Below are 72,089 nucleotides of genomic sequence, written 5' to 3'. Positions count from 1 at the left end.
ATCCCACAAATTCTGTGGTATCAATGTGTATTTAGCACCAGAATCTATCATTATACTCATATTCACGCCATCTACACAAATAGTGGCTTTAGGGCTCTCCATAACATGCTCATCCTCATCATCCATTATAACAAATACGCATTCCTCTCCTTCTTCTGCTTCACTGTGACCACTGTCAGTGTTGCCCCCTATCCAATTCATGGATGCATTGTGAAACTTACAACATCTGGAGCAGTGTCCCTTTCCTTTGCATTTGCTGCATATTATTTTCAATGCAGGACAGTATGGGTCATCTGCCCAATGACTACTGCTATCACATCTATAACATCTGCCTTGTCGCCTCTTCCTTGGATTGAATCTCGGCCTGTCCGGACTGTTTTTCCTTGTTTAGCCACTGAAATTCCCTCTTTGAGTTGTCTTGCACTTTCCTTCTTCAATGCGCGACGACCTGTATGGTTTTCCAAATGTTTTCCGCCTGACAGAGGTGTTGTTCACCATGGATATTGACTCATTCTTTTCAGTGATATTGCATAGAATATTAATAGATTTTACTGTGTTGGAATCAATATGAATAGACTTTACTCTGTTTTCTAATTCTTTCACACACTCCTCAGTATGTTCTACTTCTTTGCCACACGCAACACCGTATCTAAAGGCGGATCGATTTCTGACCATAACCTCTCCCTCACTTTAATACTTCTGCACTCCAACATAAACTGATACCTCAGTCTTTCATCCAATTGCTCATTAAAATTGCATGTCTTGTCTAGTTTCCTCAGTGCAGTGATAAATTGTTCAACGCTTTCTCCCTCCTTCTGTGTTCTCTTCCCAAATTTGTATCGCCCCAATATGGTGCTCAACTTCCTTTCATAATGTTTGTCTATTTTTCTTACTGCACGTTCATATTCATTAAGATCATTGTCCCCATTGACAGGAAGTTCTGGCAATGTCTCAAAATGTTCTTGACCAGCTGGGCCTAGGCAATGTAAAAGTAATGATTTCCTTTTTTCAGCACTGCAATTTTGGCCACAAACAACCCCTGCATAATGTTTAAATGACCTGATCCACCTCTTCCAAGGTATTCCAGGTTCACCAGCATCAGGCAGGAAAAACATAGGTGGAGGAACACTGCTGAATGACATATACTTTATTCTTTCTTATCCAAAGATGAATGCACAATGACTTCCCTGATCTCAAATTATGTATAATACACATTTGTGATTTCTTGAGATGATATAGAAAGCGAATAACTGTTACTTAGTTGAACTTTCACATACAACAGGAGATGCAATGTAATCCTCATTCATTATCCAATATCAATAATGTTCATGCAGCCTTTCAATGGAAACAGACTTATGAAGCCCTAAAATGATGTGTGTGCACCTTTAAATGTGACCTTGACCGTAATCTGCCAGTTTAGTATAGGTAAATGCAGATTTCAATTAGATGTGCATTCCGCTCTAAGTGAAATACAGTTTGTTTCCTCGCTGCGCACATGTACGTGTGGAAACGTTCATTCAGGGGAAAACCTGATGGTCAAACGCGCATGCACGTAGCAGATAGGAAATGGGAGAGGAAATGGGATAAATCATTTGCTTTATGTTTAGGGTCATCGCGCACAGCGAAGCGCTGTTACCGTGTGATGATATGCAGATTCATGGGGCCGCTACAACGCTCGGGCATGAGCGGAGTAGCCTCAATGACTCGATGTTGTCTGCAATGATCCTGTGGCTCGGCAACCATCTAAAAGAGGTAGGCAGGGCAAAACATCCTTGTCGCCAATTTGTAGTATATTGTACGCAATGATATGGAAATAATGACTGTGTGGGAATGCAGTAATTACAGATAAAACTATTTATTACTGTAGTTAATATATCGGGAAAGTAGGAGGGAGTTAGGGTCAGCTGATCAGGTTGGCTCAAACAGTCGTTGCCTTTCAACCCGCATTCCGCATTCCGTCAGCACTCTCCCAGCATGACACAATGATCCTGCAGGCTTGTTCGCAAAGGCAGCATAGAAGGTTGCCAGATGACCATTCTGACAGCTGTAGTTGTCTCATAGCAAAGATGAATATCCTACAGTAATGTACAATTAAGACAGACTGTCATTTTTTATGAATGGGGTATTGGGCCTCATTCCGAGGTGGGCAGTAAGGGGTTAACAGCACCGGTAAGGGTGCCGGTGCCTTTAACCCCTTACTGCCGCATTACGAGGTCCTTTAGGAGGTCCCACTAAGGGCGGCTGGTTTTACCAGGCGCCCTTAGTGGGAGCCACTAAAGGACCAGCATGCTAACAACAGGCCCGTTATTAACCGGCCAGTTGTTAGCATGGTCCCCATTACCTGGAAGGGCCAGGTAATTCCCCATTCAGGGAACCCGGACACGGTGGGCCTCATTACGACCCAGGCGGTAAGTTACCGCCTGGGCCGTGACTTTACCACCATGGCGTAAACTACGTTTATGCCATGGTGGTTGGCGGACTTACCGCCCCATTCCGACCTTGGCGGGGCGGTAAGTCCCCAATCCCCATTTACCCTTCCCCATTCCCATTTTTGCCCCATAGGGCATAATGGGAGTGGGGAAGGCGTTAATTACGTCACCGTAAATTACGGTGGCGTAATTAACTCCATGGTCCCTTAGCGCCATGGATTTTAACACCTAGGTGTTAAAAGCTCCATGGCGCTAAGGGACCTCGTACTCAGGTGGTAAGGGTCGGCGCTGTTTACGCTGCCGTAAACCCCTTACCGCCTGGGTCGTAATGAGGCCCGGTGTGTGGTAATGGGGTAGCCATGGCGCTAATAGCACCATGGCTACCTCCAATCTCGGAATGAGGCCCATTGTCTAGGAAGGAAGGCCAAGAGTTAGTATTCCTGAGCCTTCTCTAGTCAGGTGACCAATGACATATGAAGGTAAGGGGTCTCAAGTATGGGTCAGGTCAGTTGCGTTTTATCTCAGACACACAATGCTGTTTTCCTTGACTTGTAAGCCAATGAATTAATCATTGCTGTTTGCCATCACTCAAAATTGCTGTGTGAGTCTGGTTTCTCCAACAGGGAGGATGCCAGTACCTAATTTTCTAGCAACTTTTGATTCTCATTGCTAATGAATTACTTCACTCCATACATACATGCTGAGATGTAGATTCTTCTTTCTGCAATGCCTCAAGTTAGGTAAATATTATCACATTCCCTGAGCAACTAAAGAAAGTAAAGTCTAGAAGGTGTGTTGGATCAAATTGGAGGAGACAAAACCCAGTGTGGTGAGGAGATGCCGTGGGATGAGGCACAGTATGTGTCCATTAAAAGGGAGAACCTTTTTAAAGTTGCCAAAACAGGTAATGGCCTATTGTCATTATTTTGTAGCTGAACCACATATAAGGTCCGTGGCAATGGGCACAAATGATATAGAATCTGAATAAACACTAAGAATAGCAAGACCATTCAAGGCACATCAGGATAAAAAATCATCCTTACTCCCAAAGGTATGATGGAAGGGAATATAAAATTGTTGCCTGAAAATAAACTGTCTTCCTCTATAAGAACACATTCTAATTGTTCATCACTAACTGACTTTAAGGGAAATAAATCTACCCTTAACAATAAGAAGTTATTCAAGAGAACTGGTTTTGTTGTTGGGGGCTATAAATCCCATAATCCCATAAATACTGGGACGAGGAAGAGGGCTGAAGAGTCACATAGCAGTAGTAGTCGGGCAATTAAGCCTGATAGCCCACACCTGAGGGAAGCTGAGAGGCTTAAAAGGCCACGTGAGGTGCAGGCATTTAGAAGTATCTGGAACTGTGGCTGGAGTGTATGCAGTAGTAGCAGTAGTAGAAGCAGAAGGAAGAAGGCATGTTGTTGGCAATCCAGGCAGAAGTGGGGGAACCGAAGGGACACCGGGTCTCTGAAGCAGTAGATTTAACCTGCTTGTCCTGTGAGGGTCCTGTTCCCCCAAACTCTAATGTGCAGAGGCTGCCCAGCAGAAAGCGTGTCATAGACCGCAGCGAGAAGCTGCAGTGAATCTTTGGGTCTCAGGAGAGAAAGGGGATGCTTAATTAAGTGGCCAGACTGGAGACGCCTTCAGCGAGGAAGGGTGTGGGTCCCAAATAAAGCCAGAAGTTGTAGAGGCTGTGCAGCACACAGAGAAAGGAACCCAGAAGATGGTGAGTTGACTCAGGCGCTCTGACTCCTTGCACCAACACTGCCGGCAACAGTATCCAGCTAAATAATTGCTTGCGTATGAGTAGAAGTGATGCAAAGTTAATTGGTGAGTCTTTGACAAAGGAACACTTGAATTGTTGCACTCGTGTGTGATCAGATGTCTATTTTCCTCGTATGAAGAGAAAATGTTGTGAAAATCAAATGTTGATCTTAAAACCTTGTAAATCACCTTGTGAAGAAGTGGCTGTGCACTTGGGAAGTCTTGTATACTCATGATTATGTCATTTGAGTTTTTATGTTTACGCTTTTATCAACAGGGTCTACAATTGTCTATGATCCTGATGAAGACAGTCTTCATTTGTTCATACCTCCGAAACGCCTTTGTGATTTTCTTTTCTTGTCCTTGACTCTTGACATTTATGAATATAATTTATGTTCCTCCATGTATCATGTTATTTCTTTACATGTGCATTTATGTTTAACAATTGAATTTGCATTCAATATGCACTGATGTTTAATAATTGAATGTGCAGTCAAATTTGCATTTAATATGCACTTATGTTAATATGATCAGTCCAGGTTTTGGACCTCATTGTCCATGTGTTGGTTTCTAAAGGTCCAGTATTGACTGTGCATAATAAATCATATTCGTACATTTCTCTGTATCGCTTTGTTGTGTATTACAATCATTCATTGTATGTCACTGCAGGTATTTACTTTATTATCCAAGTGCCTGAATACTTAAACAATCGGATTTATTGCCACCTCGCATTTTAATATGCTAATCATTTTGGCTCACCTATCATAACAATTCCTCATGAGAACAATCTCTCGTGGTTTAGTTTGATTTGAAAACACAGACATTTCCATTAATCTATTTCTAATTAAGATGAACACTTTTTATGAGACATACCAGAACTTACTGTAATTATATCTCTGCATATGTACGGATTCCATAATGATAAGCAACCTCAGTGATTGCAAAATCGTAAATACAAAGAGGAAATGTTACAAAAAAAGTGTAAATCACGAGCTTTTGCATGGATACGTTCCAGATCTCATTTTTTCTTCATCTATTACAAATGTGGTTCTGGTCAGGGACTGCACTAAACCTTTTGTTTGCTAATGCACAATAAGTGGAGATTAATTAAAAATGGCCTTTCCTTATTCGGCTCTGATGAAAAATGGTTTTAAACTCATACCAATGCTATTCAGTTCTGTAGCAGGTCGCAACTTCTTGTTCTGTAGTTCCCTTGTCTCTGTATTGTATCAAACTCCCTCTCAAGATGGCCAGCTAAGTGTGCCTTTTGCAGAAATTATGTGTGGAATATGACAAATTGCTTGTCGCTTGTCTTTGTGTGGCAGTATATGCGTTCATACCAGGTTGACTCACTGTAAATTATAGATTTATTTGTGTAGCGCAGATGAAATCTTGCCCTTTTTAGGCACTTGTTCCTGACAGTGGGCTTCTTGAATACAGCTGCTTCTAGGTCTTTGTAATTGTACTCCCTTGCCAAGACATAGAAATCATGCAGCATTTTTCCCAACAAAAAAGAAATGACCAACCAAAATGCAGAACAGTGTAAAGTCATTTTTGTTAAGTGTTATGTGTTACAACTACCATCGTCAGCCAGAATTGGGTCCTCAGAACAGGAAGTCCTGATTTTAAAATGTAAATTTTTGTTGCAGAGAGTTTAAGCAATATTTGTACCTTTAATTTGAACATGCTCTGACACATGTTGCCTCTGTCTTTTTTCTTTGAATCATTTTTTTTTTTATTCATTGGTTTACATTTAAACCTTTCCACTATACAAAACATTTTTTTAAAGCATGAATATAACTATTACATAAATGTAGAAACACATAAATAATAAATAAGGAAATGATATTCTTTAAAAATATATCAAGACGAAATTAAAACATATCTCATCACAATATAAAATTATACATTTTAAACAAGTCTAAGATCATCCAATATAAATGGAGCAATTTTCCTCTACTCTTGCCCCACATTAGAGCTTCCCAAAAAGTATGGTCACCTTCAGTGGAGTTAAGGTCTTGGAGAAAAATATACTGTTGTTACTTTACATGGGTTGTTGATACACAGATCAAGACTAGATACTTAATGGTCTCCTTCTATATGTAATTCTTAAACAGTCTATATGTTCTCTTCTGTTCATCTATCACTAAACTCAGCCCCGTGATTCCCAAGGTAGGAAGTAGGTTCAGTATTAATCTTATATAAATTTCACTTGCTTTAGTGCAGAGAAACAAAGATATATATTTTTGAAGAAACCTTCTCCTCCTCGGAAAGCACCTATACTCCTTATATAAGGAATACGCCCCCCCAGACCATCAACAGTCAAGCACCAATTTTAGTCAAAGAGTTTTCTCTTTTCTAGTTCTGCAGTTTCCCTTAAATTGCTTTCTTCGAGAGATAAAGTTTTGTGTTTAGATGTCATACCTGTCAGAAAACCATATAGGGATGGAATGCACTTTTCTTTTAGCAGAATGTGTAGGTACACAAAGAGGGAATTGGAAAGCGGAACTAATATCTTATAGCAGAGGTGCAATTTAGACCATGACACTCTGGCCGCTATGGAAGCCAGCTGGAGCTTGTGATGAATTACACAGTTTGGGACATAGAGGGGCAAGCCTAAACCCATCTTCCAAATAGTGCCCTCAATAGAGTTAAAAAATGATCGTATTTGTAACATTTCAGACATATATTAAGCTTGGCACTACTTTTGCCAAATAATATTTACGTAGCTGGTGCAAAGAAAAGCTACACAAGCACATCCTCTTAAGCTGAGCAATAAAGTGTTTAGATTTCACTCTCAGATGATCTTCAGCAGTCCCCTGGGCCACCTATTTGTTAAGTTGAAGTCCAAGTAATTCATGGAATGGGTACAAACAAGACATGCCTTACCCACTCCCCACCCCAACAATTCTTTACTTTTCTTTATTAGCAGAGCATTGTCCTCTGGATCAAAAGAGGCCCATGATATGGACCCCAATATATCCACTGGGAGGTCAGGCAACCCTATTGTCCCAGAGTCCTTAAAAGTAGAAGCATAATGGGCTGCCCAATTTTCCTCACTAATTATAGATAATTCTGCTCCAAACTCTTTATCTACATGCTTGCTTGTTAGCTTCCAAAATTGTGCCACATCTTTTTCAACAAAGGTTCCACTGCCGATTGGCTATCCTTAATGCACAATTGAAATGTTATGCTTCTTTTGCTTTTTCCAAAATGGCATATTATTGCTGTAAGTGGTTGTTGTGCTTGTGCTTGAGTATTAGTCTACTCTGGGTAGCATTTGTCACACAATTGTGGCCACTGTGGCATTAATATTCTCACAAGAAAAAACCTTGTACATGTTCGAACTTGCTACAGCCTCCCTTACATGCGTAGTAAATCTATTTAGGAAAGAAAAATTCCATTTCACCCTCAAATGTTTGTTGCAGGTTTACAAAAAAGAAAACCATAGACAGGATTCCAGTTTATTAAATGCAAGGGCTAGTTTTAGAGACAATGGTAGATGGTCATTCGCATACAATTTTAGTAAAGTTACTGCCGGCTATAGGCAGTTAAGGAGAAGGATACAAAAAAAATAGTCGATCCATGAAGTAGTTACACCACGTGTCCATGTATATATCGATATTTCTCAATCATTTACCTAAGGCACGAGTAGATAGAGGTCCCAGATCTTGAAAAAGTCCTGCCAAGTTTCTCCCCAGTGACTAGAATCCATGTTCTTTTTCCACTTCAATTGTTTTGCCAGCTCACAGACATCCCCCACGCACTCGGCATTAAGATCTCCCTCTGCTATTATATTGGCTGCATGCCCCGAACCCAACCGGGATTCCAAGATGGTTGCCAGATCCTCTTGTAATTTAGTAAGCTCAGTTCAGGCAGGATTCCAATGGAGGTTTAAATACAAGATTTTCATGTTGCTCTTAGGCCATTTTAGTGCACTGGCTAAGATCCTGAGGGAACTGTCATCAAATAGGGAAGACTCAAACCCCATTCTTAAGTCAACGGAAATAGTGAATCCCCCACTAGGTCTCCCAAGTGAAGACCTAGTAGCTAACTAGGAGAAAGCCCGAAAACCATAAATACATATAGTTAAGGAGGCCATCGTCTTTGGACACATGTACACATCATGATCATATAGCGAAGGCATTGGATTGATGAATTCCCTCAAATTGTTAAATCCTTATACAATTCTAAGATTAAATTCTTAAAGATTGTCGGTTAAAGATTAGCTGGATTCCTGATGGCATGATATTTTTACAGATTGCCTCTAATAACCATGACCAATCCCTGGTTGAACTAGTCATATACCCTGCCCCACCAGCAATGCAATTATGGAGGTAACGGGTGCCACCTCTTTCGTCTGCCCCTTAGCAGATTTGTTGAAGTCCTGATTTTTCATATCTGGTATTTTCCAACAGAAAGTTATGAATTTGACTTTGATTTTGAAAGTAAACTATGTCAAAGCCTACAGATCTTAAAGTATCTGGCCTGTTCCCACACCAGCTTTGCTATCAATCTTGAATAAAAATGCAGTCTTATTCCCAAGGATGGAATTGCAATATAATCTATGTCCTCTGAATGTAAGAATATCAAGGATGGAAACAAAAAGCTTTGTCCCATTGAGGTTAATTTGGAGGAGATTGTCAAGACCAATCACGTGAATCAAAGTCCTCTTGATGGTTAGTGATCATTGGGCTCATCTCGCCATTATCCATAGGATCCACGTTCCTAGTCCTGTGAGCATCTGAGCTAGAAGCCATGGTGAGGTTAGCACTGATAATGTTCGACGCTTCCAGATTCAGAAGCTCTTCTCTGCTGGAAATGGATGACAAAACTGAATCTCGGTTTGAAGTGAACAATACAGTCTGTGCGTCTAGGGTGGGATAGTCACATCTATTGCCAACTGTTCGGGGATTGAAATAAAGTCTGTTATTTTTTGCTGCAAAGTCAAAGCAGTATTTTCTTTTCTAAAACCTTTGAGTAGGTTTTCCCACCCGCACCACCTCTTTTGCGATGTTGGTAACTGGGTCAAACTCCATGTTCTCTTGCCAAATTTCACAGAAATGTCCTAGATGATTTTCTCTTAGATCCTTTGTTCCTTAGATCCTTAGATCCCGTGTTATTAGTTTATTAGGTAGATTGTTAGATTTGTACTTTTACGCTGGGAGAGAGGTTATTCCCTTGCAAGTGGGCTCCAGTTGAGAAGCAATAGTTATCATCGGACTTTCACTTACAATCTGGTGCGCAAAGTTAAATTGGGATTCTATGATTGGGGCTCCAACAACTCAGGAGAGGCTCTTAAGTGAGTATTATTTCTCAACAGATGGAAAATTCACAAAGTTAGAGGCCAGATCTAGCAGCTCCTCTTCTGTAGTCTCCAGGTCCAGTACTTGTGTAGGTTATGTTAAAGTCCCAGCTGTTTCATTTTTCTCTAACCTGTCCTAGATTCCTTTTAGGAAATCAATATTTAATGAAACAGAATCCTTGACATTGTCATATAATCTGATGATAGATTCCAATTCTATATGTAGTGCAGCCACTGAGGAAGGCCCCAAGGTATTCTCGTTGGATAATGACTCCATACTCCTAATGGGCCTGGCGGTGGTGGGAGTAACAAAAGACCCTCAAAGCCCTGCTCAGGCTGTGCAATGTTGGTAGATATAGCTTTTAATCCAGGGACTCCCCCTTGATTAATTACGGGATTCTCAATCTCACATGTCAAGGGATCTTCACACATTTCCTGGAAAAGTCGAAGAAAAGATGCCTCTAACTCAATGGTGTTTTATAAATCGATATAGAAGGCATTCGACACACCCTCTAGAGGAGCAGATGTTTTTTCAAATTCAACATTCATTTTTGGCTTTGTAATGCAAATGTCTGTGATTTTTCCCTGTTTGTGATTTAGAGAGTGCTTGTGAGTGGAAGCTGTGTTGGCGTCTTTCACACCAGGGGTGGAGACCACCACCTGAATCACACTTAAATCAGACCAGCCATGTTCAGCCAAAACCAATGACTCAACAGTTGGATTTACACCATTTTATTAAATTATGAATGTTATCAAATGCCTCACTAAAGGGAAACACTCTAACACTGGGTGTCTGGCCCTCACACTTAAACATCAAATGTATAAAGAAACATTTGGTAATTCATAGTAACATCAACACTGATATCCACAGTCTAACTTGGTAATCCCGGTTGAACTCCTCTTCCCCAGGTTTCAAGGTAATTTAGTTCAATGTTGAACAAAAGAAGGAGGAAACAGGAGAATCCATATTCTGTGATACAGTCTCAGTTCAGTTCTTAGCTCCTTAAATGTTAAAGTAAAGTTCTGTTAACCAAAGTTCAACAACAGAAAAAAGCTGTTCTTCTTGGTGAAATAAAGACTTTCCACTTCCTCAAAATAGCACCACTGTTATTCCCAGCCACAATGCTTAGCCACAACTTCCAGTTGTCCAAGAATACATACCACTTTGTCCTACTGTCTTTGGCAATGTAGGTTGTATCAGCTTCAATAAAAGTGTATATGTAGCACGTTTCCCTTCCCCAGCCTTTCCTTTACCCCTCTGGCTAATGTTAGCCACAACAATTGCCCTGAAGCTTTGTTGACACTCTGTTGGCTTCAGGTTATGCTTGAACACTTGTATCTCAGGCAATGCTGAGATTCTATTTTGCTCACAGTACTGTTTAGACTGATGTCTGGCTTTGGGAAAGGTTGGTTTAAGTCTCAATTGGGGAAATACCTTGTTCTCTCTTGGCTTGGGCAATGCTTAATCTCTCCAACTGATAATATTAATATTTAAACACTTGACTTCTCTTTGTTAGCTATTGTTGACAGCGTTAATAAAGATAAAGAGGTCTCTCTTCCTCTGAGAATCGTAATTAGGCAAATAAACACAACAAGAGTAAAAACCAATCACCAATTAGGAGAGAATCCCCCAATGCACGCACTGCTCTACCTGACCCCAAATATACAACGCCCACCTTTGACAGTAATGCAATTGCTGACCGACGGTGTATTAAATGGGAACCGGCTGTTGCAGACACACTTCAAAGCGCAGAGAGCATCATAGCTGAAATGATGAGAAAAGGGAGGAGGAACAATTGTGAACACTACCCTTCAAGCCATTGATCAGAATCACAAAGGGAGGGGACAGAAATTGGGTCCCTCTCAACTGCAGTGTTTCCCTTAGTGCTACGACTGCCTCTGGATACCTCCCTACACCTCACTGCCCCATAGACAGGGGGTCTTAATCCCATGCGACAAGACCAATGACTTGACCTTGTCACATACAATCATATTGCAAAAAGAAACTCAAATGCCAAAGTAATGTCACCCAATGGCTTTTAAATCTTCATATGAATGGCATTGGCCCAATTTGCCTTGAAATGCTTGGCATTACCATCATTTTCTAAACATTTCTTTGTGTAGTAGTCCATCCCCCACATAAATGGTTACTTTCTTGGTAATTCCACATGTTTCATCCATGTTACTAGTGTATAGTACTGGTTTGGCACAGTTTCTTATTATTTAAAATTTTTCCTTGTGGGACAACTATCAAAACTCCCTAAAATATACATTTCCATCCTTTATTTTATTACCGATGTTCCTCTCCATTTGGCTACCGAACTTATTACAGTCAACCCCCTCGTGATGTGGTATGCACATGATTTCAGGTTTTATCACTATTACTTGTTCAATGTGTTTTTAAGAATAACACATTATGATTGGGCAGTTGAACGTCCACTGTCATTAAAACAAAGAAGTACGTTTTTTGATAAACTTCAAGGTTTGAGCATTGATCAATGCAGCATCATGACAAAGACCAACATGAATCGTTAGCCCCCCTCGAAATGATCAGTTAGTATCCTTAAATTAGACAGAGAGATGCTAACTTAAACGTGTATACGTTGTGCAACCATTTAACTTGAAATAGCCCTTATGAATCAACAGGTAAAACATCCTTAATGCAATATAACAGTCTTACCAAACTGCAAAAATATCATCCACACATGTAATCAGTTCTGGAGTTTAATTTGATTGGCTAGGTTGTTGCCTTGTCTGACCTCTGGCAATCGTGTACAGTATCATAAGACCTTATGATGAAAATGCAATTAAAATATGCATATTTCTAAATGTCTGTTATCAATTCATTTAAAGGTTACAACCACCTCCCATATTACCAGGCTGATTGAGAATAAAGCATCTAGTAAGTTTATCCTGACAAAGTTTTAATTAAAAACTGAATTTTGAAATTCAAAGCAATTATACACAGTTTATTCCTGTCTCTCCATTCGAAGAGTGTTAATTTGTGTCTTCTGAATAATTCTGTGTACAGAAAATATAATGATATTCTTAAAATAAACATAAAATACTTCAAAAACCATGCTCTTATTATGTGTGCTGTTATTAGATAAAATTGACTGATCTAGATACTGATTTGCTTTTGGATTTTGCATAGCAAGGCATGCTGCTTCTCTGTCTCATCGTGACTGGACCGCTAAAGTGTAACCTACTATTTTGTGGTTATGTATTTGTGTGAAAAGGAACAGGTTTAATCAGCATGTTGGTTCATTATTGTGCTGTTCAGCAAAACGTTTAGTAATTGTGTGGTAGGTACCAAAAGGTTTGCTAAACTCTTTAACCTTCAGTAATTATTTCACATGGTACATTATGAATATGGCTTTGTGGTATTAACCGCACTACAATACTACAAGTTTGGAAGTGAAGTTGAGGAAATACCTCTAGTACCTCTAGTACTCGTGCTTAAACTCCAGTAACTGGAAGTATTAGAGGATTTGCCATGGGTGGAATCACCAACCATGGTACTTCCTCCAGAACCCCTTTGCGGTCCCATAGCACTCCGTAAATGGGGACTATCACTACCTTGCTGTAGCTCGTAATGTGGCAGAATTACTTCCATACTGAGTGGGGGAATCACTGCCAAACTCATAATGAGTCCATATTCAGAAATGTGCTGTCGTGATGTAGGGCAGTCACGACCACAACATGTTTGTGTCAATGCCAAAATGTTAATGACTATTGATACTCTAACTAAAAAAACAAATAGGGCACATTCCACCACATCGACCAAGAATCACTCGTTACCCTCCCTGCCAAAACAAACCTTCCCACTTCATGGATTCACACCGGGTCAACATTATCAACACCTGTTTGGCGCATTGTACAATCCCCCCACATTCAAAACGAGACACATCTCTCCTCTTGTGACACAATCATCCTCCAAACCCGTGTTCCCTGAATACTACCATCCCATCAGAATGCTACCATTCCTCACCACCATGAAGGAGCATTTGGTTACAACCCAAGTCCATCATAAAACCACAACAAACAATTTGCTCAACCCATTTCAATCAGGTTTCCGACCCACCACACCTCCAAGACAGAGACCCTTCACATCCTAGAGGACCTTCACAACATTAGAAAGAACAGACACCCCTTCCAGTCCTCCTCACACTCTCTGTGTATTTCAACACCTCTGACGACCCCTTCCTCCTAAACATCATATAGACCACAATGAAACTGTCATGCATTCTTCACAGATGATATGCCACTTGCCTCAGTGACATGCACACTTTGTCTCCATGCTGCCCTTTAGATCAAATCCCACCTATTTAAATATGGGGTACTACAATGATCCTCCCATTCTCCCCTCCTGTTTAACCTATATGTTAAATTCCTTGGAGAAACTCTAAGCAGCCACAACATTCACATTCATCAATATGCAGACAACATGCAAATATATTTCAAAATCTACTCCTTCTCAGAACTTCACAAGCCCAAAACTGTCTCTCCACCATCATCAACATCAGAATGGCCACACACTTTCCGAAACTGACCCCATCCAAAGGGGAATAGCTCCCCATCAGCATCCAAAGATATAAGCCCAACCTCACCCCTGAATCAAAGAACTCTCAACAGACAACCCAAACATATCCCTCTGCACATCAGTAATGTCTCTATGCTTCACCATCCTACACATACCTCTCACCTGGCTTCAAAATCATGCAACCTAGAACTTACACATTACATGGCAGATACGTCCCCAGGACAAATTACACCTGCAGTTAGGTACTAATTCTCTCTAAGCTATCCTCACTGGTCTCCCCAACAACACACTTGCACTCAACACAAGCAATATAGAACACATCAGCAAGTCCTGTTCTACCCATGACCAAATGATAAACACATGCCCAGTGCTTTCTCAGCTCCAAAGGCTCTAGTACCCCCAGATATTTCCTTTCAAAGCATAGTGTATCGCATACAAAACAATCCACCTCATCACCCCCATCCTTCCTCGACAACAATCTTATACCCCCCATCACCCACACAAACATCAGACAAGCCACCTAGAATATATCCTATGCGGAAAGTGGGGAGAAAGTGATCTGCGGTGCCTGTGAGAAGCACTTCAGTATTTCCGCTATGTTTATCGAGAAGGAGTGGCTTCAGAACTCGATTTTCTGCAGAAACAGTTATCTCGGGACTTGAGAGAGCCGAGAGCCACGGTTCTCTACCAGCATCACGCTGTAACGGGACTTGCACTCTGTGAAGACTTCAAATAGCTGTTTTCAGCCCTCCAGCATAGAACATGGAGCCAGGACTCCAAACAAATGCTAAATCTAAGAAGCCGAATGACGAGGCAGAAGGACGGCACTTGAGAAGTCATCATGTACTCCATAATGTGCCCTCGCCAGTGAGCAGTCCAAACCACCCATCTGCCATACCCATCGCAGCGGACTTGTTAATGACTAAGTCGCCACCCCCACAGGCTTTGTCTGTGGAAATGTCTGCAAAAATGACACCCGTCCCCGATGCGGGTCTTCCCCGATTGAAAGAGGGGTCAGTGCCCGGGGTGGGGTCGGGTCTTGTGGGTAACAGCGACTCACAGATCCGCAAAATGGCTTTGACACCAAAACCATCAAGAGCCCCAAGTGACATTAAAAAAACCCTATCCAGCGACCGCGCTTCTTGTGATTTACCGGACAACCAACGATGTCTAATGCAAGATACACCTCGCAGGAGGAGCCCAGCCCCTGGCGCCTCCAAGGAACGTGCCTAACATGTGGCAGCTCCTCCCCTTTGGTCTCCGAGTGGGGCACGCGGTGAAGGGAGCAACGATTCAGAACTCAATGGGAGCCCAGTGCTGGAGATACATCACCCTCCCCACACCCAACGAGAAGTGAATGTAAACATGCGAGAAACAGCAAAAGCTCAGCAAACAAAATTCCCTTTCACCATTGCTAAGACTGTAAACCGTCAAACTGGACGTGGTGCGAATCATTCGTTCAAGGTTTTGGCAACAGTACACCTTGAACCAGAACTAGAAAATGCTCCAGCTACTGATTTACAAGTCCCCCCTCGTAGAACCAACACAGGAGTGGAGACCTCCAGCCATGTGTCAAACGATGTGACACCAGATCTGCAGGAGCACAAAGTATCTCTGAAGGCGAATCCTGAGCCCAACTTGAATCATGACTCATTTCATGGAAGCAGTGAGCTGGTCACTATGAGCCCTGACATATCTCTAAAAACGCTTCCTGCACCAACGCTGCACTCAAAGGACAGCCAACAAAAAAATGGAAAGGTGAAAAAACATCCTCAACACTCAAGAAACATCCTAGGAACCTGTCTTGTATTAGACGGAGTAAGAAATCAACAGGAGTAAACAACTCACAGTCAAGGCAAACAGGCAGAGTTAGAGTTAAGAACCTACCAACACTGCTACTTTCAAATGCACTAAAAAACTTTTTCCAAAAGCAATGTAAAAGAAAACTTGACTCTTCAGTGGAATTATCTGATGCTGAAATCTTAGAAGCAATTCAAGACTTACCATCGCCGAAAGCGAGGAGAGTCGAGGTGCCAACATTGAGGGCAGTTCGTGCTCTCGCATCATCCAAACATTTGTTTCCTTCTGTGTTTTCTTTGGACCACTCAGAACCGGGCTTAGGTGGCACTGATCCTACCACTGCAAATGCCATGCCCGAGTCTGTGATACAGTCGGATGCAAGCGCTTCCACACCGGCCTCCAAGGGCAAGTCACTGCTTCGGGACATACAGGAATTGACCAGTCCCTTACCTGAAGAGCCCAACCTGACGAGGGTGCCAACCTCGGATACAGAGGAGCGGCTGGGCCCTCTGCCTCCACTATACGAGATCCCATGCAGTTCAGCACCGCAGCTGATACCCTCTGGCCAACCACTAGCTCCGCCCAGTAATGGGTGTAGGGCACAGGAAAATGGAGTGTGCGAGCCAAGCACCCCCCCTTCTAACCACGCCCAGAAGCTCCCAGTCACCTCCATGCGAACTCCTACCAGGGGCAGACCAATGGGCAAAGTTCCCCAAGAAATCACACTGAGTCCAACAACCTGCCGGAACTCACTTGGACTTATCCCTAAAACTAACTGCAGATTGAGTGATATACATGGTGCTACTGCCAGAGACACTCCAACAAATAAGCCACATCTCCTAACGATCATGTCAATGGTAACAATTGCTTTAGCACCATTTAGCAAGTTGTACAAGTCCTTAAATGACTTACTGAAGGATCAGACAACGCTAATTGCAATGACACACTCAAAACGACTAATTTTCATAGAAGGATATATCACCGCCATGGAGCAAAAATCAACGGAACACCAGATGGCTCTGGAACAATAAATAAGGTGCTAATAAGCTCCCAAAACTCTTTGGCCAAGTAATTTGAGTCTACCAGCTAATAAAGCAATAGAGCCAGGTACTTCAAAGATTCCAAAAACAAAGAGTCAACCTACCCTGCTGACAGACTTGAACAATTCAATAGTCACCGTGCCACACCTAAGCCAGATCCCAGGGTCAGCTGTGACCAAAACCTCTAACACAGGCTCATAGATTTCTATCGACCTAACGGCTGGCTACCCGATCTTTGAAAACTCACAAATAAAAGCATAAATGGCCACTACCACCATGAGGCAAGTGGTTCTACACCTACCGACAAAGCAACTGGCAGAAGCAGTAAGGCCTTTACCGGAGCAAGCTAGCAAAATGCCTGCTCACGGACATACCACAGAAAATCTACGCGCCCCGCAGAGCAACTCAAATTCAGAGCCTGAAATGGTAGACTTGGTGAACTCGCCTATTACAGCCGACAATTTTCTGCGGAACAAAGAGATGATGGACTTAAGCAGGCATACAGATTCTGACTATGACCACCAAATAGTGGACTTCTCGCCACAAATGTCAAGAGAAGCAAAGAATCCAAACTATTCGGAGGCCGACCCAAGATAAAAACCTGCAGCAAATTGCAAAGCAAGCAAAAAAGGCACAATTTCGACTTTGACCGTGAATGGAATCGACCGAGACACTCGAGAGCTCCGGTCCCCAGTCTGTGACCAGCCTCCAAGGGCATGTGCAGACTCTACAGCGACCGTTGAACAGAGGACCACGCAGCAACTACGTTCGACTGAGACGAGTGGGAAAAAGGAGAACGTAAGTTTCCAACCCTCTGAGGGTGGTAGATCCAAGTCTGGCCAGAACCGACCGAAGGCCCCGGGAAAAAATTCACCACACTCTGAAACACATACCGGCTCTGCTATACACAAAGAGACCAGACTCTTCAAATTCGAACAAACATCAGCGTTAAAGGAAGACATGATCCTAAATAGAAGAACAATCCTTCACCTGCTCTCGAAAATTCCCAAGCTGGGGACCATGAGAACGGAGGATTTCCTTCTAATAGAACCTTACCATTGTGAGCGGACCGCAAAGGCCTACCACCATATCAAAGCGCACGCAGTTACAACCCTTCAGTCAGATGCGTACAAGGGGCTAAAAAAAAGAGGCTATCGGCTAACTGAACTGAAAAAGCAAAGGTCTACCAAGCTGACCGGACGAAGCGAAAGTGAAACGGGTAGCAAACATAATCATTACATCTCGAAAACTGAAGAACTGTATAAGAACTCAAGATGGGACAGATTCTCACGATCCTCTCCTGACATAAAGAAAAGACCTTTGCAACGTAACCGAAGAAATCAACGAAGACAGAGCGCGCGCTGATAGAGACAACTTTGGATACAGCCACTCAAATCTTTCATACAGAAAACAACGGGTCCTCGATCGAGCTTCTGACGTCAAGACATTACAACGAAACTTGAGTTCTCTGGCAAAAAAAACAACCACAAGGGTCCACAACCAGAAACCCTGCGAAATTAAATCAGCGGAAAAAGTAAACGTGGTAAACCCTAGAAAAGGACTATGGGCATGGTTGCCGAAAGCCTTCAAATCGAAAGCCAAGAGATAGCAACCACTACACCCATCGACAATAATTCGAAGCAAGTCTGACAACCTCGCAAATCAACCTACAGCCTCAACCATAAAAATGGGATCATGGAACACCAGAGGCCATCAACATTTAACAAAACCTGGAGGCATTGATTTGGGTGCTTTTGACATACTGTTTCTCCAAGAGACCTGGTTAAAAGACAAACCAGCCCTTGATGGGTATACTGTTATTGTTGCTCCTGCCACAAGGGGCCTTTTGGGCAGACCATCGTCCAGCCTCCTACTAGCAGTCCTTGCAGGGTCAGGAGTGAGCTTCAGAAAAAAAATATCAGAGTCCAAGGGTCATCTGGCAGCTCTCTTAACTTGGGACTCCTGTAAAACTTCAAAATCTAAATCAAGGGAAATCCGGCTGGGCATAATCACGCTATACTGGAACCCTCAGAGAACAACCAGTGAAACTTTGTGTACAAAAGTCGGAGAGGTGCTTGACGAACTTTTGGTGGACCAGCAACTATCCCAAATAATAATTTGCGGACATCTGAATGTGAAATGTCCAAAACTCAAAGATATGAAAATCGCCATGTCACATAGATCCTCAGCAGAGGAGAGGGGCACAGCATGGCTAGATCTGATGAACTCAAGAATCTTTACCATTGTGAGCGGACCGCAAAGGCCTACCATCATATCAAAGCGCACGCAGTTAAAACCCTTCAGTCAGATGCGTACAAGGAGCTAAAAAAAAGAGGCTATCGGCTAACTGAACTGAAAAACCAAAGGTCTACCAAGCTGACCGGACGAAGCGAAAGTGAAACGGGTAGCAAACATAATCATTACATCTCGAAAACTGAAGAACTGTATAAGAACTCAAGATGTGACAGATTCTCACGATCCTCTCCTGACATAAAGAAAAGACCTTTGCGACGTAACCGAAGAAATCAACGAAGACAGAGCGCGCGCTGAAAGAGACAACTTTGGATACAGCCGAACAAATCTTTCATACAGAAAACAACGGGTCCTCCATCGAGCTTCTGACGTCAAGACATTACGACGAAACTCGAGTTCTCTGGCAAAAAAAAAACAACCACAAGGGTCCACAACCAGAAACCCTGCGAAATTAAATCAGTGGAAAAAGTAAACGTGGTAAGCCCGTCTATGGGCATGGTTGCAGAAATCCTTCAAATCGAAAACCAAGAGATAGCAACCACTACACCCATCGCCAATAATTCGAAGCAAGTCTGACAACCTCGCAAATCAACCTACAGCCCTACCCATAAAAATGGGATCATGGAACACCAGAGGCCATCAACATTTAACAAAACCCGGAGGCATTGATTTGGGTGCTTTTGACATACTGTTTCTCCAAGAGACCTGGTTAGAAGACAAACCGGCCCTTAATGGGTATACTGTTATTGTTGCTCCTGCCACAAGGGGCCTTTTGGGCAGACCATCGTCCGGCCTCCTACTAGCAGTCCTTGCAGGGTCGGGAGTGAGCTTCATAAAAAAAATATCAGAGTCCAATGGTCATCTGGCAGCTCTCTTAACTTGGGACTCCTGTAAAACTTCAAAATCTAAATCAAGGGAAATCCGGCTGGGCATAATCACGCTATACTGGAACCCTCAGAGAACAACCAGTGAAACTTTGTGTACAAAAGTCGGAGAGGTGCTTGACGAACTTTTGGTGGACCAGCAACTGTCCAAAATAATCATTTGCGGAGATCTGGATGTGAAATGTCCAAAACTCAAAGACAGGAAAATCGCCATGTCACATAGATCCTCAGCAGAGGAGATGGGCACGGCATGCCTAGATCTGATGAACTCAAGAATCTTTCAAAATGCTTGATCAATTTCCCAAGCGGCATATCTGTTTCAAACATGGGAAAGACCTCATCAACCGCAACCCTGGACTACATTTTCGTTTCTCACGCTTTGCTGCCTCATCTATCCACCTTAGAAGTCCGTAGAAGGGACAAAAGCAACCACAACCTTTTGGCCATGAGCTGGATTACAAGCTGTTTTCAAAATTCTACCTGGAACTCAAGTGTTGAACTCAATCAGCAACAAACTCGTCTCAGGTCGACGGCTTCTAACATAGCTGAATTAGCAAAAAAAATTACAGCGAACAAGGAATGGTCAACGAAACCGAAGGAACAGCATGTACAGTTAATTACCAACCTCTCCTTCTGAAATATAAATCGAACTCAAAACCAAAACCAGGGAAGGGAAACCACATCTATAACAAAGAACTCTTTGAGCAAAGACAAAAGTTAAGATTCCTCAAAAGAGTGACAACAAAGCAAAACACTCCAGAAGTGCGATCAATATTTCAGATTGAGTTTAAGAAGTACAAATCATGGCTAAAAACCTACCAAATCAATCTGGACCAGCAAGATTCAGAACAAATGCTACAGATCATTACCTCAAAGAAGACCAAGGATTTCTGGACGCTAATAAGACCCTTTGGCACCCAAACCAATGAAACTCTAACTAACTCAGTTAGCGAGGTAAAATGGGTGAACCACTTCAAAGTGCTCTTTGCTCCAATCGAAGGAGTCACGCAGCTCGAAAAAGAGAGCTTTTCAGCCCCCTGGGAAGATCTAACCGATAAAGACGACATCATCAGAACAATTAGGAAGCTGAAATCGCCTAGAGCACCGGGGCCGGATGGTCTAACTAACTTTGACCTAAAGCAACATCTGGAAGAATGGACGTCTCTGATCAGCCAAATTTTCACTTAATGCAAAGACTCAAAATCAATTCCCTCTTCATGGACATCGGCAGTAGTTGTCCCAATGTTTAACAAAGGTCTTAGAGAAGATACAACCAACTACCACCCAATACCTCTATTAGATACCATCGGAAAGGTCTTCCCATCACTATTTCTCGAAAAATTCCAAAAATGGGCCAAGTTTTCACCAGGTGCAGATCCCTTCCAAACGGGCTTTCTGAAAAATACAAACACGTCCGAGAACATCATGTTACTAAATATCATCAAGAGCAAGGTCAGAGCAGGTGCCCCAAGAGTGCTCCAAGCTTTCGACTGTGGACAGGGTGGACAGGGGAAAGCTGTTTAAGAAACGAGCATTCTGGAAGTGTCCTTTATCCATCTTAGCTCCCATAAAAGCCCTTCACACCGACAAAATAATGTGAGTATGTTTAAGTTGTCAAAGTCTTCTCTCTCCAGAGATACACTCTTTCAGATGTGTAAAACAGGTTTCCCCATTAGCCCCAGCACTCTTTAACGCTTTCCTGGGAGACTATAAGTAGGCTGCAGAATCAGTCCGGGCTTTTCTGCCAAAAATCGGAAATACATCGGTCTCCCATCTATTATATGCCGATGACATGATTCTTGTCGACCAAACTCCTGTTGGGCTTCAAAGACAGCTCGACCACCTGACGTCATACATAAACCATAACAACCTCGAAATGAATAAAAGCAAGATGAAAATCCTGACCTTGGAGAAACCGCCAAGCAGAACAGTGAAACCCAGCTGGTTATTGGGAGGAACAAAAATCGAGTCAGTCACCCACTTTAAATATCTGGGTGTTATGATCGACTGCTCTAAAACTAATGTTCACATGCAGCGTGTTCTTTGGACAAAGATGCGAAACCTCCAGCTCAAACCAGAACGATTGACAGACAATATGGAAGGTTTTTGCTGATGCTGGCTATTCAATTTTACAAATCAAAAGTCATCCTGTCGATGGTCTACGGGATGGATGCAAGTCTCGGGATCCCCTCAATGATATGGCCCAAATTGGAGGGTTTTCTTTGGCGTTCTGTTCTCAAAGTCCCAAAGTCGACATAAATTGCAGCCATTCGGCGAAAACTAGGTCTGCTTTCTCCATCAGTTATGATAGACCATAGCAGCATGCAACTTTTCTGAAAAATTCTGATGCCGGACAGTCCACGTGTCTACCAAGTGATTGCCGAATAGGCCGCCAAAGGTACCAGTGCACTGCTAAATTCTTGGATGGAAAAGATAAAAGCCCACCTAAAAACCATTGCGTGCACCGAAGACGACCTGATGAATAACCGTCAGAGGATAAACACTAAAATGGAAGACCAAGATTGGATCAGAACCTTAGACCAAGTATCCGGCAATAAACATCTGAGTCACCTACCCCCAATATCTCGTAAAAGACAAGAGATAGCGACATACGTAAAGAAATGTCTTGACAAAAGTCTGAGAGAAACATTTTTGAGAGCACAACTTAACCTCCTTCTAACCAGGGAAGTTCTCGAAATCAGGTCACAATCAACAACTAATGACTGTAGATTATGCTTTCGGAACCAATCAACCCGGAAACTATAAGACACCTGTTGATGTCATGCCCCGCCACGTTAGAACTTAGAAAAGCTTACCTCTCCCCCTTGTTTTTGGACTGTGACCTTTGTGAAGAAGACCTTTGGTGGGCGCGTCTCCTCTCTGGTGACAACAATAGATGGACCATCGCTGCAGCCAAAATCTTGAAATTTGCAATGGGAAAATTGCAAATTTCGAATCCAGATGGAAAATAAGTCCTAGCGACAAGGCTGGATCATGATCTACATTCCGATTTTATTTCCCAAACCAACCAGTCCTTGTAAAAGCCTAATTTGGCTATACACAAGTAATTTAAAAAAAAAAAAAAAAATATCCTATGCACTATCATGGACCCTGTAATGCACACCCAATGGATCTCTTTCTACAAATATAACACCTTAAAATCAAGCCAGTGCTGAACGGGTTTGTTGTCATCTTTTGTCATCATACTATTGCACATTGCCATGGCATAATACCCTGGGCTAACGAATAAAGAATAAAACCAATAATGGATTGATATTTTTTCCAAGGAAAAATGCATTTTAATGCCTCAGGGTGATACCTACTTATTCAATATATGTTATGTAATAGCAGGGAATACTTCAATCTGTCATCTCTATAGCAGCTTGAATACTAGTGTACATGGTAGTCTACACAGTAATGGGCTTAACTAAGATGAGTCTACTTTACAGGAAGGAATCCACCTGGTGATCGATTCCTTCAATGCTTCGAGACGTGTTTTGGTGTGTCCAAAATGTGCAAACATGTGTGTAGTCTTAAGTCTTCCTTACAGCTTGCATAAGGTCCAGATAGAACCTAAAATATCTTCACAAAAGCTGTCCTGTGTAGTTTTCCAAAATACATTTTTAGAGAAGAGAGTTGACCATGGATTGCTGAAGGGACAATCTTTCCTTGGAAAGTTGCAATCATCAGAGCAGATGTGTGAGCACCAAATATGTAATCAACCACAATAAAGGTTGCAATAAGCATATTGACTGACAAGACAGTTTTGTATCAACTAATATACTGAGATACGTATAAGGGGGCTCAATTTCGAGTGTATTCTTGTACTGTTTTTTCACACATGTAATCTCTTGGCTCAGCCTCACCTCATTAGTATTATCTTGCTTGTATTTACACAGAGCTCATTCGTTTGCGATTTCGCTCTAGGCTAGATAACTCTCACTGAAGCCCTCCTGGGGTATATTTACAAATATTTGTATCCTATGAAAGCTAACATACTCTTGTTTTCCTGGAAAACTGGGGTCGGGGGAGTAGACTGTAGATATGATAGGATTGTTGGAAGGATGTCTAGAAGGTCCTTCATGCACCATAGACTCTGCTACCCCTAATGCCACTCAATGGCTCACCTGCTGGCCAAACCCATATGTCTGTTGATTAACTGCAGTTTAAGAGAGCCCTGCTGTAATGTTTGTCCTCTTAAGTACCTACATATGTCAACATTCCTTCTCAAAGCTAGGTCTGCACTTAATGACTATCCATAAATTAAACAAATTCAAAAGAACTGATACCCATACTGTAATGCTGTAGTGCATCCCAACCACTGAAAAGTGCCATTTAGTAGCCAATGTGTAATTATGGTGCCTGACTGACTTTAAAGGGTACAACGTTTTTTACATCGCGGGATGTAATTTTGCTGGGTTTTTCTCCGTGTATATTTTAGTGAAAAAACTCATTGAATTTTTTAGGGGGTGTTAGGGAAAAGATACACAATTAAAGGGGATGGGGTGTTTGGAAACCCCCAAAATAATACAAAATACATTTGATTCGTTAAAATTTCCACTGAGAAAAACCCAGCGAAATTTCATCCTGCGATGAAATGACATGGAACCCTTTAAAGTACAGTTCAACTTGGTAGAACTAAAATGTCTCTTTTCAAAACGGTGCAGTCTTGTTGACTTTTAAATACGTTGTTTATAAAATTCAAACTAAAATAGACTAGTAGGAGTATTATACAAAATGGGCATGATTTTAAAAAAAGTGTTTTACAATGGTGCAATCTCAAATGCCTTGTAAAGCAGGCAGGCCTAATGGATGTCCACACTACTCTAGGGAACCTTTACAAAATAAGTTTCAACTTGAAGAAGAAAATGCTCATGTATAAGCACCAGTGCACCAATTTACCCACTTCAAAAATGATTCAATGTCTGGTGCATTTTTGTACTAGGGCAAAGACTGCCCTATTGCTAATATCATTACTTATTAGCCCTTGGGCAATCTTTGCCCTGGTGCAAAAATGCAGTGAAAATTCAAGTTTATTGCACAAGGACTGGTGCTTATAAACTGCCAAACTGCACTTGCCATGGTATAATGGCTATGTAACATGTCCCAGAGTTTTTTAGAATAGGGCAAATGTTGCTAATACAGTACACACTTGCACTTTCACCTGTGCAAAAGTTCTGTACTATGGCCCCAGGTGGTCCCGGATGTACATGCACACACTACACCTGATTGTGAAAGCAATTGTAAATTGCGCCTCAAGCACCTATTTCTTGCAGATGGAATTTATACAAATATGTATGGTTTTTGCAGGGCGTAAGTGTAGTAATGACATGTTAGAAAAAGCTCCATGAGCTATCACAGTCTCACTGTTCTCTGGTGGTAAATAACGTTCTCACAAATACACGGGGTGCAAAAATGCCAGTGCAAATGTGTGCTGAATGTGCTAGGACAGCAAGTGAGCTCCAATATCCACCTGGGTGCTAAGGATGGAAAAAGTGCATCACCACCTGAGAAAATATTGACAAATACGTAGCCAAATGGTGAAATTTGCACAATAGTCTTTTAACTAGACTGGGGATGAGTGAGCTGTTCTCATTACGTGTTGGCTTGATCTTTTCCCCCTCCTGGTATCCATTGCTTCTCCTGCTGACCAACACTCTTTGTAAGTCAATGTGCTCTCCTTCTGACTAATTCACTAAACCATCTTTACACCCCAAGATTGAATCCTCACCATTACAGAATGGATCACTGCAACCAGAAAATGATATCATCAATCAAATCACAATCACAACAAAAGAAAAAGAAAGGCAGCCATTCAGAAAATGAAGGGTTAGATAAATCTGGCAATTCAACAATCGATACGAGAGATATGTTTGCGCTCATGAAAAAAATGGCCTTGGATGTCAGCCTGATCAAAGTATCGACATAAATAACCAGGTGTAACCACCTGGCAATGCCTGATGCTCTTGGATTGCTCAGCACATGATCTATTGATTCATGTCACTTTATAACAATTATCCTTTCTCTTATTTCATTCTTAAGTTCATTTTTCACTTTGTTATGAATCTATTGTGCCTTCTATTAATGATAAAATATTTTGTAAAAATCACAGGAAGTATTTTATTCAAATAATAAAGAGCCACAACTGGCTAATTCTTCTGCAGAACAGACTTCTTGGTCTACATGTCACAATGAGCCAATGCATTTCGGTGGTTAACACCATCATCAGGGCTATAAATGATAAATGTTTACATTGCATACATAATTGTAAAAGAATACATTCAATAATTGGTACATACCATTGTGTGCCAAGTGTGTTAGAATTATACAGCAAAGAGGACAAAACAAAAGCACCAACACTATAAGTAACATTGTCATTATTTCTCTTTACCTTCTGCCAATTAAGTTAGTAGTTTCACTGAATATGTTCTGTATTGCTCTTCTCTTAACCGGAAGGTCATCCACATTCTGAATTACTGTGCTCTGTAATTGTAAGTTTTCAAAGTCCATGAGCTGACTGCACCTTACTGAGGGATTCACAATACCCTTGATGCAAATGAGCGTGTTAGAATCTATTGCCTTTCTAAGTAAATGGTGTGAGGGGCTGTGACTCAGGGTGTAATGGGATGAAGAAACATTTGATCTAGTATAGTGAAATGAGTTGCTTCTGTGGGATGGTGGCAGAATTGGGGACCACTGGAAACTCTGCTTCTACAATGTTATTCAATGGGCATAGGTCCTGAAACATCCTCTTTAAGCGGATTCAATTCAACACTACAGCTAAGTCAATGCCTAGTCTGGGATGCTGAGGGAAACCCTTATTGATATATTTTTATGTCCAGTTCGTTTACTCTGGATGACAACCCTTATATAACACCCCTCTCTTAGAATCCCCCTGACACCACTGAGCCAAGAAGTAGGTTTGTTTTGCAAATTAAAAGGTTTATTTGAAAATTAAACAATATATATCTATCACACTTTTATAGTAAATTAATATTTGATAGCACACTTGTGAAGATGATAGTGATCGACAATGGATAATGTTACAGTGGTACACTCTTTCTGATGGCTTAGAAGTGATATAGAGAAGATAAAGTAGCTGAGAATGCTTTTATGGCTTCAAGGACAATGCAATGATGAATGGAAATGCAGTACAGGAAATAAACTTGATATGACTTCAACAAAAGACAATGTAATCACTTTTCTTTGACAATCCACCCCCCCTTTATGCAAGGTAAAGAAATGGGAGGGAAGCACACAGTTCTCAGGAATGCAATCAAATATAATTCAGTTCCCCCCTAGCAAGCTTAGAGGAAAACAGGTAGGAGTTTTAAACACAGGCAAAATCCTTTTAAATGTGGTGGCAATGAAGTGAAAAATATACTCAAATTGCTTTTAATTCCCTATAGGAGGTTCAGGGTGAGTGAGAGATACTTTAAATTAATTCAGCATCACTTTAGCAATGCTCTATGAATGATTGTCATGTTGCACACGAATTTCAGCAAGGAAAGCAAGGACAAATATTTTTACACGTGGCTGAAATTAAGCAAAATGTCAAATTGCGGCAAATTTAGTCGCGTGCGTCGAGTGCAATTACGGAGGCACTATAAGGAGTGGGAAGTCGGTTCTAGGCTCGTTGGAAAGCTTAGAATCTTAGCTTTAAGATGACAGTTAAAACTTGCTCCAAACGGTTCCGGAGATACGGCCGATTTAGTAAAGGTAGTTTTTCGGATTTTAAATTTTAAAGCTCAGAATGACAGATGACAGTTTTCAGTTTTAAAGATGACAGAATGACACGATTCTAGGAGGCAGTTCTAATAGGCTAGAATAGTTTGGATTAGATTATTTTAAACTAAGAGATTGGTTTTGGCACAGTGCTAGCTGGGTACTCACACTAGATTTTGGACAGGAATGCGACTTCGTCACAGATCGGGTCAACCGGTTGGACTGGATTCCTGGCGGTTCTTCACAGCGGTCTGGTCTCTGGTTCTGCTCTCAGCACTGCACAGTTCTGGTCTCTCTGGATCTCTGGTCTCTCTGGATCTCTGGTCTCTGGTTCTGCCCTCCGCACTGCACAGTTCTGGTCTCCCTGGATCTCTGGTCTCTCTGGATCTCTGGTCTCTGGAGATTGATGGATTTGAAGTCTGGAGTCTCCCAGCAAAGTGTCCCGCAAGAAAGTGGAAAGTGAATCTCTCTACCTGGGTTTCAATGTTCCTTTTATGTGTTTTGAAAATGGGTGTGTGCCTGGGCCTAGCTAAGCCTGCCCCTCTCACTTATCATTGGCCAAGCTTTCCTCTCTCCCTTGATTGGGGGAAAGAAATGGAGTGTCAGAGTGATGCTGCAGGTTTTATGGTTAGATTGCACACAAATCTATTTCTGACCCAAATACATATTTATCTATGTACCATTTTTCTAATGTTATAGGTCCAGTTAACATATTTTCTGTAGCACCAAACCATCCGATCCCTGTCTTTGTAAGATGTCGTGTCCACTTATGACAGAATTCTCCCCTTTTCATCCAGATAACAACCTCTAAACCTTTCCAGATTTTACACAAATGTGCACCAAGGATATGGGTTTCAGATGATAAAGTGTCAGATTTTTAACATGCATACATTTGGAGTAACAACCTATCCCCAAGAACATACCACATGGTCCTAACACCTCTTAAACTGTGCATAGAAAAATCACAAGAATGATGATGTTATTTATATAATTTTTACAAGTCCGCACTGTGAATTATCCATCTTTTTAAAATCGTGCTCTGGCCCCAAAGGGGTGTGGTTTTCCAAAGCACATGGTGGAATTTCTGGTTTATCCACTTCCCCCAAGCTCAGCTTGCTCTCACAGTCACTGCCCCTCCCAGTTTCTCCCAAGAGGAAGCCATTTTATGACCCCCCAATATAACATTTGCCTGAGCCAGGGACAGTGCTTTGTTTAGTTTCCTGTAGTCCCCAGGTGCCACTCCCCTAATTCAATCAGAGAGGTGTCATCTCCTTTTGGCAGGGGCAGCAGAATGCAGCCAGGCCTGGGAAGAGTGGCTGAGCAGGTTTCACTCCTGTCGGGGGTAGTTGCCGGGCAGAATTCACTCTCTTCAAGCCAGGCTTCAGCTAAATGTCACTTTAGTTCCCAGTTTTCTACATTCAAATCAAAACTGACAATTTTTGCACATGCAGCTAGAATTCTGATTCTGAGTTCAAAACTATGACATTTAACTGTTGCAACCTATGTTACACTCAAAAGTAGGTCACTCATTTATTTTAAACATTTCGATTTTAGTGGCTTTCTGTCCATTTAACTTAAGCTGCTGACATCCACAGCTCAGCCAGTTTTGTTATAAACATTGTTTTGGGCTCTTCATCTTTCCAGGTTTTGTATGCACACAAGAATACATTCTGCCAAATGTCTGTTGGTATTCATTGAGATTTTTGAATATCTTGTGATGTTTAAAATAGGCATTTTGAGCTTGCTTTCAGGGAAACAAAGGTGATTTTAAAGCGCTTTTTTAGCCAACTGGCACTGCTGTTTTTCCTTTGGCACACATTTCACTCATGGCACTCCTGGCACATCATGCTTGCATTGGTGGGTGGCAGGTTAGGGGACCCCTTTGCTGTGCGCAAAACTGCACGGTTCTCTAGGATTCTGGCGCAAATGTGGGCTTTTCCGCCCTCTTGGATTTCCTAAGCCCACAGCACCAAATGTTGCAGCATAATAGTCCAAACGTGGGTTAGGGCACCCAACACCTCCAAGATAACTCTTTAGCTTTTTTGCCATGTTGCATGGTGTTACTGATGGTTGTATTATGCCCTGTTGCCCTGTTGCTACAAAGCTACAATAGTTTAATAAATTCCCTCTTCCACTTCTTTTCACATGGGTTAATGCTTTACTCTGGGCAACAATGCACCTGGTTTCAATTTGATGCAAACTGCCCCTAAACCCATAAACAACCCTAGATTGTGAGGGCTACTGTACATAATTCACTGGTCAGCTTCTCTAAATCTTTCTGAATGTGCAGTGGTATTGTCCTGGCCAGGATAATGGTTTGGGGTAATTCTCTGTGCTCTACAATTATATGGCAAGGTATAGATATTTAAAATATCATTTCCCCCTCATCTTCAGTGTTGTCGAACAGCCATTCATCAGACACATTCTTCAGTCACTGTGCTGGGTTAATGCATAGAGCTGTGATACATTCAAGATCTTCTTCATCCAGACTGGACAGTATTACAATATCCGCCTTGGTAATCACTGCTTCCAAAAATATTTTGATAATTGAGCACTTTCCTGGGAGTCAGCTGGTCGAATAGACGCTTGGCAGGTATGCACCAAATCTTGTCCTTAATCTCTGGCACCCAACCTAACACAAATGTTAACCCATAAAGGAATAGATGGAGCGGTACACACCTCATGGCACTGTAAGTACAGAGTGCTTGTATTAGTGCTACCCCTAAATGTTTAATCTCCTATCTTCACTCCTACTCTGGGTTCCTCATCCAGGTCAGTAGTTACTGATAGTACTGGGCATGTCCAAGTTATCTGTGGCCTATCCTATTCTGTGTGACCATTCATCCCTGGGAGTGAGAAGGGGCTGCCCCCAAATATGTTTGCTCCTTTGTAGTGAGTTATTGCCCCCTGTGGCAATGTTTTTTAACCCCCAGGTGAGCAGGTGCCTGATGCATATTTGATTGAATTAAATTTGGGGCTGGACACAATGCTGGTAGCTGTTGCATGGGGCCTGGGGTATATAGGATAAACTAGGGCTGCAGAAATTGGGGTTGTGGGTGAAAGGTGGGTTGATACCCTAGGATGTAAGGGTGGCGGGGCATGGTCGGTCCACTTCTGCATTCTCGTGCAAAATGACCTATCCTTCCACAGGACCAACACTGCCCTTCATATCTGGTTCTTATTCCCTCAATCAAATCCTCCCCATGACCTCTCTGAAAACCCCCTCTTCCCCTGTGGAAACCTTTTATTTCCCCTCTACCTTCTGTCAGCTCCTCTGTCCTTCCCTGCATGGCGCTATGTTCAGGTTGCCCTTCCATGGTGTGTGTTATTGCTGCCCCTTTCATCCTTTCATGCTCAGTTTAGTCTATTTCTTCTGCACTAGCTTTGCTTCTGCACTCTGGGCTTGCCCCGACCTATCCTTATCCTTCTCTTGTTCCACTCTACAATAATGTATTATGTGTGCCTGTTTCTCGGGCCATCCCTTTGTTTGAAGCCCAAGCCCCTTATTTAAATCTGCGTGTACCTACACAGGGAGTCCCTTGTGTAACATGTAATAGAAAATGGTGATATGTTTATTGCAACCCTTTCCCATCTCTAACCACCACATCTCATGTATCTGCTGGATATAGAGTGTGGGGTCCTCATCTACTTTCCTCGTATGAGCCATGATAAAATTTATGTCAGGCCTCTCAGGGTACATGTCTCTCAAAACCTTCCATATTTGTGCTCGAAAGTTGTTAAAATGGAGCGCTGTTGTGAGTAGTGTTGCTCAGGAAAACATAATGAGATCTTCCTGGCCCCTTCCTGGCCCCTTATGCAGAAACAAGACTGTGTTCCTCACTTTATGTATTGCAATGCTTTCCCTCGCTTCTTACCCTTGACGAGGGCCATTCTACTAGGGCATTGTCTAAGCCTTGGGTCCAATTGTGTTATTTCTTCTGGGGACTTTGCTTCCCAACCATCGTCCTCTACTTCTCCATCGGTATATACCAAGTCATAATATATACTGTTGTTATGCTTGTTGATGTCCTGTAGAACCCTGTAGCATCCCCTAAATTGAGTGTTTCCACCTCTGCAGCTTTCTGAGGGTCTCCAATGGTTTTACTATCAATCTCAAAAGAGTCTGTCCCACCCTCCATTGGTCTGTTCCTATTGGTACACACTTCCCCTAACCTGTTTCCCTGTGCTGCCTTTGTTAGCTCCTCCTCTGCCTTCTGTAATGCTGCTTCTTATTGCCGACTAGCCTTACTGTCAATTTTGAATATCAATGGGTCTCTGGTGGTGTCCCTGGGTTTCCATAATGTTCCTTTCGGTGGGGGTGAGAACTAAAGGTTAGTGTACCCAATGGCAGGAAGCAGAGGGTAGGCCAATTAAGGGGGCAGAGGCAATGACCTGACTGCACCTGACTGAATCCCTCCTTTCCATTCTCGGGGACATTCTCTTCTTGAACATTTTCCATAAATCAAGAATGCTGTGACTATTTTTCAACTGCTTCCGTTTGTATTGTGACAACAAATACATGTTTGTTTGTTTGTTGTTTGTTTTATTATTTGTAATGCGCGAGCGTACCCGAGGGTATCAGGGCGCAGCCTTTACAAGAATATGCGAAGCTTGTTTACAATAGTCATAGAATATGCAGAGAGACAAGATGGTCCACCAATCACATATACAAATCAACAATGAGTTACATGGATATAATATACATATAGACAAATGAGCACACAAGGTTACAATGTGTGCAAGTGGCACGACAGGGGGACAGCCTGGCGCTTGAAGTGACTTTGGCCGCTTACGTTTTCAGCCAAGAAATTACCTTGGAGCGGAAGTTCTGGTAAGGCAGGTCCTCTCTGAGATTTGGCCGTAAGGAGTTCCAAAGCTTGGCTGCTTTCACTGGGAAACTATTGCCTCCTATGGTGGCACATCTAAAGTGAGGGACAGAGAGGCAGTCTTTGTAGGCAGTTCTGGTGGGTCTCAGGGAAGGTTGTCTGTGGAATCTGTTTATCAGGTAGGCAGGGGCAGCGTTATTAAGGGATTTGTGAGTGAGCGATGCAGTTTTTAACAGAATTTTGTTGTTGATGGAGAGCCAATTGTTCTGTTCACTAAATCCTGAGATGTGCTCTCTTTTGGAGATGCCTAAAGCCGCTCTGAGGGCATTGTTCTGGAGAATTTGTAGTTTGCTGGTGGTAGGCTTGGAGGATCCCAGATAGAAGGCGTTGCAATAGTCTAGGCGGGACAGTAGAAGGGCTCTGGCGAGGGTAAGGCAGCTGGTGTCATCAGAAATGGTTTAGTTGTGCGGATTAGTTTACACGTATATGCCGTGGAGGAAGCCAGGGAGCTCACCTGTCTTCTGAGGGAGAAATTGGAATCCAGGTAAAAGCCTAAAGTTTTGACCTCTTGTCCAACTTTGATGTTGTTACCATCGATCATAAAGGAGTTGTAGGCAGGGCATATGTTCTAGCACATTTTTCTCATGTCTGCCTTCTTTGGGCCATGGTTCAAACAGTTTACCCACTGTTCCGTGCACCCACTCTTTGTGGTACTTTAAAACATTTTCCTTATATTGAGAAGTGGTTTACACATAGGCTCCAATGGAGTATCCATAATAACACGAAGTTCTAACCTCACTTAAAACAAAAATCCACAGATACCGAACCAGCTGCATCTTATTTCCCAAGCTCACAGCACACAAATAAACCAAGTATTTATCTATTTATGTATTTATTTATTTATTGGGTATTTATAAATAATACAGGAAATGGTGTTTCAATGCGCAACACGGTCACAAATCAGCAAAACCTTAGAATACCTTCACTTGTTCTATTGCTGAAAACTCTCAATCCACAAGCACCTCTTATATGTGCTAAAAATTGTTAGGAAAGATTTCTCTTTACGGCACCTTTCCTTCCATTTTTAAGGACCCCCAAACCTTTTGCTTTTTTTTTATATCTGAGATGCTGTTTTACAGTGTAGTGATGCCTTAAGTTTCACTACACTATCTTTTGCTCATCTCTTATGGGGAACCTGACATGTCCTTCAGGTTGTCAGTACTGGGAAACATTAGGCCTCATTACAAGTTGTGCGGAATGCGTTCAACGGCACCGGTAATGGTGCCGGCGACGTTAAACACATTCCGCACTATTACGAGTTCCCCTTGCGGGACCCACTCTGGACGTCTGGTTTATCCAGACATCCAGAGCGGGTCCCGCGAGGGGACCAGGGAGCTAACAACAGGCCCTCTTGTAATGGGCCCGTTGTTAGCTCCCTCCCCATTCCCATTGAGCCCTATGGGAGTTTTGAAACTAGGGCTAATGCTCTGTGGACCTGTAGTGCATAATCTAATCTCTACTTTCCTTTACAGGGCTTTGATCTGTATTATGCCCTGCTCCAGTGACTTTATATATGTATTCTATTTTCCGTGTTGTGTGATACCTGTTAGTAGTCATTTGTCATAGTGTTGGTTGGCCATAATTGAAGAATTGTATTTTTATACATATTGTCTAAGTGTAAGTTGTGACTCCCATTGTGTGAATGAATTGTCGACTCTTTACAAGCTCGCCACCTCTTGATAATTAGCCTAGACAACTTGTCACTGCTACCTTGAACTGGTTTGGCTACAGATCAGAGAGGTGTCCCTGTCACAATATCGGTTGGCCTTCTATACATCTGTCCCTCAGTTCAGAGTATAGATAATCAGTCCTAACAAATTGGTGTAGACTGGTGGGATGTCCCTCTCCACTTAACGTTTGGGTGTTTTTTTAAAAGGATCAGTATTGGGTACCTCAGTGTAGTGCACTGGTGGTGTGTCCAGATAATGTTTACACAGTACACTGTGGTTTTTGATTGCTTTGTTGTTTACAGTCACTTACTAGAATAGATAACATGGAGACAATATTTTTCACTACTTTAAGTACTTCACAAGTGGAGCTCTTAAAAAAGTTTTGCAGTGACAGGGGCGTGATAGTCTCTGGCACTAAAGCTGAATTGATTGTCAACATTCCTGATTTTGAGAAGAGTTAAGGTGTACCTCCCTCATCTAATGGTATTGATAGTGAGGCTGGGAAGGACCCAGCAGCAGTAATGGAGTCTCTGCCACTGCAGCTACTAATGGTGAGGAAGAGGAGGAGGAAAGTGAAGCTTGGGACGTTTATCTGTCCCCACCTCAGATGCTGAGACTCTTTTTGACATGATAAGGGAGAAACTCAGGCTCACTGAGAAAGAGCTTGTGTTTATCATGGCCAGGTTAGAATGTGAGAGAATTGAGAGGATCTGGAGATGCTATGGATCTTCTTCACATCCTAGATTCCCAAAGGATCTTCTTAATGTGTGAAGATAAGAATGACATAATGGATTTCTTTGTGACTTTTGAGTATTTATGTGAAGTACAAGGAGTGGTAGGTAGAATTACATGGTTGCTCAGCAGACTGCCCCATTCTGGCCGCAGTGCCATTATAGAAATGTCAAAAGCTAAAAGACAAGATTTAGCAAAACTTAAGCAAACTCATATCTTAACGTTTTGGAAGATTCCTACCCAATAATTGAGGAGATTTAGAGTGTACAAGAACAAATAATGTATGGGCCTCATTACGAGTGAGGCGGTAAGGGTTTAACGGTGCCGGCAAACCCCTACTGCCTCATTACGAGGTCCCCTCGTGGCACCCGCTCTGGACGCCTGGTTTTACCAGACGTCCTTGGCGGGTCCCGCCAGCAGCCAAGCATGCTAACAATGGGCCTGTCATTAACGGGCCCGTTGTTAGCATGCTCCCCATTCACATTGAGCCCTATGGGGATGGTCCGGGTTCCCTGAATGGGGAAATACCGGGCCCTCCTAGGTTGGAATGGCCCAGTATTTCCCCATTCAGGGAACCCGGACCCGAGTTTGGGGGTAGCCATGCCCTTATTAAGGGCATGGCTACCTCCAAACTCGTAATGAGGCCCTATGACTTATGGGACTTTTGTTGTAGATTCTTGGAAAAACTTGTGTGGTTGGGTAGGTTATCAGGTAACCACCTTCGAGTGTATGATCCACTTGGTCATGCTTGAACATATGTTTGCCTCTTGTCCCCCAGAGTTTAAGCAGCACTTGGTTGACTCTAAGGAGTTTAATCCGAAGAGACTGGCGATTACTGCTGACTTATGGTTCTCATATACAGTCTCCCATAAGGACAAGCCTATTTCAGGTAAGCAGGAGGGGGGGAAAGAAGCAGAAGGAGAAAGAGGGTGGGGTATAGATAAACCTATGTCCAAGAAGGCCCACAAAAAGTATAATCAGGTCAGGGTAGTGGGACTAATCCTGCCAACTATGAGAGTGGTTTCTCTAAGCCTCTTTATGTCTTAAGATCCAGTGGGACTTGTTACACGTGTGGAGCCAGTGACCACAAGAAGGGGGACCCGGGTATAAGCGTAAGACATTGGGGGTCCACTCTGCAAGTCTGGTCTTCTCAAAGTATGACTACGAAGAGATTGCAGAGGTGTCCTTCCCTTTAGATCACTTGCCTAAGGGTCTGAAGGTAGACTAGATTATTTGGAAAATAGTAGTGCTGGGGCTTCTTCTCGCATCCCAGACCTGCCCTTAGGTATATCTTCTATGGGGATAGTGGTCAGGTAGCAGGTGTACGTACCTCTATTGTTAGGAACACTGGGCCCAGTCTCACTGAAGTAGCTTCCTCCATGGTAAACCATTGGGGCCTTGCCACAAGTCCTGTGTGGGATACTCAATTGACTGGCAGGCCCTCTCTCAATGTTCAAGTAGCAACTGTCAGTAGAGCTGTGAGTAGTGAAGTGGTCAGGGCATATATCAATGTTAGGAGAGATGTTCCTAGAATAGGTCTGGGTGAGATCAGTCTTCAAGACTTAGGTCCTGATAGACACACACACACCCCAGACCATTCAAGCACTTTGTCTCTGCATCAGGCTGACTTAGCCAAGCCTCAGGGAAAGCCTAGGCTTAAGGGGAAATCCATGGCCAGAGGAGTCAGAAGAAGAAGTGGCAGAGGGAAAGAGAATATTCCCCCTGTCCTACCTCCAAATTCTGTAGAGGTAATGTTACGCTCACCTGGTCTGTGTGGAGGCGTTCGGGCACAGTTGCAGCCCTCCCTGAACTTGAATCACCCCCTTCAGGCCTCTCCCTCAGTAGAAAAGCTGTGAGCGGTGGTATATGGTGATACTGCTCCTGCATGGAGATAAGAGTGTGCGAGTGCGCCAATCTGTGATTGTTGTACCTCTCGAACCCTTCACTTCAAAGTACAGTTTCTGTGAGCATACGCCGACCCATAAAGCTCACCTGTGAATTATGGAAGATAAGCTCTCCGTCCTGCTACTTCTGGCAGGAGCGCATCGAATGGGATCTAGTTCCTTCACTGATCCCTGATAAGGATTAGTCCAGTCCAGCTGCGACTATGCTTCTCCTTATGATTGGTAAGTCTTTCTTGAGCTCTTGTGATGCTGTTCCTTCTGTTTAATGTCTTTATATGTTGCTCCTATTTATGCCCGCAATAATGTCTCTGTTCTGTTTTCTTCCCTTAGATGGAAATGCAGCCTCAGTGCAGCTGTGAGACGCGAGATGCGGCCGGATGGAAGATGGATGCTACCGCAATGTTCGACAGCAGGTAAGTGATGGTTTAAAGAAAGCTCGAAGTATGGTGAAGCACAACCTTAAACTGACTGTTTTTTCGATGTCTAACCTTGTCTTCTGTTTTACCTTGCAGGCGCTGCTGTCGATGATGGAGTGTGTCGTGCTGCGGTGCCAAGATGAAGTTTTTGGCATTCCGGAAAGTGTAAAGATGAATACTTGGTTCCCTGAAGAGATGTACAGGTAAGAACAGCTTCCCCCAGTTGGTAAGTATGCTGGCAGGAAGCAGGATGTCCAGGAAGCAGGATCTTCAAAGATAAGTCTGACCTCAGGCGACGGTGAGCGTTACGCTGCTTGCAAGTGCAGAATAACGCAAAGCGTCTGTCTTGAGGATAGGGGCAGTTTATATAGCCGAGATCGTGGGCACGCCCATTAGGGCCAGCTTACCAGCCACACCCTGCCACTCCTAGAGAGTGAGCACATGCGAAAGCAATCCATTTGCAGCCACACCCAGGAATACACTTAGAGCTGCTTAATGGATGGAAAGTTCAAGGTTAATGCATCCTGCTTAATGGACGTAATGTTCAAGGTTAATGCATCTGAAGTGCTATGTCCATAATAAAAGCTTTTTGGTGTTAAATGGATGTTCTTGTTTACTTTTGTTCATGAGCCTGGTGCCAAAGGCGTCAGGACAGTGTCCACCCAGGTCTCCTGTGCATGTGACCCCTGCATGCCTGTGCCCCTGACTTCGTGACCATGACAGGTAGTTGTTAGAGTCCCTGCTCCAGGTTTGGAAGAAAGGCTCTCAGAACATTTTGGATCCTATAGGACTCCTGAGCTACCTAGCATGCTGGTAGAGGAGATCCCTAGGGGAGAGATTAGTATTGGCCAACAAAGAAGGAATCCATCATACATAGGCCTGTGGAGAAAGGCCTGCTTCCAGTGGGGGGTAAATTCCAGCAAAGCAAAAGATACAACAGCAAGGTGGGTTACTGGAAAGTAGCCCTGCAGAGCCCACCAGAGAAAACCATGGTAGGTTGGAGGTTTCTCAGGAGGTGAGGCCTTTCCACCTACATTTGGGGTGTGACATACCCCTAGTGGTTCATCCTAATGTCAGATACCACCAGAGTGCTGTAACATACCTTCTTGCTGGCACAAGATGGGGGTCCCAGGAGAAACCCACTGCAGGAGTCTCTCTCTCTGTCACTAGGTTGACAGAAGTGAGACAGGTATTCACATACTCCAGAGTTTCATTTTAGAATTGGACTCATTTGTACCAGAGGCAAGGCATAATTTGTTTAGCCCTTTAACCCTGGAGACCTCAGGCAGTACGTTGTAATTGGTGGTTGCTGATCACAACACCCTATGCCTTAATGCCAGCCCACAGAGATGGACAGTCATTCATGCCTTACTGATTGACAGTTCCAGAGATAGCTCATCTGCTGTGCTCAGTAGTGGTTAGACCCAGTGGAGAGAGAGTGAAGTGACCTATCAAGTGTCACTTAGCTGTCATCCACAGGAAGATGGTCTGAGAGGAAAAAATGTCGTTATCTCCTTAGTTTGATAGGAGCCTTCAGTGAGCCCCAGAGAAGGAGGTGGAGCCTTCTCCTGTGAAACTTACTTTGTAAATCCCTGAACACCTGTGAGTGGTCTGGGCCTTGCCATGTTTCACAGCTTGGCAAGGTAACCTATTCTATAGGCCTTGGTGGACCATCCAGGTTGCTATAAAGTGTCCTATGGATAGTACAGGGGATCCTATCTTGATAGAAAGAATTGGAGCCCTGCCTATGGTTACAGAAAGGGAGTCATAGAAATATGTGTGTCACCCTGTGCCAAAGAAGCCCTCCTAGTGGCTTCAGTGAGGATGACCTAGTGTCTCTTCACCTGACCCCACATCAGCAAGATGAGCTGGACATTTTTCTGAGGCAATCCCCCTCCTTGATGTCAATGTAGAACTCTGATAACAGGTTGGTGTGAACCAGACTGTAGTATGGGAGTTGGTGAACCCACCTAGTTTGAGTTTTATAGTTTGTGTTTGGACAAGGAGTGTTTGGGCACTCTAGCTGTCTACAGTCCAGTTCTGAGGATCTAGATAAACATCAGGTAAAGCCAGTTTGGGGTTCTGTATGGACACTAGAGCTCTGTATTCTGTCCCCAAGACAGTTATACACTCCCCACTAAGAGGTAACAACTTGATGGATCAGCTGTGTATTGAAAAGTACAGTTGCCCTTTTGATCTCTATGCAAGGTATGGAAACATATCCCCTGCACTCTATACTAAGAAGAAGACAGCAGTTCCTTTTTTTTTGGGTCCTTACTTCAGTTTCTGGACTACTGGATTGGTGGCTGCAACTGACACCTGTCAAATGAGATTATACCCTGTTCTGAATGTGAAAAGGGATCTCAGCAATACATTCCTGGATAGCATGGCAGATTCAAACCCCACTTGGAAGGAACTGGGAATATCTCAAGAGACTGGGGGTCAGGACCTTCATCAGGCAAACTTGTTCAGAGAGACAACCAAGTGTCAATCTGAAAAAGAGCCATAGGCCTTCCTTCAGCAAAATGCTGGTGTATGTGGGGACAAGAAGCAACCCCTTATCTGTGAAGTACTTCAAGTACAGAACTGGGCAACCCCCACTACCCAAGCCTAAGTGAGAACTTTCATGGGCCGCACTGGGAACACAGGAGTAAAGTGGCAGGCTCTAGCAATATAGCTGCCCCTCTGACTACCCTCACTGCTCCAAGGAGACCTACATAATTCTTATGGACCCTTGAGCATGAGAAGGCCTTCACTGGCTTGAAAGAATCCCTAGGTCAGGCCCCTGGTCTAAGGGCACCTGATAGGAAGAGACCTCTCATAGTGCAGGCAGATGCTTATGACACGAGGATAGATGGAAAATGTTCACAGCTAAATGAAAAAGGTGAGGAACAACCTATATGTCACAAAAGTTACCAGTTTAGGTGTAGAGAACTCAGTTGGCCACAGGTGGAGAAAAGATGTTTTTCCATAATATGCTCTCTTAGGAAGTTGAGTTCCTACCTCCATGGGACTCACTTCTCGGTGTATGCTCACCATAAGCCTTTGAAGTGGTTGGTGGATATTAAGGGAGATAATTCAAAGTGGCTCAGGTGGTTCATGAGTCTGCAGACCTTGAAGTTCACTATTGGGCTTATGCCAGATCACAAATGTAGCAATTATGATGGGCTGTCCAACTGGGATAACCGACAAGAACAAAGTACCCATCCAATGGGTGGATTAATTCCCCCGTCCCTAGTTGGCTACTAACTGCTGCTAGTGACCAAACATGGCCATACCACAAGGTTTTTTGCTTGTCCTTTTTGAACATTGCTGGGATCAAACCCTGTTATTACTAGTTTAAGGATTAAAATGACTGGGAACTAGAGTGCGCGTCTCACCTTTTCTTTTTTACTTGATGTTGCAGGAAGCCCGGGTTCTGGAGGCAGCAGCCTAGGGGTTTGTCATGCCCTCGCTTTGGAGAGCCATAACCATGGTTTTTCCCCACTCGACCAATTTTGGGTAAGATGTGTGTGTTTGGAGGGGAGTTAATTCCTGGTCTCCTGAACAAAACATTGTGCCATCACTACAATGACCAGAATTCCTTGAGACTGTAATTAAAAAAGTAATTGGCAACAGCTGAAAAGAAACACAGACTCCCTGAAGAGAGTTGGAGACTCGAAAGTACTTGGAGGAGCAGAAATACTGTGCATTTGAACTGGCAGTTGGGATTTAACCCTGGTATATTTTTTTTACATTTTGTGGTATCCAACCCTGTTACCACTCACATTTGGGATTTAACCCTGTTAGTTTTTAACATTGCTGGGATCAAACCCTCTTATTATTAGTTTAAGGATTAAAATGACTGGGAACTAGAGTGCGCGCCTGACCTTTTGTTTTTTAATTCTATTTTATCATGTTGCACAAATAGCGCAACTTTGCAATACAACTAAACAAATAAACGAAAGGCATAACAAACTATTCATGGAAATACTCCAGGCTTGGATGTCGAATATATCATAAAGTAAATCAGTGTCTATGTGGTGTGTTCAATCAAACATAACAGATACTACAGAATTTCAACTCCAATAATCAGAGTCAGGGTTTGTAAATAGTCATGGGCGCGTTCCATATGTTATACAACAGTACTCATTGTAATACAAATCTGCATTCAAGGTGGTGTATCATCTGATGGATGAAACATTGCTACAATAATGGTTTGCCATGCATCGAAGTTTGTGGCTGTTCTGCCATCTTCTCCACTCAAAGCACCAAGCCATGCTTTTGTCTCAGCCAACACCATCATTCAAATTCTTTGCGCCACTCTTCATATAGGGGACCCCGTTTCGATTTACATCACATAACTAATCGGTTTTTTGCTCGGACACATGAATTTGGTCACGTGTCTGTGCTTGCTCGGTCTAGGGTATGCATATAATAGACATTCAAGCTGGTTACAGTCATATCTGACAATCCCAGCGTTCTTTCAGGCTCGACCAATACGGGACCAAAGCACTTACACCAGAGCACACTTCCAGAACATGTGCATTAGATAAGCACCCTCTCCACTGCACCATGGGCAGGTTGGTACTGTCTGTACGTTAAATCTAGTCACTCTGCTAGTAGTCATGTACTTGGAGTGAAGCACGTTCAGCTGAATAAACTGAAAGAGCAAAGCCTGTTCCCATTGCACCTCAGTGATCTCCAATCCCACTTCTGCCTCCCACTGCTCTTGCAGTTGCACAGTCCTGCTGGTCTTGCTCAGCAAACATGCATATATCCTAAACACAGGCCTCCTGAAATCTTCTATACATCAGAGTCAGAAGCACCATCTATTCTGGTTCGGCAGGCAAACACCCCACTTGCTTTAAGCCACTTTCACCACCTACATGTAACTTAGGAATTGACCTCTGGGGATACCTATTTCCTGCACCAACTGCTCTTGGTCCTGAAATGCCCCATTTTCATACATGTCCCCCCAGGTCGATATACTGAATTCCTCCCACCTCCTGGCAACCAACAGTTTATCGACACTTGTGCAAATAATAACCACAACTGGGACATTTGGTGAATAAGGATGCAGGGAGTGCAGCAGTTTTAGGGCCCTGATCCAAATCTGCCTGCCCAATCCCACTAGCAGAGACCGAGGGCCCATACAAACCTCTGGTATGCATATTGCCCCTTTGAGTCCAGGAGGCCGCACAAGCACCTAGAGCAGTCTCGATTCAGATGTAGTATTATGAGCCATCCTCAATTATACAAAACTAAGTTGAGGAGCCAGGTCATAAAGCTCCAACTGCGGAAGCTGCACTCCACTATCCCTGTAAGGCGGGCACAGAGTATGTAGGGCTATTATATGTTGTCTCAGCCCCCATAAAAAGTCCCTGAGGGTGGTGTATAAAGCATGGAAAAATGCAGCTTCTATGTAATACCGCAGATTTGTGAAAGCGTACAACAGCCGTGGGAGTATAATCATCTTAACAAGGGCACCCCAACACATAAGAGAGAGTGGGAGTTTACCCCAGAACTTCATTGGTTTTTTAATTCCATCCACCGTCCTGAGCGTATTATAAGTGTGTATCCCAGGGCGTATGCGCAATCTGGATCCCAGATATTTAAAGGAGTGTGTCTCCCATTTCAGGCCTAGGTCTGGTAACCCCGCTAATGTTTTCCCCTGGAGTCCTGCCAAGGGAAAAGGGACGATTTCTGCCTGCTGAAAGAGATCCCAGAAAGCTTTGCAAATTCATCAACGACATCAAGTACAATTGTATAGATTGTGTGCCAGCTCACATAACTATGGCAGTACATCACCAGAGTACAACGATATAAGGTGCTTGGTTCCTCAAATCATTATGCCCACCTCCGAGTATTCTTGTCTTACATACACTGCCAGTGGCACCAGGGCCAGTACATACAGAATCGGTGAGAGTGGGCATCCCTGTATTTCCCATCATTCTAAACTTTTGTCTAGCTGATTTTACCCTGGCCACCGGTCTTGTATACAGTAGCTCAACCCAGCAAAATAAAATGTTCCCCAAATTTGAAATCACGCAACGCTGCTTATATCCACTCCCAATAGACCAAATCAAAAGCTTTACCAGCATCCAGGGATGCCACCACAAATCGTGCTGCTTGAGTTGGTCTGATCGATTATGTACTGCAAACGGCTAAGGTTCAAAGCAGTGCTCCGACCAAGCACAAATCCCATTTGACCTATATGTATTAGGGAAGCAATCACTTTGCGCAATTGGCCAGCTAGTATGGTGGTGAGGACTTTCACGTCTTAATTCAGCATGGTCAGGGGTTGGTAGGAGTCACATCTCTAAATCGATTTCCCAGGGGATAGGTATAACCAGTGATTCCTTAATGCTTGCTGACATCAGGAGCTGACAGCAGGCCTTTCTCAATGCCTCCTAGAAGACCTTCAGTAGTGCTGGGGCTAACATGGAACATTACTCTTTATAAGATTCTGCCAGGTGTCCGTCACTCCCTTGGGTCTTACCAGAAGATAGGGAGGATACTGCCTCAGCTAGTTCCTCCATGGTGACAGGCATGTCCAGGTCAGCTTCCTGTTCCACAGCAACCCTCGGGAGCTGGATCTGCACAAATGCAGCATTTATTTCTTCTGAACATATCTGCGTATCGTGTCTGTACAGATGGGCATAAAACCTGGAAAATATGTCGTGAATTGCTGTTTGGGATCACCATTGGGCACCACATTCATCGTATAACAATTTAGTTGTGCTTTTAGGTACTCCCATTTGCATAGCCATACCAGCGGCCTCGTAGTGTTACCCCCCTTAGCATGTAATTGTGCTACCCGTATAGTGTAGTCAAATTTTTACTTAGATCCTCCTCCGCCGACTGCAACCCAAGGTTCCGGACCTTCAGAGTGTGAATCCCACCTTCCATAGCCACCAGATCTTCCTTCAAACTCCTTCAAATACCTCCTGTGCTAGCTAGGATTTCCCCCCTGATCACCAGTTTCATAACTTCCCAAACCATGCCCCATCTGTCTGCACTCCCAACATTAGTCTCCAGGAAACGTACCAGGGTTTCACGTAGTTTTTCCCTGAAAAGCTTGCCCCGCATAGCATCAGCATTCATGCGCCAAGTCAGGATAGGGGGCCTGGGTCACCTATTCCCCCACTAAACACCAGTGGCGAGTGGTCAGATATTGTGCGCGCAATGTAATCCACTCTGGTGAATTCAGTTAGATGTTGGACTCCCGCAAATAGGTAGTCTATTTTGGTGTGCAGCTTATGATGGGGAGAATCAAAGGAATATCCCTTTGTGCCAGGGTGCAGTTCCCTCCAGATGTCTGCCAAGGCTAGTTCAGACAGGGCCGCATTACGGGCTAGAGTAACAGGGGAAGTGCCACACCATGGAGGGGAGTATCTATCCAGAGACATGTCAGGAAAGCAGTTAAAGTCGCTGCCCCATAGAAGTAGACAATCTCACTGTAATGTAAGCCAGCAGCTTTGTCAAGACCGTAGGGGGGTGTCTGTACTTCTGCTCTCTATTTGGTGGAGGAGAGGCACAGAGGACCCCAGCCAAGATTCTCTATTGTGGTAGCAATGGACGAGCAATCAAGGCCTAGCTTCTCAGGAGGTGATGCAGGCTGGTTCTTAAGTACAGTGTAGTCCACAAGCACCCACAAAACAATTTCCGCACACTGTATTAGTTAAAACACAGTCTTCATATAATTAAAATTCAAGGTTATGTACAATATCATGATAACTCACTTTGTACTAGGTTATCTATAATGCCAAATACACAGTTCTAGGTGGTACCACAATTACTATTAGATCTCTTTAAAGTACATCAACTGCACGGTTAAGTGGCACACAAATCAATAAGAGGAAAGCAGTTGGTTAGAACAAGTGGCAGAATACTGGTCCTGATACCTAGCCACAGTTCTGTGTGGAGATCCCCCCACCTGGGCAACATGTAGAATAAACATTTATCACAAGCCCAATCCATATATTGTTCACAAGAGACATTCCAATAGTTCTGCAACCCCAAAGTACATGGCGATGTAGCATTCCTCATCAGGGAATCGACAGCCCTTCTTAAGTGCCCTCCCTTTAAAGCAGGAGTCATGGGCCATTGAATATCCGAAGGAGAATAGGGTGAACTACGACGGTGAAGTGGCATCTTCTTTCCTAGAGGTATGGGGAAGCGTAAACATCCTGCAAGGAAGAGGCGTGTGGGGCACCTCGGTGTCGATAGTTCAAGACCTCAAAGAGTTTGAACAACTGTGGCCCAGCAAAGGCGTCGAGTCATGGGCATCTGTGTGGTCTTTGGGTGGCGGGAAACCCACTGGCAGATGCTCCTTGGTGCATCGACGGCCTGACCTTCTCCGGCGGGAAAAGGCGGGCGGCCGTGCGGACGAGCGCGTACGTGAATCAAAAGTTCTTAGGCAATGGTAGCACGGCAGCTCCGGTCAGCGACGGCGGTCGTCAACAGTAGCAGACAACAGTCCGGGCGCTTCTCTTTGGAATTTTGCGGCAGTCCCCATCTCCGGTCTGCAGCCTCTCGTAGGTCTGTCTACCAAGGAGCTTGGCAAAGATCAGCTGGTGCACAATGGTCCCTCGTAGTTCGGGAAGAGGGCGCCTTACCAGGTCCTCTCTGGGTCAGTCCTTGGAGACACAGCAGCTTTCAGATTGATGAAGAAAGGCAGCAACAATTCTTCTCTTCCAGCAGGGCTTCAAGGTCAAGCTTCAGTTTCACTCCAGTTAATCTTTGTAGTTTTGACTTCAGCTTCTGAACACTTTCCAGTGGTGATAGGTACCCAGATATACTATTCTGTCTCTTATCCACACTGCTGGGTCACACTCAGCAGCCAATCATACAGAAGGGCATGCATGCAGTCAGTCAGCCAATCAGGCATACAGTGCATTCAGGCCATACTCCTCCCTCTCAGACACTCACAACAAGGAATGTGTATTGGGACAAGTACCCAGCTATTCAACACTACACACTGTATTCATACCAGTTTCGGGCAGGGCTGTCTCAGTCATTGTGTCATACACCAGAAACCAGACATCCACAACAAGACGTGAATATTGGCCACACACTCTATTCACCCAGGTCCCACCCACAGGGTTTACCCACAACATACAGTCAATGGGAAGGCTCCAGCCAGTCTGGCCTGGACTTCACAACAACACCATATATGGAACTTCCACCCAACAGCCAGTCAGGGGGAAGGGACAGAGTCAGGCTTCCTAGGACTTTGGGAAAACAAGGTAACAGGCAATAGAAAGTAAGAGGCCACAGGAGCCATCTTGTTTCCTATCAGGAATCAACTGATTCCAATGGCAGGGCCTGGATATCCCAAAATGGAGGATACTCAGAGCACCTGTCAAATTCAGCATGGAGCTGCCACCAGCCAATACCCTGCTCTGTGGGCCACACACAGGTGCCCGAAAACATACAATAGGGGCACAGGGTTGTACCCCCACCCAAGAGTGCCATAAGGGTATCCCATGGGTCTGTACACAAAACCAAAAACAGGAAGAGCTGCACTGCCAGGAATCCCATATGGACTCCTGAGCAGAAAACAATACAGAACACAAATGAAAAAGGACCACAGGACAAGGACAGGGGGGCCCTGTCCCTCCAATGCATTTCCAGCATCACAGTCGCCCCCCCCAGACTGAGGTTAGGGTGCCTAATCTCCCACGACATAGACACCCTCATCCAGACGGTCAACATACCTTCTGGAAAGGCCATCGGCATTATCGTGACTCTTCCCTGGTCTATGCTCTATGGTGAAGTCTAGCCCTTGCAGGCTAATGGACCACCTGAGCAGTTTCGGGTTCTCACCCTTCATCTGCATAAGCCACTTCAGGGGCTTATGATCTGTTTGGACCTTGAAGGTAGACCCGGTAAGGTAGGGTCTAAAACGCCAAAGGATCCAAACTATACTAAAACATTCCTTTCCAACCGTAGCCCACCTAAGTTATCTACCCTTAAGTTGTCTACTGATGAATATGATCAGATGTTCTCTTCCTTTGTCATCTAACTGGGGCAAGACAGCTCCAATTCCGGTGTCGCAGGCATCAGTTTGAACAATAAAGTGCTTGCTGTAATCGGGCGCACACAACACAGGTGCCCTACACATACTTTCTTTCAAGCCATCAAAGGCCCTCTGAGAGTATTCAGTTCAATTAACCTTCCTCGGCTGTTTGGGTGAAGTCAGTGCTGTCAGGGGTGCAGCTATGGTTCTATAGTCTACCATGAAATTGCGATAATCCCTAGTGAGACCCAAAAAGGCTTTCATCTGGGTTTGAGTAGTGGGAGTCTCCCAGTAATGTACATCCTGTACTTTACTGGGGAGAGGTTGGATTTGACCTCCTCCTACCTCATGACCAAGATATGTGACTTTCCCCTGAGCTATCTGGCACTTGGTGGCCTTGATAGTGAGGTTAGCCCTTTTCAAGGCCTGCAACACCTTATCCAGATGTGTCAAATGCCCTTCCCAGGTAGAACTGTAGACGGCAATGTCGTCCAAGTAAGCCACACAAAAGGCCTCCAGCCCACTGAGCGCATGATTGACCAATCTCTGGAAGGTGGCAGGGGCATTCTTCAACCCAAAAGGCATGACCCTAAATTGGTAGAGACCTTCAGGTGTTGAGAATGCCGTCTTTTCCTTGGCATGATCTGTCAGAGCTATTTGCCAATAGCCCGAGGTAAGGTCAAAGGTGCTTACAAATTTGGCAGCACCTTTGGTGTCCACAAGCTCATCAGCCCTGGGCAATGGGTGCATGTCGATTTTGGTGACGGCACTGACTCCTCGGTAGTCCACACAGAACCTCCAATCCTTGGTACCTGCCTGGGAACTTGCCTTGGGGACAAGGACCACGGTTGTGGACCAGGGACTGGCTGAGCGTGCAATAACACCCAGATCCAACATCTTGGCGACCTCAGCCTGGATGTGGTTCTTAATGGTATCTGACATACGGTAGCACCTGCTTTTGACAGGCACACTGTCACCAGTGTCAATTTCGTGCCTACACCACGGTGTAAGGCCTGGTGTCAGTGAAAACAGAGAGGCATACTGCCGGAGCAAAGCCCTGCAGGCCTTCTGCTGCTCTGTCATCAGATCTGGAGAGAGAGATGTACTCCCTCCACTGAGCCATCCTGAGGGTTGCTATGCAGCAAGTCAGGAAGGGGCTCACCCTCATCCTCTTCTTGCTCTGAAGCTAGCAAGAGACATGAGACATCTGCTCGCCTGTGGAAAGGCTTGAGCCTGTTAACATGGAATACCTGAGGGGCTACCTCAGGGACTCCCATGTCAACCAGATAATTGACTTCGCCCATCTTCGAGATGATCCTGAAGGCTCCAGTCCACTTGTCTATCAAAGCTCTAGGCTTGGTAGGCTCCATCACAAGGATTTCCTGTCCATGAGTCCAATCCACTTTCGAGGCTTTAAGGTCATGCCTGCACTTATTCAATTCCTAGCTGGCCTTGAGATTTGCTGTTGTCTGACCCATCATCTGTGTCATCCTCCATCTGAGGCCTAACACATAGTCCCCCACTTGTTTGGCGGGACCTGGAGGGGTGGCTTCCAAACCTTCTCTGATCAAGGAAAGGGACCCCCTCACGGGATGTCCAAAGAGTAATTCAAAGGGGCTGAAACCAACACCCTCTTGAGGTACCTCTCTGTAAGTGAACAGCAGGCATGGGAGGAGGAGATCCCATTTCCTCCTTAGGGGCTCTTCCAAAGCACCTAGCATGCCTTTGAGAGTTTTATTAAATCTCTCAACCAGACCATTGATCTAGGAATGGTAAGCGCTGGAGAACTTGTAGGTTACCCTGCACTCTTTCCACATGGTTTTCATGTAACTAGACATGAAGTTGGACTCTCTGTCAGAGACAACCTCCTTAGGAAATCCAACACGGGTAAAGATGCCCAGGAGATCCCTGGCAACCACCTTGGCAGTAACAGTCCGAAGGGGTATAGCCTCAGGGAACCTGGTGGCATGATCAATCAAGACCAGGATGAACCGATGTCCACCTGAAGTGGGAGGGTCAAGGGTACCGACAATGTCGATTCCCACCCTCTCAAATGGTGTGCCAACCACTGGCAATGGTTGCTGTGGGGCAATGACACTGCCTCCAGTCTTGCCAGACAACTGACAAGTTGTGCAGGTCCTGCAGTGAGACTCCACTTCTACTCCCATCCGGGCCAGTAGAAATGGGCAGAGAGCCTCTGCTTAGTCTTCTTGGTACTAAGATGACCAGCTAAGGGTACCTCATGTGCCAACTGCAGAAGGAAGGGCCTGTAAACCTGGGGTACCACCAACCTCTTGAGGGCACCAGGTTCAGGAGCTAACAAGGAGCTCACCCTCCCAATAGATTCTGAATGTCCTCAGCACTTCTCCTTGTGCCTAGGACAGGGCCTGTTTCCTCAGTCGCTCGAGAGAGTGGCACTGTCTCTGTACCTTACAGAAGTCCACCCGGGAGGGTCCCTCTACAGCCAACAGGCATTGAAGGTCGGGGTGGTCCTCTGGGTTGAGAACCTCTCCCACAGGAGAGTCATCTTTCTCTTCTCCCTCAGTAGTTGAGTTTGGGTTTCCCACTGGACCCAGCCTGTCTGGAGCATGGATCCCAATGGGTGCTGTAGGAACAGCAGGAAGAAAAGGAGCCCCCTTTGCAGAGGTGGCCTTCTTGCTTTTCTGTCCTCTTGCCTTAGGCCTCGCATTTGGCTCGGGTTTCTGACTCACAGCCAGACCCTGTGTCACCTATGACCTAGTGACTGCAGCAGCAGTCATGGGGACACCATCCAAGATCAACCCTAACTCTACTAGATAATTTCCTAACAGAATGTTAGCAGGGACATTGTCCTGAACCAGTAAAGGAATCTTTGCTGTCTTGTCTCCAATCATGAGTGTGACTAAGGCTACATGTGATAATTTGGGAGGCCCACCATCTCACCTGGTGGTTCTCAGAGGAGCACATACATAGTCCTTTGGCTTGAGCAGGGTCCTGTCCACCACTGTCATACTTGCCCCAGTATCTCTCAGACCAGTAGAAGGCTGGCCATTCAAGAGGACACTTCTCAAAAACCTACGGGTGTTCTGTGGGATAGTCGACAGTACTTCTGCATACTGGTCCCAGGCCCCAAGGGACACTAAGGAAATCTCTACAGGGGCACCAAAGGTGATCCCTGTAGAGGAGGGGAGGACAGTGGCCTCCACCTCAGACATGGGGTAAGGGTAGCTCAGGCTGACAATCTGTACTCCTAGTGCCTGACCTTTACACTTGGAGTCACCCCTCTTGTGATCCAGAGCCCTACAGTCCCAACAAGTGCCAGGAATGCGGGGTACGGTACTGAAACCACTGGGAGCCTGCTTTGCAGCAGGTGAACAACTACTATTATTCCCACCCACAGATGACTTATCCCCACTATATTTTTGGGTCTTAGGAGAGTAAAGTTTTGGTTTACTCGACTGTGATTGCTTCTGGGACTCCTCAGCTTTCTGAGAGGTCCCCTTTTCTTTGTCCTTGTCCTTCCCACTGAAGTCCTTAGGGGACACCCGGTGGGAGACCCAATTGTCAGCCAACCTAGCCAGCTTAAAGGGACCCAAAATGTTGTGGTCAGCAACATACTGACGCAGCTCTGGTGAACAGTCTTCAGAAAAATGCTCAGAAAACAAAAGGGGAGACAATTCAACAAACGTTTTTACTTTGTAACCATCAATCCACCCCATCATGTTCAAATGCCCAGCACTCACCCAGTCAACCCAAGACACATTCTCTTGCTTCTTAAAATCCCTGAACCTTTTAAAGTATTGGGTAGGTGTCTTGCCAAACTTGGCAATCAAAGCAGACTTTGTGCACTCATACTGACCCTTTTCTTCCACCCTCAGTTTCAGAATACAGTCATATCCAGTCTGAGGCAGTCTGCTTAACAACCAATTAGCCCAATCTCGCTTATCAACATCATTGTGGTAGCAATGGACGAGCAATCAAGGCCTAGCTTCTCAGGAGGTGATGCAGGCTTGTTCTTAAGTACAGTGTAGTACCCAAGCACCCACAAAGGAATGTCTGCACACTGCATTAGTTAAAACACAGTCTTTATATAATTAATATTCAAGGTTATGTACAATATCACTTTGTATTCGGTTATCTATAATGACTAATATACAGTTCTACGTGGTACCACAATTACTATTAGATCTCTTTAAAGTACATTAACTGTACGGTTAAATGGCACACAAATCAATAAAAGGAAAGCAGTTGGTTAGAACAATTGGCAGAATACTGGCCCCGATACCTAGACACAGTCTTGTGTGGAGATCCCCCCGCCTGGGCAACCTGTAGAATAAAGACATATCACAAGCCCAGTCCATATATTGTTCACAAGAGACTTTCCAATAGTTCTGCAACCCCAAGGTACCTGGCATTGTAGCGTTCCTCGTCGTGGAATCGACAGCCCTTCTTGAGTGCTCTCCCTTTAAGGCAGGAGTCACGGATCATCAAACGTCTGAAGGAGAACAGGGGGAACTACGACGATGGGGAAGCGTAAACATCCTAAAAGGAAGAGGCATGAGGGGCACCTCGGTGTCGATACCGCAAAGAGCTTGAACAACTGTGGCCCAGCAAGGACATCGAGTTGTCAGCGTCTCTGTGGTCTTTGGGTGGCAGGAAACCCACCGGTGGATGCATCAACGGCCTGGCCATCTCCTGCGGGATAAGCAGGTGGTGGTGCGGACGAGCACATCTGTGAATCGAAAGTTCTTAGGCAATGGGAGCACGGCGGCTCCGGTTAGCAACGGCGGTCATCGACAGTGGCAGACAACAGTCCGAGTGCTTCTCTTTGGGATTCCGTGGCAATCCCCATCTCCGGTCGGCAGCCTGTCGTAGGTCTGTCTACCAGGGAGGTTTGGCAAAGATCAGCTGGTGCACGATGGTCCCTCGTAGCTCGGGAAAAGGGCGCCTTACCAGGTCCTCTCTGGGAGGGTCCTTGGAGACACAGCAATTGTCAGATTGATGAAGAAAGGCAACAGCAATTCTTCTCTTCCAGCAGGGCTTCAAGGTCAAGCTTCAGTTTCACTCCAGTTACTCTTTGTAGTTTGGACTTCAGCTTCTGAACAATTTCCAGTGGTGAAAGGTCCCCAGATATACTATTCTGTCTCTCATCCACACTGCTGGGTCAAACTCAGCAGCCAATCATACAGAAGAGCATTCATGCAGTCAGTCAGCCAATCAGGCATACAGTCCATTCAAGCCATACTCCTCCCTCTCAGACACTCACAACAAGGAATGTGTATTGGGACAATTACCCAGCCATTCAACACTACACACTGCATTCATACCAGTTTTGGGCAGGGCTGTCTCAGTCATTGTGTCATACACCAGAAACCAGACATCCACAACAAGAAGTGCATATTGGCCACACACTCCATTCACCCAGGTCCCACCCACAGGGTTTACCCACAACATACAGTCAATGGGAAGGCTCCAGCCAGTCTGGCCTGGACTTCACAACAACACCATATATGGAACTTCCACCCAACAGCCAGTCAGGGGGAAGGGACAGAGTCAGGGCTTCCCAGGACTTTGGGAAAACAAGGTCACAGGAAATAGAAAGCAAGAGGCCACAGGGGCCATCTTGTTTCCTATCAGGAATCAACTGATTCCAATGGCAGGGCCTGATATCCCAAAATGGAGGATACTCAGAGCACCTGTCAAATTCAGCATGGAGCAGCCACCAGCCATACCCTGCTCTGTGGGCCACACACAGGTTCCCAAAAACATATACTAGGGGCACAGGGTTGCATCCCCACCCATGGGGTGCCATAAGGGTAGCCCATGGGTCTGTACACCAAACCAAAAACAGGAAGAGCTGCACTTTGGATTCCTTGGCAGAGAACAATACACAACACAAATGAAAAAGGACCACAGGACAAGGACATGGTGGCCCTGTCCCTCCAATGCATTTCCAGCATCACAGGCTCAACGAGCGGACTTGGGCAAGGATCATGTGATTGTGGAAGTAGGACTTTACAATACACACTTCTCTGTTAACAAGGTGACCAGGCACAATGACATACCTCCCCTCACTGTCTGTTTCCACCTCTAGAATCTGGAAGGGGGTCACAGCATCAATCCAATCCATATCAGCACTCCTCTTGCAAATTTAGAATATGTAGAGCCATATCTAGCTCTATATGTAAAGCAATGTTTTTTCCTGCTTTAAGAGGAACTTCCCCACATTATTGTATCACTTTTCATCATTTTATGACATCATCTTCCCCTGCATCAGGGGAGATTCACCTGAATACTTACATTATTGTATAGCGTTGTTTTTCCTCAACTAGAGGTGTTTTTCCTGCTATTTCATCAATTCCTAGACAATAGTAATTCACATGCAGCAATAAAAAAAGTCATGAACCCAGTGTTTCACATAAAATATGCACTCACTTACGATGTGTCCTCCGAGTCCCCTCAATGCCATACCCTCTTTAACTGCCTGCACGACCTGGAGCAGTGCTCCCAATCCAGAGATCAGACAGACATTTACAGAACACGGCATCTGCTCACCTACTCCATTTGTGTGGAAACTGCTCTCTGAAGGGCAGGCACCTGCATCCCAGAACAAGTGGCAGCTGGGCCCAGGCTCCTCGGGGGGTACTGGAGATCACGTCTGCAGGTGACTAAATCCAAATAAATCCATGATACAATAACGAAGTTCACAGATTTCAGAAAGACAGCTCTTTAATGCATGCAATTAACGTCTGGCAGATCAGTCCCAAATATCCAAAAGGCAAAGTACTCTCACTTTCGCTCTCAACCTGCCCAGATGTTATAGACCACACAATTACAATATTCCAACATTTGAATAAATGCAAATCCATGTTCACCATTTACCAACTTAAATATCAAGATACATTACCCGGCTCTATTGGGTAGTTCATTACATGTGACATCCCAAATCCAACCCCCTGCAGATGACCTAATTGGACATTTAGCAATAGTGAAATCAGCACCTTGTGGCAACACTAATCGTCACACAGACATCCTTTCCGAAGACACCAGATTGTTTGGCACCCTACACCATTTCCTGCTCTTGCAGCTTCCTCACAGAAAAACATACCTTTGCCACTACTATATTGGTACATTTTGCTGTCCTCATTATTCAGCTACGCCAAGGAGAGAACCTGCTAGTTGGGAGGACGTTGGGAAAGAGTGATCCTCATAGACACCCTACTTTAGAGAAATTATTTCTTGTATTATTTGTGATACTGACCATGTACCCGGCAGTCCTAAAAATTCACTAGAGGGCAGTAGATCCAAAGCCTGATTCAGTATTTTGGCAGCACCTCAACCTGAACACCAGAACACATATTTGCTACTATTGCACTTTCCATCTGACTAATGCTAAAGACATACATTGTTATTATTCCATGTGCTCAGCTTCCCTGGGAAAAGCCTTGTTAGTGAGAATGACAGGAACCTCATTCCTGAAACAATAAGTAATATGATTAATTTTTCCACTGCCTACAACCAATCACGTACTCAACAACTTAAGAAGTTCTCTTGAATGTGCCAGACCCGAGGCCTAATTCAAAATGGCAGAGACATTAAAGCACCATGGCATCAGTACTATCATTTTATTTTTTTACATTTTTTTACATATTTTTTTACATTATTTTTTACATTTTTTACTTGTATTTAATCACTTTGATTTTTAAAAGGTGAAAAGAAAAGAAAGAAAGAAAGAAAGAAAGAAAGAAAGAAAGAAAGAAAGAAAGAAAGAAAGAAAGAAAGAAAGAAAGAAAGAAAGAAAGAAAGAAAGAAAGAAAGAAAGAAGAAGGCTTCAAGAAGTTGAGAATTTAGCAAAGTTAGAAAGAGGCAGGAAGTTTCTTTTCTGTTTTCTATTTCTGGCGGGCTTCAATCTTCTCCATCTAGTCTTTTCTCCGACATCAGACGGGCCCACCAGGTTTCCTCTTCACACAGCTTTGGATCCCCAAGCAATGGGGTCAAATAAACTGATCACGCCAAACTGGTTTCCGGGCATGACATCAGCTAGTGTTTTAGAGATTGCAGTAGCTCGGGGTCGTTTCACAATCTGCATTTATTAGTGTTTGACAATGATCTTATTGCCAACATTTTGTGCGTGTGTAATAAATTGAAATGCGCTTGCATGAACATGTTTCTGAGTGCTTTGTCTGTTTTTTTTGATGCCCTTTGGAAATGTTTCAGCAGTTTATTTGCTGCTACTGCTTTATTTGTCTTGATCCAGTCCCAGTCTTCCATTTTTTTTAACTCTCTGTGGATTGGAAATTAGTTCCTCCTCACTGCATGCAATGTCTTCTAATTGGTTCTTCTTTGCTGACACCCACGCGTTTAGCATTTGGCAGCAGCCACTTTTAATTTCTTCTGCAATCACCTGGTAGGACGGAGGGCTGTCGGTTATCAATGTATTTCTGAAGAGCTGCATACTCCTGAGTTCTACTGTCGTTGCCAATGAGAGTAGCCCAAGTTCCTGCCTAATTACTGCCACAGAAGTGGATTTTTGGTAAATTTAGGACTGATCTCCAGAAATTACCTTCTAGCTTTGGTCATATTGTCACAGGCAAGTTCAGTGTTGCGTACATCTGGTACGTAATAGTGGGGACCACCTTTGTTTTATAAAACTCGATTGCCGGCAACAGAGAGAACCTTCCAACTGTTTTGTCCATTGCTCTGGTTTGGGCCGTTAGGTTGTGGGTTTTGCCCCAAAGGGCCTACTGCATTTTTGTTTCTGTGCTGGAACAGTTGATCATGACTCCCAAGTATTTGAAATAAGTGACTGTTTCAATTTTCGTGTTGTCGATCGTCCAGGTCGGTTTTTCCACTTTTTTTGGCCATTTCTCGATTGTCAAGATTTTAGTCTTGGACTTGTTTATTTCTAAGTTGTTTGCCTTTATGTAGTTGGCCTGGTTGTTCAACTGCACTGTAGTCTGATCAGGGTTTGGTCCAAAAGGATCATGTCATCAGCATATGTTCAGTGTCATGGTCAGAAGATTGTGATCACTTTCGTCAGTTCTGACTACCTTATATGTTGAAATTAAAGGTAGCAAGGCATGCATCACAAAGACGTAGTCCAGATTGCCCGCGATGCTGTCTCGTTCCCAGTTGGGCAGCTGTGAGAGGCCCTCTTGTAGCTCTGCCACATTGTAGACGTTACGTGAGTTCATTAGATCTAACCATTTGGCCCCACGTTCCTCGCTTGATGATCCAGTCAGTTGTGTTTCTTCGATCCGGTTCCTGTTTTTGCATTTCGTGTTTAGGTCTGCACAGATGATGATGTTAGTTATCTGTTGGTCCACGTATATTTTGTCGATAACCTCTGCTACTGACACGCAGAAGTTGTTGTTCGTGGTTCTTTGCGTGTTCCAGTAGTGGGTTATGATTGCCATCTGAGTGGTTTCCCAGATTGTCAAAGATGTTTTGCGATGTTTCCAAGATACCAGAACTGCCAGAAGTCCATAAGACTTCGCAAACTTTTTTGTGATGTTAAGGCCTGAACCAGCTCTCACCACAAGTAAAAGGTCTGACGATGGTCGTCCCAATAGACCCTTTGAGGCCGGAGAGATATCGATTGGAAAACTGTCAAGTGATGGTTTCTCGATCAACCAGGTCTCTTGCAGAGACAGGATGTCAAAGGACCCTAAATCTGGTCCGTCAGGTTTTGTCAGATGTGTGTGGCCTCTGGTGTTCCAGGACCCCATCGTCAATGTCTCTAGGCGAGGATCGTGGGGCTCTTGGGATGGAGTGTCTTGTTGTGGATGATTGCACGGTTGTAATTGCTATCTCCTACGTTTGTTGGTTAGTGCTGTAGGAAGCCACATCCATGGTCCTTTTGCTTCTTCTCGTTAATGGGTTTTACTGAGGTGTGTGTTATGCCGGCTTTATGGCTGTGCACGTTAGTACTTTACACTGTGACCTCACAAGGTCTTGTCGGTGCTGGTTCTCCTGCAGGTCTGTGGTCCTGAGTCTTTCAAATCTCGACGTATACTTCTGGTTTTGTCTTGATCTGTTCTTGTACTGATGCCATCGGGGAGTTCTGTGAGGTTCCTGCCACCCCAAAAAGCGACGGGTCTGTCTGTATCGCTGATCCTCAGGGGTTTTGGTGAACTTGCCCTGTCTATTTCCCTTATAGAGTTCTTCGGATTTTGAGGTGTATCGATGCTCCCAGGTCGTGGTGGTTCGGCCTTGTGGGGAAAGACATTTTACTGGGTGTTTCTCGATTCGTTCAGTGAGGCGGAGTCGCATGTGTTCGAGTTCTTGATTGACTGCTGCGGACATGTCTCGAATCGAAGATGCTTTTATATGTAAGTATGCCTTGGCTTTCTGCTCCCTTTGGGAGGGCTCAATTAGTGTGAAGTCCTCAAATTTTAAGAATCTTAGTTTACTTACTTTGTTTAGAAGGTATAGCACTGTTTTTCTGTTCAGGACTAAGTCCTTGTCCTTATTCACCAGTTGTTCTAGTTTGAAGATTCTCGTCTCGACTGTGTTTTTGTAATTTTCTTTTGTATATGAATAGTACTTCCAGTCACTGTGGTCCCTTTCTCGTCTTTGGTATTTCACAGATGAATAATCCGTTCCCAGATTGGCGCCTGCTCAAAGGTCATTATTTTTGCTTACTCCTGGAGTACAAAACTGGTCCGTGTTCTGGTTTGCCATTTCAGGCTGTTTTTCTTTATGGCTTGGTACTTGTTTGTTGCTGGTCGAGGGCCCCTCGTTTCGCTGCACATTGTCGTATCTTTTGCGGTCGAGAGTCAAAGCCGGATTCTCAGGACGCGGTTTCCTTGGGTGGTGAGTAGCCCAAGAGTATGTCGTCTGTCTGTGTGCCCCTAGTTCCTTTGGACATTGATCTTTTTTGTGTTGACGGAGTTGACAGGTGGAGTTAACATTGGGAGGGTTGAAGTTCAGTCTGTGGTTTGTTCATCAGTTTTAGATTGTCTATGGCTTGCTGATTGGCTACCGGTTGAAGTGAAGCAAATCTTTTTTCCCATGAAACTTGTTGTTCTGTCGATTTTTTCTCCAGGGCTGTGATATACCCTTCAACAAAGATAGGTTTTGAGTGCATCATGGCAATAATAGTTGTGTTATCTTTCAGAGAGTCATTTAGCGACTCATATAGTTTGCCAAAAGGTGCCAGGGCTATTGTCACTGCAGACATTGAAGTCAGGAGGTCTGTTATTTTTTGAAGGAGTGTCTTTTATTGATGTACATGTAATTTCACTCAGTCTTCTGTTCTTGGGAGGCGTGAACGTCACCGATGTTCACTGATGTGTTAGAGTTGAAGACGGTTTTGACAGGTAAGGTTGATTTCCCTTTTCCAGATGTAGAGCTCTTAGTAGTAACTCTTTTTCTGCCGAATTAAAGTGGAGGTGCGGGGCGCATGGGGCTTCAACCCCTATCTTGTCACTGTCGCCCAACGGGTCTGCTTTCTTTGCCGGTAATTGCAACACAGCAGACGCACTACCCTGGTTGGTGGTTAATGCTAGCACTGACCGTGTCCATGGCTTTGATAACGGGTCTCCCTGAAAGTCTTGGTTTCTCACAAGTTACTGCCCAGTAGCCACCATCTTTTCTGTGCTGGCTATGTTGGGGTTTATGGGCGAATTAGAGTCCTCGTTATGATAATTACTTATCTGTTTGCCGCTTGCTTCCAAAGTGTTGTCCCATTTCTGCTGCTCACACAACGGACTGACAGCCGCTGGACTTGTCAAAGAACGGGGCAAAAGTGGAGGTGTGGGCAATGAGGATTGCTTAGCCACTATGTCCTCCACTTTTCGTGATTTATTTACTGGCAGGGGATCTTCAATGGACTCTCGAATTTCTGCGTCAGATAGCTCTAAAGAATTCATTTTCTTTTGTATCGTTTTTTGAAGAAATCTTTTACGCCGTTTGACAATAGTGGTTTTGGCAGGAGTTTTTGCCTGCTTACGTTTTTTTTTTTCAATTGTAAGGGTGTTTCTTTTTCAAGGTTTAACTGTCTAAAATGGGATTAACCCATGGTCTCTGCTTTCCACCTTTGAGTAGTAGTTGTGGTTTCTCTTGCCCCTTTCTCCTTGGAGCGGTTTTGTTTTTGAGGTTGCAGACCAGTTTCGGCTTTTGGATTGTAACTAGAGCTGGGAGACACATTGGCATCTCTCGGCTCTGGTTTATGACTAAGCTTTTGTTAGGGGCATTACCTGGGTTATTGTCCAGGTCTGAGTCAGTCTCGTCTGACGAGACGTAGAGTGTTGAGTTCAACGTTTTAGAGATCCTAAGGTATCGCTTTTGTTTGTTTACAATGTCCCCCACTGGGGGGCTAACTGGTTCTTCGTGCACCATTACCACCATTTTGACAGTTTTTGCCTCAGGTCTGGGGATCACTCCGACTGACGAACCCACAGAGGGCATTTTATTTTCGTAGGTGTGGTGGTGCTAAAGGATGTGGAAAGCCCGGCTCTGCTAGCCTTTGCCGGGGTCACAGGCTTAGTTGTTCCAGTAGTGTGAACCCCGTGATTTCCGTCAGGTCCAACTCCGTGCCCACCTGGCTCACCTGACTTGCCTGGCTTACTGATCCCCATCTCACTGGCGATGACTGGGGGGGCCCTGTCAGCATCCATCCTCCGATAGCCTCTGCCACGGCTCCACTTGCTGACTCAGAACTCAGGTGTTGGAAGTCCATGCCGGGAGAAGCAGAAGGCAGAGGACACACTGTTGGGACACGCTGGTTTTCACTAGTGTGGTTTGGTCTGTTTTCATTTTTGGGTGTCCTGACCCACGTTTGAACTATTATGCTGCAACATTTGGTGCTTTGGGCTTAGAAAATCCAAGATGGCAGAAAAAGGCCACATTGCGCCAGAATCCAGGAAAACCGCACAGTTTTCGCGCACACCAAAATGTTCCCCTGACCTGCCACCCACCAGTGCGAGCGTGATGGGCCAGGAGTGCCATGGGTGAAATGTGTGCCTAAGGAAAAACAGCAGTGCCGGTTCGCTCAAAACGCGCTTTGAAATCACCTTTGTTTCTCTGAATGCAAGCTGAAAATGCCTATTTTAAACATTGCAAGATATTCAAAAATCTCACTGAACACCAGCAGACATTTGGCAGAATGTAGTCTTGTGTGCATACAAAATCTGGGAAAAGAAAGAGTCTAAAATAATGTTCATAATGAAAGTTAAATTGGACTGTTTAAAATAAATGAGTGACCTACTGTTGAGTGTCACATAGTTTGCAACTGTTAAATGTCATAGTTTTGAACTTAGAATCAGCATTCTAGCTGCATGTGTAAAAATTGTAAGTTTGTTTTGAATGAAGAAAAACTGGGAACAAAAGTGACATTTGGCTGAAGCCTGGCTTGAAGAGAGTGAATTCTGCCCGGCAACTCCCCCCGACAGGAGTTGAAACTTGCTCAGCCACTCTTCCCAGGCCTGGCTTCATTCTGCTGCCCCCACCAAAAGGAGATGACACCCCCCTGATTGAATCAGGGGAGGAGCACCTAGGACTGGAGAGAAACAGAACAATGAGCCTTCCTTGGCTCAGGTAAATGTTAAATTAGGGGGGTCATAAATGGCTTCCTCTTGAGAGAAACGGGGAGGGGCAGTGCCTCTGTGAGCAACTTGAGTTGGAGGAAGTGGACAAACCAGAAATTCCACCATGTGCTTTGGGAAACCACACCCCTCTGGGCCAGAGCATAATTTTAAAAAGATGTATAATTCATAGTACGGACTTGTCAAAATTATATAATTAATATCATCATTCTTGTGATTTTTCGGTGCACATTTTAAGAGGTGTTAGGACTCTGTACCATGTTCTGAGGCAAAACCCCATGAATTATGGAGATTGCAGACACGGGGTTCAAGCTAGAAAAATGAATATTTACTGGAATATGTCTAGAAAGGCGGTGTACATCTGTGTCATTTTTGGTAAAAATCCAATATTGGTAAACCAACCAAAAAGCGCAAAATGTTGCCATTTCTTAATCCAAGCTCTTAGAAACATCAGAGTTGGAACATAAACTACCTTATGTGATATATGATGTGTATATGTAATTTCAACCACTTGTGTATCTGGGAAATGTGTTTAGTTATGAAAATTATTTTCTAAGGTAAAAGCAAAGGGGAGTGTTCTTTCTATATGCCATAAAGATGACACCTGATGACTCACTGCTCCCTTCTCAAATCAGGTCAAAGAGAAATCCTTGACCTATCAAATCATGAGTGGGGTGGGCACAGAAAGTTAGCATCCACACCCATTTTCAAAAGGCATAAAAAGAGCCACTGGAAGCCAGACAGGGACATTCATTTTCCAACCTTCAACTGAATTCCTGCGCAGAACGCTGACGGAGAACTCCAGAATCCAGAACTCCAGAACCAGAACTCCAGAGATCCAGACTAACTCCAGAACAAAAACTCCAAAGAGCTGAACTCTTCAGCAGGCCTCAAAATCTTTTGCAAACTATTCAAGCGCCGGGCTGTGCGGTTTTCTGCTTGCTAAGAGTCCTGTGTGTCCAGAACCGCAGATCAGACCAGACCGCTGTGAACAGAACCGGAGCCTGAATGACCCGCTGAGCAGAGAGAAACGCAACTAAACTTGTTGACCAGATCCGTGACAAGGCCATTCCTTTCAAATTTATAGTGTGAGTACTCAGCTAGAACTGTGCAGAACCGATCACTTAGCTTAAAATAATCTGATTCAAAACATTTGAACCTGTCTCCAGAACTGCATCATAGGAATTGTGTGTCCCTTCTCCGATTTTAAACCTGTAAAGTGTCATTTTGCCATTTTGAATCATTATTTCATTTCTGAAAAACTACCTTCACAAAATCGCTGTATCTCTTGAACCGTTTGTGCTAGGAGCGAGTTTTAACTTTCATTTTAAAGCTAAGATTCTCAGCTTTCCAACATGCTCTAAACCGACTATTCATTATACTTTTTCCGTAATCGCGCTCGACGCACTCGGAAAAAGTGCCGCGATTTGCGATTTGGCTCAAATTTCTTCACTTGTCAAAATAGCAGCTTCTTGCTTTCCTTTGCTCAAATTCGTTTGCAACCTGACAATTAATCATAGAGCATTGCTAAAGTGATCCTGAACTGATTTAAAGTATCTCTCACTCACCCTGAACCTCTAGAGGGAATTAAAAGCATTTTTAGCATATTTTTCACTTCATTGCAACCACATTAAAGTATTTTTGGGCCTGTGTTTAAAAATCATCCCTGGTGCTCTCCGCTTGCTAGGGGGGAATTGGAACTTTGTATTGCATTTTTGTTGGTATTCTTGAAGATTGTGTGCGCTCTCCTTCCATTTCCTTATATTGCATAAAGGGGGGGAGTGAATAGTTAAAAGAAAAAGTGATCACATTATCTCTTGTTGAAATCATATCAAATTATTTCTGTGTTGCATTCTGTCCCACCTTGCATCCCTTGAACCAGATAAAGCATTCTCTGCTACCTTAGTCCTCTGTTCTTATTCATAAGTAACCAAGAACTGTGCTACTGTAGGATTACCTATTGCTGATTACTGCTCATATTCACAAGTGTGCTATCAATTATCAATTTATTTTTAAAAGTGTGATATATATAGTTTAGTTTTTCAAATAAACCTTTTAATTTGCAAAACAAACCTACTTCTTGGCTCAGTGGGGTCAGGGGATTCTAAGAGAGGGGTGTTATATAAAGGTTGTCATCCAGAGTAAACGAAAAATACAACAATAAGGGTTTCCATCAGCATCCCAGACTAGGCATTGACTTAGCTGTAGTGTTGAATTGAAGCCGTTAACAGAGTAGGGGCTCGTAGCCGGGGATTCTGGATTAGATCTACCGCTTGTGCAGCTTAATACGGTGTGCTAACTGACAGGATATATAAATTCTGTTGGATCACCACGCCGTGTTACACTGTAAAAACACCCCTCAAAAGAACGCTCTGAGGAAACGGTCTGTTTTGCAAAATAAAATACAAAATCAGGAAGGAAATCAAATTCCAGAATGACAACCTTGGTAGATATCAAAATAGCCAGAGAACACCTCTTACATAAGCTATTTGTGAGAGGTGAGTGGGTTCATCAGGACCAGGTGGTCTGGTTGCAGGCAATCGCACCCCAGATCACTGAAACAGGGTCAGATATATGGATAGAGCAGGGTCGCTTACATGTGGCCCTGAGTGAACTATATATGGCCCCTAAGGCCAAGGATGAGCACAACAAGATTGCCAGGGTAGTGGCATATTTATATTTATATATGGGAGCCATACAGGACAAATGTGCTGAAGGCCTAGATCTGGCAAATAGGCAACTGATGGCATTAATGAAGGCCTAATCTGACCTGGTCTCTTCTGAGCAGAGGCTGCAGAGTAGCCAGGAGTCAGAAAATGATAGTAGGCAGTATATTATTAAAATAAAGGAGGATATGGATATCCTGCAACAGGAAAAGGCTGACCAGGATACCAGATTTCTGGCCTTGCAGAAGGAGTACCAGGAAGGTTTGGACTCCCTACTGCAGAGCCAGAAAAACCTGGAGCAACAACTAGACTTTAACAGGGCATGCACAGAGCAGGTAGCCACCCTGCAAATCCGACTAGACAGAGAGAAAGAGGAAAGCAATACATTGATTTTGAAAGACCTGGATACCCAGGCCGAGTTTGATCAAGAACGCCAGAAAGATGGTGCCTTTCAAAGGCAGAGGGACGACCTGGCGGCACAGATGCAGGCTCTTAGTCAGGAAAGGGACACCTTAGGCCAGGAAGTCTGCCATTAAAAGAAACAATTGAAGGAAATCATCTGGCCCTCCAGGGGCTCGGTGACCTCCAAAAAGAGCATCAGAACTTGTTAGAGCACACCAGGAGGGTGGAAGATGGTCTGGCAAGAAAGGAGCAGGCCAGTAGGGATGGGACTCAGGAGGTAGCCCTCCTGCAGCAAAGACTGGCCCAGTGTTCCAGGACCAATCAGGAGGCACAGAGAGAGAATGAGGCTCTCTGTCAGCTCAATGATAGGCTCCAGCAACAGGTAGCCATGCAGGAGAGACTGATAGAGTCTAGTAAGGCCTTAACTGAGTAACTGAAAGCGCAGGCTCTTGCATTGCAACAGGGAGCAGGGGCTGATAGAGATGAAGTTCGCTGGGAAAGGGAAACACCTGAGCATAACCTCAGGAGCACTAGTACCAAAGGCCTTCTCTGCCACCCCCATATCCCCAGGCGCACATGAGCACAGGGCCACAGGGAGGGCAGATTACTATGCAGCCAAAAGTATGGGGTTCATAGGCCAGTACCTCCCAGGAATGGATGGGCGGGCATCCGGGTATGGGCACCTAAGCACAGTGCAATTTAGTGGGGAACCCCAGGAGAGTAGGCCCACTAAGGGCATCCTGAAAACCTCTGCCCAGTTAGGTCAGTGTGGGGGGTACCCATCAAATCCTGGCAGCAAGGAGGGATCTGAAGACTCCTCTGAGCGGCCCAGGACACAGGAGAGCAGATCCCCACATTCTGCCAGTCATTCCCAGGCTCGCAGAATCCGGGAGAGCCTGGAAGATCAGACGGGCACCTCTGGGAGCAGTGCTTCTGAGTCAGAGGATGAATGGACCAGGGTTACCGAACCAAAAAGGCCAATAAGGCAAAAAGGGCCTTGCTTAAGGACCCCTTAAATCAGATCAAGGCAATAAGGAGTGTCATCACCTCTTATCACAAGAACGCCAAGTATTCTGTTTGGGAACACTTGGAGCTTTATGAGCAAATGATGGAGACTTTCCATTTGAAGGACAGCTGCATCCAGTACGTCAAATGGACATTCTCCCCAGAATACTCCAGTTTCTTTGCGGGGCTGGAGGACCAAAATCATTCAAGATGGTTGACATATAGGGCGGCCATCTTGAAACATTTTTCTGTTCACAGAAATCACCATGAGGCTCGCAAGGCAGCCCTCAATTTGCAATGTGGGGCGGATCAGGCCCCACAAGAATTTGTGCAGGAGTTAAAGCGTGCTTTTGCGCAGACTACAAAAAGGGTACGCACGGACAGTAAAGAATTTGTTAATACGTTTTTCCATGCCTTACGCAAATACATAATGACCCAGCTCGTGAGAGACTTTCACGAGAAAAGATCTTTAGACTGGGTCATTAAGCAAGCCACCCGCATCTATGAGGTGCAGAAACCGGTGGAAAATAAGAATCAGCCCAAAAACCCCAAAACCAACAGCACCCCTGCTGCTGCCAAGGTGGCAGAGGTAAAGGTTGCCCCCGTTTTAGATTTGGAGATGGGGGGGCATAAAAACAAGCCTGCACCAAATAATTCCAAGCCCAGAAGGCCCTCGGGCCAGTCACAGACAGGGAGTCAAGGATGCAGTCCCACAAATGGGTTCCCTCGCTCCCCTGACTATGTAAGTCCCCGCTATAAGGGAAACAGTCCAATCCTGGGTTATGTGTGGACTCCTCCGGCCCAAAGGGGGGGGATCCAACCAAGAACCTAACCCAGGGTACTACCAGAGAAGAGATAGCTACCCCAGGATCAGGCCAGTGGATAAAACAGAACCCTGTATCAGCCTGAGCGGGTTTCACAGTTACAGCGCCAGGTCCAAAATATGGCACGGGATCTGGGTCACATACTGAGGGCTCAACAGAACCCTCAGATGAACATGCCACCGCAGAATGCCCCAAACTCTGGGCCTGGTGCTCCAGAACAATGACTGGGGCAGCACCCCGATAACCCACCGGTTCCCAGGGAGGAGGCACAAGGGGAAGGGGGGTGTAAAGCCTTGGAGGAAGCTTCCTTCCCCACTTGTAAACAGCCCCTGGAAACCCAGGAACCGGAAACAAAATCTCCTACAACTGAAAGTCTGCCACCCAAGGAGCAAAGAGGAGGTAGGAGAAACAAACAATTTGAGGGAGAGGGATCCCAAGAGGATCCTGGGGAAAGGATCTTCTCGTTCAGAGAGGGGGGAACTCCTCCCAAGGAAAAATGGGTCCCAAAGGATTCCAACACAGACTGGGTAGATGTGGGGATTGAGCTGTCGCCGCCCATCATTCTATCCCAGAACCAACAAGACCGAAAACCCCTGGTTCAAACCCATCCTGGAGACTGCCTCCAAAAAGGGGGGGGCGGCCCAGAACCAGAACCAGGGGAACCCAAAACCGTATCAATAGATAGATAGATGTGGGGATTGATCTGTCGCCACCCATCATCCTATCCCAGAACCAACAGCATCAAAATCCGCGGGTTCAAACCCATTCTGGTGACTGCCTCCAAAAAGGGGGGGGCGGTCCAGGACCGGAACCAGGGGAACTCGAATATCCTCTTTCAAGTTGCCAACTTTATCTTGCAGATTCCCATGACTCTCCACAGAATTCTGCCCAAATCTCTTCTCACGCAATGTCCAAAACCAGAAAATTAGCCCACCAGTTGTCCAAAAATGTGCATTATCTGTGCCCCCTTGAGGAGAAGGAGGGAAGATACTATGCCCCGGTACAAGTACAGATGCAGGGTACAATTTTGGCACTGGTGGACACTGGATCCCAAGCTACCCTTCTGTCCAAAAGGGCCTTTGATGAACTAAATGCAGGAAGGGGGGAGAATTACCGTATTCCTCTCACTTCTCTTCCTGGACAACTCCAGACCTTTGACAGGAAGGAAATTCCCATCGAGCGACTGCGGATTTGGACATCAAAATTGGGCGGCACAAGGTGAAACACCCAGTCATAGTAGTGACTCCAGAGGGCACCCCTTGTTTACTAGGGAATGACCTCCTGAGAAGGTTGTCACCCCTAATAGATTGTGTAAACAAGGTCCTCTGGACCCAGACTAGCCGACCAATAAAATTAAAGCATAGTGTCAACTATGTTAGCTTAAACGGCACCAGCCACATGGTGGAACAAAAATCTGACCAAGTAGAATTTCACTTCCAGAACAACCAAATTCCAGACGTGACAGTAATAGCAGTAGGACAACAGACTGGTGATGGGGGGTCCTCTCTATTTCTGAAAATCAACCTTCCTTCCAGTTTAAGGTGGTATTCCACACAGGAAGGAAACACTCTGAAATTCTTTACTAATCCACAATCAGAAACTCCCACTCCTATGGTCCAGAAAGATGTGAAATCAGCTCAGAGCCTGGCTGATGTTCAGCAAATAGGAGAGCAGTTCTTCATCCCAGTTCAGTTAAATGATGAGAAGGACTCTGTTCTCGCCCGAGTGTGTGTGAACAACTGTAAGAGCTTCATCAGCAAAGCCATGTTCCGCCAACTCCCAAAAGATCCAGCCATTCCCACATTCAAACTGATAGACAAATGGGAAATGGGCCTGGAAGCACCCAATTCCAAACATCTCCTGCCAAGCAGGTGTATGCTCAAAATCTCCATTGGCAACAAGAGCATAGTCCATAATTGTTGGGTTGTGCGAGACGTCACTGCCGCCTTTTACTTAGGCAGTGACATTCTCAATCGCTTTGCCATTAGTTTGGACCTAATAAACTTCAAAGCTTGGTCCCGATTAGCGGATAATCCCATGGGCTTTGATGATCCAGAAAAAGCATTTAGGTCAGCTCAATTGCTACCTTATGCAGTTGAAATTCAGATTAAAGAGGAAGTCATCATCCCGGAAAGGACCTGACAATTCTCCCTGGAAGTGAAAGTTAAAAGGGGAAAAAAATTGAAAAAACCCTGATGCTTATATTCATCTAAATGCTTCTCTCCAACAGCAAGGGTTGGGGGTAAACCCAACACCATTAGTCAACATAGAACATGACACCATTCCAATAGAGGTGGATAACAGCGACTTACAGAGTATTACTCTAGCCGCAGGCACAATTATTGGAATGGCAGTTGATGACCGACATTTCTCCATTGATTTAGGAAATGAACTGTTAGGACCAATCCCCAAGGACTGTTTTGACAGTGACAGTGATGACAATACAACACCAGACAGGATCTTTACCCGGCATGGGGGGAACTTCCTGGTGTACACTTCCTGCCTTTATGGTAAGGAAGACGTGACTTGTGACTTCAGAAGGGATGAGGTGATTTTCCAGGTCCATGAGGGCTGCCTTTCCCACCTGAAGCCTCCAGTCCAAATCAGCACTCTGACCAGGGACTTCTCCACCCAGCTGGAGGAGGCCGCTAAAATAGCAAAACCAGAACAATTCCCACAGACCCTGGCATGACTCCAGTATTTGTGAAGCAATATTGTTTGCCTCTTGCTTCCATGGAGTCCCTTACTGAAATAATTAAGAACCTTGAGTCCCGGGGGATAATCCGTCCAGTACACAGCACCTTCAATAATCCGGTGCTGGGAATATTGAAGCCAAACGGCCAGTGGAGACTCTGCGCCGACCTTAGGGAGCTCAACAAACGGGTCCATACTTCCCGATGGCCTCTGCCCTACATTGACCAAGGGCTGGCCCAGATTCAGGGGTCACAGGTATTAACTGCAATAGACCTGACCAATGGATACTGGACCGTGCCTGTCAGTAGGGAGGACCAATGCAAACTGGCTTTTACCTTTGGGGGCCAGCAGTACACATGGACCCGGATTCCCTTCGGATACCTCAACTCCGACAATGAGTACAACATTTTCCTACAAAAGGCCATGCCCGACCTGGGTGCAAGGGGTAACTTGGCTTATGTAGAGGATGTCCTCATCAGAAGTTCATCTGTGGAAGAACACATAGCGGAGATCCATTATGTTCTGACCCAGTTGAGGGCCGCCGGAGCCAAACTTTCCTTTCAGAAAGCACAGTGGTGTAGAACCTGTGTTAATTTCTTGGGGCATGAGATTACTCCTCAGGGTCTCTGTCCCCAAGAAAAGAAAGTGGAAGCATTCCAGAAACTGAAAGACCCCACAACTCTGCAGGAACTAAGGAGCCTCCTTGGACTGACTAATTATAGCAGAAAGTTAATTGAGGGCTTTTGAAGGGGGGGTCAAGTGGGAATGGGGTCCAGAACAATCCGAGGCAGTAAGACAACTCAAAAGAAGCCTCTCACAAGCGCCCTGCATAGCTTACCCTGTCAGAAACAAGGAGTTTTTCCTGGAAACCGGGTTCTCTAATGTGTGCTTGACGGCAGTATTATACCAAAAGCATGACAAGGTCAATAAAGTAATCTCCTATGCGAGCAAAACTTTATCCTCTGTGGAGGAAAAATTCAACGATTGTGAGAAGGCACTCCTGGCAACGGTGTGGGCATTGAAGAATTACCGCCCGTTCATCCAGGGGAAACACATCATAGTAGAGACTCCACACCAGCCTCTGCAATACCTCCAACGTGACAGAATCCGGGCCGGAAATTTGAGTAATTCACGATTTACTTCCTGGATTCTGTCAATGCAAGGCTTTCCTGTGGAGGTCAGATATGGCCAAAACAAGAAGAGTCCCCTCGCGCAAGGTCTGGCTGACTTGCATGATTATGCCATAGAAAACTGTCTCGAGGACGAAAGTCTAAAAATCAAGGACAACATGGAGGCATACCTTAATTCCCCACACAAAGTCTTTGAAGAGGACAAGTGTGAGGGAATGCCCACTGTCTATGTGGATGGTGGCTCTTACCATGTTGAAAACAATGGGGAAAAAGAACCGGTCGCCGGCGTGGGGAATGCGTGGGTGAATGAGTCTCCAGAACCCTCCGCTGGGTACAAAATCGGTCCCCGAAGTAGTCAAGTAACAGAGTTGATGGCTGTGCATCAAGCCATCCTCACTGCTGTCCAACATCAACTCCACGAACTGGTCATACTCACGGATTCGGGTTATGTACGGAACAGATTTGTGGAGCATCTGGTCAATTGGAAAACCAGAGGCATGCTATGTGCTAACAACAAACCCTTGAAACATGGGAAGTTGATCCAAAACATTGATGATCTGGTCACCTGGAATGGGATGACCATCTACTGGAAAAAAATCAAGCGTCATTCCAAAGTAGAGGGACCAGACAAAACTGGAAATGACTTAGCTGATCAGCTGGCCAAAACCGGGGCCATCCAAGGGGATCTAATAGAAATAGAGTCCCTGTTGGGGGAAATCCAGGTCACTGCTATCACTAGGTCCCAGACAAATGCTCACAACGATCTTTCAACTGCACAATGGAGTAAGGAGAGCCCTGATGCTGATTTAATTACGGCTCAGAAGGGGGATCCAATAATTGGTAAGTTTTACCAACACATTGAGGACCCTGAGAACTTTCCCCTGACGGATACCGACTACGTTGGGAAAGAGGACCTAAGAGTGTTGATGAAATGTCCAAAAATGTTCCGAATCCAAGACGGTTTGTTGGTAAGGAAATCACAAGCTGGCCATGATCAGTGGGTGGTTCCTACCTCATTCCGAAGCCTGATGTTAAGTCACGCCCATGATGCAGCCACCGCCGGTCATAGGGGGTTTCACACAACACTGGAAATCTTAAGAGAGGTTGCATACTGGCCACACATGGGGCAGGACCTACACCAATACTTGAAGGGTTGTCTTTTGTGTGCACAATTTCAGCCAACATCCCTCACACACCGGGTGCCTCTCCAAAAGAGGGGGATGACACTGCCATGCTCAGATTTGCAAATCGCATTTGTAGGTCCTGTGATTCGCTCGTCTAGGGGAAACAAATACATGTTGACAGTCACATGCTTGTTTACCAAGTGGGTGGAATGTCTCCCAGCCCCAAACTGCAAGGCAGAAACAGCAGCTGCCCTGATGATTAACCACATCTTTTCCCGTTGTGGTCTACCTCAAAGGATTGAGTCAGACAGAGGTAGCCATTTCACCAGCGAGGTAATGACAAAGATGTGGGAGATACTGGGGGTGAAAAGGAAGCTACATATTGCTTACCGGCCAGCCTCTTCTGGTGCAGTGGAGAGATACAACAGAACCATTGTGAGAATATTAAAAAAGTTTGTGGCAGATTCTGGGCCTAGTTGGGATATCGATTACCTCTGGTCCTAATGGCCATCAGATCTACCCCTTCATCTGCAACCAAAATGTCACCATTTGAGTTGATGACTGGACGCAATATGGTGCTTCCCCAGCATTTGCTCTACAGGACCCAAGAGCAGACGTTGATTAATGCCTCTACAACTCATGAGTATGTGGAGAATTTGAGGAAACACCTCCAACATGCTTTTGCCTATGCTCAGCGAAATCTAGAAAGATCAGCTGATAGCATGAAGACCCATTACGATTTGAAAACTTCCAGGAAAGTATATAATGTGGGAGGCCGGGTCTATCTATACAATTTCCAAAGGCACCAGGCCAAACAGCGAAAATGTTTGCCGACATGGAAGGGACCCTTTGAAATTATAGACAAGATCTCCCTAGTTGCATACAAGAACTGCATCCCTAAAGGTAGTTTGGCGGAAGGGGAAGACAAGTGGGTCCATATAAATCAGTTAAACTGTTGCCATCCCAGGCACACCCTGCAGCAACTGGGGGAGTCCTCTGCAATACCAGAGGGGGGCGCTCCAGAGTAAATCAGTTCCAACTCTGAAAATATCCCACATATCAAAAAGATAGTAACGTAATGCAATGCTCCCTGTTATATCCTGTTTTTAAAATAAGACTGCAAAATGTATCCTGATGTATAAAATGTATCTGTTTGCCACACCATTAATAGTGGTGGAAAAATGTCTAGGAATGTGTATTGCCGCTTTGCTTTATCATCCTAGGAGAGATGAAACCCGGAGACTGACCACGGAAGATGACCTGGAGACCGGGAGCAAAGATCTGAGGGGCCTGGGTTACCGCCCAATATTCCCATCAGGACCGGCGAGGAGAACTGATCCGTCCAACTGGATGAGGAA

The sequence above is a fragment of the Ambystoma mexicanum genome, chromosome 6q (assembly GCF_040938575.1).
Source record: "Ambystoma mexicanum isolate Mex_15411 chromosome 6q, UKY_AmexF1_1, whole genome shotgun sequence".
NCBI lineage: Eukaryota > Metazoa > Chordata > Amphibia > Caudata > Ambystomatidae > Ambystoma > Ambystoma mexicanum.
Note: the sequence above shows the minus strand (reverse complement) of the source record.